Source organism: Stenella coeruleoalba, assembly GCF_951394435.1.
Source record: "Stenella coeruleoalba genome assembly, chromosome: 1".
Classification (NCBI taxonomy): domain Eukaryota; kingdom Metazoa; phylum Chordata; class Mammalia; order Artiodactyla; family Delphinidae; genus Stenella; species Stenella coeruleoalba.
The window spans coordinates 32,945,715-33,006,662 of record NC_137169.1 but is presented as its reverse complement, the minus strand read 5'-3'; the positions used below and the strand labels follow the sequence as shown (position 1 = coordinate 33,006,662).

At 48.4% G+C, this 60,948-nt stretch overlaps 2 protein-coding genes across 6 annotated transcripts; one reads left to right on the top strand and one right to left on the bottom strand.

Annotated features, from left to right (window-relative positions):
* Positions 1-1,295: 1,295 nt before the first annotated feature.
* Positions 1,296-5,072, top strand: SLFNL1 (schlafen like 1; the record flags this gene model as incomplete). The annotated part of the gene is given in 5 exon segments (XM_079926159.1): positions 1,296-1,761; positions 3,547-3,783; positions 3,785-4,054; positions 4,164-4,307; positions 4,950-5,072. Coding segments are annotated over 5 exon segments (1,161 nt in total). The 5' UTR covers positions 1,296-1,374.
* A 3,278-nt stretch (positions 5,073-8,350) lies between these two features.
* On the bottom strand, positions 8,351-39,016 carry CTPS1 (CTP synthase 1). 5 transcript variants are annotated; one of them, XM_079919613.1, is made up of 19 exons: positions 38,008-38,530; positions 35,238-35,416; positions 33,134-33,304; positions 30,280-30,380; positions 29,392-29,508; positions 26,576-26,659; positions 26,014-26,094; positions 22,447-22,598; positions 21,211-21,343; positions 18,370-18,458; positions 17,473-17,567; positions 16,728-16,790; positions 14,807-14,850; positions 13,460-13,556; positions 12,454-12,509; positions 12,254-12,350; positions 11,555-11,699; positions 10,882-10,973; positions 8,351-9,212 (listed from the first exon to the last, which is right to left on the bottom strand). In XM_079919613.1, the coding sequence occupies exons 1-18, from the start codon at positions 38,196-38,198 to the stop codon at positions 10,889-10,891; spliced, it is 1,980 nt and encodes a 659-aa protein (XP_079775739.1). In that variant the 5' UTR covers positions 38,199-38,530; the 3' UTR covers positions 8,351-9,212; positions 10,882-10,888. The 5 variants fall into 5 exon arrangements, with proteins under 5 accessions (XP_079775739.1, XP_079775740.1, XP_079775741.1 ...); XM_079919614.1 differs by having other exon boundaries at positions 10,887-10,973; XM_079919615.1 differs by lacking the exons at positions 8,351-9,212; positions 10,882-10,973; positions 38,008-38,530 and adding an exon at positions 38,733-39,016 and having other exon boundaries at positions 10,988-11,699.
* Between the last annotated feature and the right edge of the window lie 21,932 nt (positions 39,017-60,948).

Sequence of the window (60,948 nt, the reverse complement as noted above, 5' to 3'; positions counted from 1 at the left end):
GTCCCTGGATCCTAGGAGCTGCCCCGAAGAAGCCCCACACGAAGCTGCATGAGATGTCCGTTTACACTGGGGTGGGGAGTAGGGAGGACTTCTCCTGGCTCACTTGCCAAGCCTAGAAGCATTGTTGACTCTCCTGAGATCACAGAGGTGGCTGCACAGGCCCCACCCACTTCCTACAGCCCTGGTTCCCCCTCCCTGAGCCAAGCCCCCAAGCACCCTGGGGAGCTGCTGGGCAGGGGGCAGGGGTCTGTGGGAGCGGAGGGCTGGCACCTCCCACTCTCCCCCAGGAACCGTCAGGACATGAGGGTCACAGGCCTCCCTATTCCTCCTATTCCCGTTTGCCCTGAATGTCCCCACTACAGCAGTGGTGGACCCCAGGCCCTGACTGCCTCAAGTATCCAATCTGAAAAGACGCAGGCCAGCGGTACCTGCCACGCACACCGGAGGCTGAGTGTATGGGGGCGAGTGGAGGGACTGGTGTGTACACATGTGTGCTCAGCTCAGGAGTGAGGACCCCTGGCCTAGCGGGAGGTGGTGGGCGACATACACGAGGGTCCAGCTCTGACCCTCATTCCGCCCCTCCTCACTTCTGCTCTCTGGACCCAAACCAGAGGATCTGGTCTAGATGAGCCTCGTCGAACTGTACGTATATATGCAAAGGCCATTGTTCTGGGGAGGGGCCGTAGCTTTCATCAGTGTACCCAAAGCAGAAGAACCTCGCTCTAAAACCCGCTGACCCAGCCTGACCCCTTCAGAACCTCTGCTGGGCTCACCCCGGCTTCAGAGCAGGCAAGGAGAAGCACAGGGGGGCCGCAACCAGTCCTCAAAGCCCTGGGTTAAGGCTGCTTCTCCAAAGGCCCCTTGAAAAGGTTTCTCTGGTGCCTGGAGGCTGGGCAGGAAACGCTGAAGGCATCTAGGAGGCCCCAGCCTGTGGATTGGTGAGGGAAGACAGGCCCACTGGGGCCAGTGAAAGGATGGGGGGAGGCGTGCCTCAGAGACCTGAGTTCCGGTCCCCTCTGCCCCGCTGGGAGCACAGGCTCGCAGTCCTCCCTCCTGTGGGATGGAGCGGCAGGTCCACATGCTCTGTTCTCTGGCTCAGCCCTGTCTGACTCTCCTCTTTCCTGTCCGAGGCTTTGGGCGGGTGGCGGCCCTCTGCCCACCCTCGCTCTCTGGCTCCACCCAGCCCCCGCCAATCTGTGAACCTCCCGGGAGCCTTGGCCCCTCCGAGTCCCCTGGGAGGCCCTGGGCTGACCCGAGAGCCCAGGGCCCCAGGAGGAGTGGCCAGCGGTGAGGAATCCCAGAAGCCCCTCCGAGGGAGACCCCTCCAGAGACCTCCAGGAAGAGATCACCGCGACACAGGTGCAGGAGCCCCTCATGGAGCCCCCAGGCAAGCGGCCCCTGCAGGAGCTCCCCGCAGAAGAGTCCGTGTCTGAGGACTCAAGTACCAAGGCGGCTCCCAGCAGGCATGTTCTCTACGTGGGCCACCTGAACCCCCAGTTCTCAGTGCCTGTGCTCGCCTGCCTGCTGCGAGACGCCCTGGAGCGGCTGGAGCTGCCGGTGGCGCGGGAGCACATCCAGGTGGTGAGGCAGCCACGCAAGGCCTACGCGCTGGTGCAGGTGGCCGCCCACGAAGACACCCTGGCCTCCCTGCCCTGGCGCCTACGCACGGCCTTGGAGGAGCACCAGGTCATCCAGGAGCTGGTGGCCCCTGGGAAGGAGCTGGTGCTGGGTGAGGGCCGGGAGCCCTCAAACCGCAGAGAGGTGAGCGAGGCTTTCCCCTAGCCTCACTCGCGGCAGGCCTGGGTGTGAATGGCCTGTGCTGGGTGGGGGTGAGGGGTGCCTTGGAGAAACTGGGGACAAATCTGCAAACTTGGGGGCTGCTACTCAAATGACTATGGTCCCAGAGGGACACTGGAGGGACACTGACCCTTAGAGTTTGCCTCCAGCCTGGAAGCACAATGAAGGAAGACCCGAGTATCGAACCCTCCCTGGGCCCGTCTGCATCCGGCCTCTGGGCCGGGTCAGCCCAGGCACGAGGATACACAAGGGTCCTGGCTTTCTCCTTGGCCGACCTCATCGGTTCAGTTGCAAAAACCAACACCTGCTCTGCCGGGCAGTACTGCAGAGAGCAGAGGCTCCACCCTGCCCTCAGGGAGCCAAGCTTCTATGAGCCAAGAAGGGGCAGACCTGGAGCTGGAGGAGGACCCAAGAGGGTCCTCCCTGCTCTCTGGGGACAAATTCCCCGGGGAGTGAAATCCAGGCTGGGGCTTAGGCAATGGGACAGGCACTTGGGGAAGGACATCCCCAGCAGAGGGATGTGGCGCATATGAGGGGACAGGGTGGGGATGGATGCATTTGCAGGGTGGGAAGCCGGGTGCTGTCCCTGGAGCTCGGGCTGCCGGGGGACTGAGGAAGAAAACCAGGCCAGAGGGCAGGGGCCAGGCCACCAAGGGCTGTGAGACCAAGGCAGAGGCAGCAGAAGGTCGGCTTCTGTGGGGGTGGGAGGGAAGAGTCAACTCACGTTTGAGGCGGTGGTAGTCACTCCGCAGGATGGGTGATCTTGGTTTGTCTTTTCCTTCGGGATGAAGACTCCATGCCATTTAAACTGTTGCAGAGCTAAACAGCTAAACGGGCTTACATTTCAAGACCTGTGGCCTGATGGCATGTTTGTATGATAGCTGGTGGTTTTCTCAAGTCTCCGCTAAGTTTGTCTCCGCTGGGAGCTGCAGCGCTGGTAGGGATGTGCCTCTCATCACTACACCCCAGCCCACACTGAGCTCCCAGCCCTGGAAGCCACCTCTGGAGGCTGGAGGGCAGCAGGGAGCTAGGGAAGGGTTTTAAGGGAGGAATGACAGTGTGACTTGCATCTGGGGTCAGCGAAGAGGATGGATAGGACGGGGAGAGCCTGGAGGCAGGGAGTCCTATGGTGAGGCCCAGAGCAGGGAAGTGGCCCTGAGCAGGCTGCTCCCAGAGCCCTTGAACAGAGCAGAAACCGTGAAAGGGACTCAGGAGGGCCGGAGGAAAGTGGAAATTCAGGAGGACTGGTTCAGCAAGGCTTTCAGGGAGATCAGGAAGAGGGCATCTCTGGGAGCACCTCTCAATTCAGACATGCAGCTCTGTCACAGGGGACCTCAGGGTGCCGAGGTGTCTCCTGGGATGATCCAACCCTGCGCCTCAGAGGCCGACCCGTAACCCAAGTGGGAAAAGAATGGCTGCAGGTGTCCCAGGTCCCACCTGGGAAGGACAGTTCTTCCTACCCATGTGCATCCCATAGTTCACCTGGGCAGAGGGCAGCCTCAGGGGAGCACTGGCTGGTTCCAGCCCCTGACCCAACAGGGTTTCCCGCATTGGCCTTGGGATGGTGGGCAGAATTAGCCCCCTCTGCCTGGGAGGAGCGTCAGGACGCCCGTGTGGGCTGGGCCCTGGGTGGATGGGGCAGGTGGACGGGGGGATTCTGGCTGCCTGTCCCTCCTTTGGCCGCCAAGGTCAGGGCTCCCGGCTCTTGCCTGGGCCCATATGCCCCGCTCTTATCCCCCACCCCAGCAGAAGGAAGACAGCAGCCCGAGCCCCAGCCCCAGCCCCATCCTGGGCTCCAGGCCCCGGCTGGCCTGGCTCGCCGGACCCCTTCCTACCCAGGCCCCTACCCCACGGCAGGACTCCCCAGGCCGGCCCAGTGGCACGCGCTCAGACAGCGCCATCGCGCACCAAGAGATCCTGGGCCAGGAGCGCCTCTTCCAGGGCGCCTTCCTGGGCAGCGAGACACGCAACGTGGAGTTCAAGAGGGGGGGGCGGCGAGTACCTGAGCCAGGCCTTCAAGCACCACCTGCGTCGCTACGTGTGCGCCTTCCTCAACAGCGAGGGCGGCAGCCTGCTGGTGGGCGTGGAGGACAGTGGCCTGGTGCAGGGCATCCGCTGCAGCCACCGTGACGAGGACCGCGTGCGCCTGCTGGTGGACTCCATCCTGCAGGGCTTCAACCCCCAGGTCTTCCCTGACGCTTACAAGCTCACCTTCATCCCCGTGGTCAGCACCTCTGCCACCGGCACCCCCCTCAAGGTGAGCCCTGCACCCAGCGCCCCCAGGCTGCCCTGGAGCCAGAGAGGCGGGATTGGGGCTGCACACCGTCCGGTGCAGCGCCCGCAGAGCTGCCGTTGCCCTTCCCCAGGTGATCCGCCTGAGCGTGCACGCCCCCAAGGCCCAGGCCCAGCCGCAGCTCTACGAGACGGACCAGGGGGAGGTGTTCCTGCGGCGGGACGGGAGCATCCAGGGCCCCCTGTCCGTACGCGCCATCCAGGAGTGGGGCAGGCAGGTAAGTGGCCCAGGCCAGGCAGGCAGGGTAGGGGCCACGCTGGCCCTGGGTCCCTCGGCCACCCACTGGGTAGGCTCGCAGCTGTCAGGTTTCCTCTGGTGCTCCCCAGGGGCTGGACTGCAACAGCCCCGCTACCTCCAGTACTCCTCTGCGGTGTAGCTGGGGCCGCCGGGAGAGTGGAATGTTGAAGTTCTAAGACAAACCAGACGGCTGCGTACTGCATTTGGGCGGAGGCCCTTAAGACGGGGAGGCAGTGAGTGCTGGACACAGCACTTGGACACAGTCCCAAGGAAAAGCCTTTTCAAGAGAGAAACATAGGTGACAGAAAAACAGAAGAGGCCAAGGGGCTGACAGAGAGGGAGAAGGACATGGCGGGGGGCTGCCAGCCTGAGCCCGCCCCGGTACTTGTGCAGGCTGCGGAGGACAGGTCACCCCAGCGTCTGGGATGCTGGCAGGACTCTCCCCGAGACCCCAGGGCTGACTTGGTCAGGGGACTTGGCTCCTCCACCTACCAGGGCCAGTACGGTGCCCAGAGACCTTAAGCAGACCCCCCAGGCTCTCTGGGCCTTCCCTTCCTCCACCAGTTCAGCCCCGGTTCTGAGATGATGTCAGCTTAGGCACGCTTCTCCGATGTCCCCTCAGAAGTGGACGGCAGAGCTGAGCAAGCTGGAGGAGAGGCTGCGGGTGCTGACAGCCGAGAAGGAGCAGCTCCAGCAGCAGCTGCAGCGGTACAAGCCCATCTCCTGCACCTGCTGCGTCCTGTGAGGGCCCAGCGCTCTACCTGGAACACACAGGGCTGTCCTACTGACCCTACGTCCCCCCAGTAAAACCAGTCTGGGCTGCTCAGAGGTGGATGGGAGCTCTGCACTTGCTGGCTCCTTCTACAACAGTGTGCTCACACGGGCTGGTCCCCACGTGGTGTCAGTCCTGAGCAGACCCCGATCTGTGTAGCTGAGAAATTGTGCTTAGCACGATCCCCAAGGCAACTTACTTTCAGAAAGAACATGTAAAAACTTGGCCAGCGCTCTCCTTGGGCTGAGCTGTAAGGGACCGTCCCTCTGGGTCTCTGACTCCCGTTGGCTAGGCAGGTCCAGAAAGGGACTTGTCACCTTGGGAAAGCCCCTCTGCAGATGGCAAAGTACATTGATAACTGCGGTTACAGGGTGGACAGGCCACCCTGCAGACCCACCCCTGGCTTGCTGGGATTTGGGACTGTCAAAGCTCTGTAATAAATCACATGCCCCCAGGCAAGAATGGTTCCTTCTAGAACACTTGGCTGGTTGGATGCAGCTGGGTAGAGTCCCATGCCCAGCCCATTTCTGTCCAGGGGGCCCTGAGTTCCTCCCCCTACAAAGCTAAGGAGTAAGGGGATAAGGAGCCTGGATGGTTGGGTCCCAGTCCATCTCCGCCTTGAAGACGGGTACCTTAGGGCAAATCACAATACTTCTGCTTTAGTTTCTTCATCTACAGGACAACAGGGGACAGCTGGCACCCTGCTTCTCTCCAGCACACACCAACACCTGCACAGGGAGGGTCTGACTTCCATTCCATGCACCCTCCAGCCACTGGAGAGGATTCCTGCTCTGGCCATTTCCCCTGTCATCTCCACCAGTGGAGCCAGAGGCTCTATAAAGCCAACATCTGCACCCGGGCAAGAATGGTTCTTTCTAGAACAGGCCTGGGCTCAAAGACCTCCAAGAGCTCCCCATCTCACCAAGAGCAAAGCCCAAATATCAGTCTACACAATCCCCCCTGACTTGGCTCACCTGCCCTCAAGGCCTCCTGCCTCTTGCTACTGCATTCCAGCTACACTGACCAACTTGTTTCATGAGCACACCGGCCTCAGGGCCTTTGCACTGGCTGCTTCCACCGCCTGGAATACTCCACCCTCAAGTGGAAAGGAACCTGCCTACCCATTCTATTGCAAATTACTCTCTTCTTCCCTGCTTCCATCTATTTCTTTCTGCAGAGCACCTGTCAGTCACACTGTAGCTTTTATTTGTTGTTTCCTCCTCACTAGAATGCATGCTCATGGGGACAGGGATTTTGGTCTGTTTTGTCCACTGCTTTAAGTTTAGAAACTAAAACATAGCTGGCATGCGGCAGATGCCCAGTAAATATTTGCTGATGAAAGAATCAAGGATACTCCTAAATTTGGGGCCTGAGGCACTAGAAAACCATGAAACTTTGTCGAAGAGGGTATTTCACAGGACTGGGGGTCCATGGAACACACTTCAGTGATCCCCTCTCCCTCCCCCAGCCTAGAGGTCCTTGGCCACATCCATGGAGTAGACAACAGAGGACCCCTCGTGGGCCAATCACAACTGCTCTGAAACTTGGTTTTCCCATTTACCAAACACACTGGTTATAGGGACCTAAGGTGGTAATGGATGCCCAACTCATGATGGACTACCAACCCACTGAACTGCTCGGGGTCACTGACCTTAGGGCCTGAGCCAGCTTCTCAGAAGCCACTGAAGAACTGCACAGAGGGGCTTCCCTGGTGGTGCAGTGGTTAAGAATCCGCCTGCCAATGAAGGAGACACGGGTTCGAGCCCTGGTCCAGGAAGATCCCACATGCTGCGGAACAACTAAGCCCATGCACCACAACTACTGAGCCTGTGCTCTAGAGCCCGCAAGCCACAACTACTGAGCCCACGTGCCACAACTACTGAAGCCTGCGCGCCTAGAGCCCGTGCTCCGCAACAAGAAGCCACGACAATGAGAAGCCTGCACATCGCAACGAAGAGTAGTCGCCGCTCGCCACACTGCGAGCGGCCCTCGGAGGTGCTCTACAAAGGTAGAACCTGTCCGGATCACCAGTGCTGAAGAGAAGGGTGGAGGGACTTGGCCAGGCTTACTCCCCAAAGAGAAGCCTCCGGGCACTGGGCAGCCAACACTGGGCGTGCAGGCCACCCTCCGTGCAGTCTCGGCTTCAGCCCTCGGCCCTGCTACTGCCCTGTCTCCACAGCCAGGGTGGTAGGCTGGTCGGGCTTTGCAGCCCCTGGAGAGCCATCCTGGGGGCGGGGTGGGGGGGGGGTCCCTTCTCTAGAAAGGTTATGCAAGCAGCCAGCACTTCACAACCAGTCAGCGGAGGACTTCTCCAAGCAGGGGCGGGCACAGCTGACCCTGAGAGGCTTTGAAAACTGCCCACTGTCGTAGGGAGCTGCTGTCACCAACAGGCGTAAGAGCCCTCAGTTTGCGGAATGGCTTTTATAAAAATGACTGAAGACTGTCTGATGGGACCACCAGATGGGAGAAGGGGTTAGAATTCACCCAGTCAGCCACATTCAAAGCACCCAAACAAGTATGAAGGCCTCTGTAAGTGAAGACATTGTAACTCAGCCCGTGAGAAACACGGACAGAGGCAGCTGGGTTGCCCTGGGTCAGGAAGCGGTATTCCCACACGGGCTCTGGGGCCTCAGCCGTGATGGTGGCCTCGGACCAGTGCATGGAGGGACAAGAGGGAGCCCGCCTCCTTTCTGGGTCCCTCTGATGGAAGGGCTGTGCCAAATGGTGAGAAACATTTTTCTCCCAACACCCCCTTTCCAAATGAAAACCAGCAAAGCCTGCCGACCGTTGACAAACAGCCCGGCCCGAGCCCTGAGCCTCTGCCTCAGACACACTTTGCAGAGGAGCTGGCTCATGGGCAGGTGGTCCCAATGTTGCCAACGTGCCACGAGGAGCGTGGATTCAGTAGGTCGAATTTCACTGTGGAGGGAAAACCAGCGAGGCCGATGACCTGAAATCGGAAGGCCTGGGTGCAGGAGGGCTGCCGGGGAGCGGACGGGGGCGGTGAGGCTTCTCTGTACCTCTACGTGCCGAGAACCTAAATTTGAAGCCTCTTTGGAAAATTCTGGTTCCTATTAAAAAGAAAGGCTCCTCTCTTAGCTTTTAAACAATCAGATCACCCACCTCAGCTGCTGCTCCCGGGGAGGACAGCCCGGCGCTGACGGCTCAGGGGACGCACACACGCCGGGCCCGCACTCAGACGGCGCCCACCCGGCTGCGACACAAGCACTCCAAACAAAGTGTGTCTCTTGCTCTGCGTTATTTATTTCTTAAGTTAGAGTATACACCGAGTCCAGCCAGGATATAATGGGCACGAGCTCTGCCTGTCGTTATACCACATTAAGAAAATAGCTTTTCATACATTGCATTTCAACCGTAGTAACACCATTCTGGAAGGCAAAAGTCCCCTTGAGCAAAGCTGTAAAGTTCCCTCGAGCAAAACCCCATATGAGAGGGGTTTAGAGGCAGTTTCCCCAAAAGATTCTTTGTTAAGTGACCCCTTGATGCAAGGAGTGATTCCCGAGAAGAGAAGCGCGGCTTCTAAACTCAGACGTCAGAGAGACAGAGTTCTTGCCGTTCTGTGTGACGCCAAACTGACCGTCCTTTTGGACAACGAGTCCTCCAGCACAGGGCAGGGCCGACTCTGTTTCTGGTTTCACGGCTCTTGCTCAAGCAGTGCCCTCGGGTTCCGGCACTGGGCTGTGAGCACCAGCTGGACTCACCCCTCTCTGCCCACACAGGCCGCACGGCCCACCTTTTATAATGGCCTCGGCATCGGGGGAAGGAACAGCTACACGCTCGAAGCCACAGTGACGCAAGGTGGCTGGAGAAGCGCGGTGACCGATGGGCTCCCCTGGCACCCGGCCATCACCCGCTCCGCCCGGATGTCCTGCTTCTCGCCCGAGGCTGGAGGACCGCAAAGGAGAGTGTGGGACACCAGTCAGCACAGCGTGCGGGAGCCGGGACACATGGCGGGACATGCAAGTCACAAATACCTTCCCTCAAAATAAAATAATCTTAATAAAAACATAATTTAAAGGAAGTGTCAAAAGCTGAATGTAAAATCAAAGCTGTAAACTCCTGAAGTCCAAAGGCTCTCTTCAAGAATCATCCCTGTTTAAAAAAAAAAAATGAGCTATTATATGATGTATGTTAAAGTAAAGAAGTTAGGATTTGTAGTCAGCTGCTACGGTAAACTATGCCTGGTTTTCATCGAGGACCAGTCGTAGTAGGAGCCTAACACGAATGAGAAGCTAAATTTCTGATGCCTATGGAATTATACATTTTCAAGACCTTACATGGACTCCACCTCTGCCCCAATACAAGTGTTCTTTTCCACAGCACCAGGCTCTTAACAGTGCCACTGACAGGGACTACATGCTCCAGGGGAGGCAGTTAGAAATTCCATATCACTGACCAAATATCTACCCCTTTACTGTTACAAAGTTTCCTTTCTCTCCACAGCAGTTACTTAGACTATCAAACTGCCTACAGCAAACTATCTGGTGAAGATTAATGAGTACATCAGTGCTAAATGCTGACCTGGCAGAGTAGGCAACCAATGCCCTCCTCCTGATTTAGACCTACTTCTCATGTCACCCACCGGACTAAGCTTATCACAGGCCAGGCAGCTAGGGGCCACGGGACCGTGAGAGCAGACCTGCGAGTGAAGAGGCCCCCTGGTGGAGAAGGCAAGGTGTGCAGGATTCAGGGAGGTCACCTGCCCGTGCCTGAGGCAGGAGCTCATCTTACCTGTGGGGGGAGCCCCACATCCCTGGTTCTCCCTTGGACCCTACAGAGTTCCGGCTGATGCCCCAGCCTCCTTCTGAGTGTATATTTCTGCCGACAGTTCGCTCAGTTACCTTAATGGGAATTTATACAATTCTCGGCAGTCGCCCACAGCTACTGCACTTTATAAACTTACGTGGTCACAAAAGACAAATATTCCAAGTTTGTTCAATAACTGCTCCGATTTTAACGGATTTGAAGAATAAGCAGCAATCAACACAAAAGTGTTGTATGTATTGGTTTTAAAGCACTTCTGGGGCTTCCCTGGTGGCACAGTGGTTAAGAATCCGCCTGCCAATGCAGGGGGCATGCGTTTGATCCGTGGTCTGGGAAGATCCCGCATGCTGCAGAGCAACTAAGCCCGTGCGCCACAACTACTGAGCCTGCATGCCGCAACTACCGAAGCCCACGCGCCTAGAGCCCGTGCTCTGCAACAAGAGAAGCCACCGCAATGAGAAGCCCGCGCACCACAATAAAGAGTAGCCTCCGCTCACCGCAACTAGAGAAAGCCCGTGCGCAGCAACAAAGACCCAATGCAGCCAAAAAAATAAATAAATAAATAAAACTACTTTTAAAAATAAAGCACTTCCTGGTGCAAGCTTGAGGGTCTGCAGAAATGACACTATGTTTTCCTACCTGTCACCTCCTTCAAGATCTCCAAGTTTACAGCTACATGAAATAACATGGCTCTAAGAATCCAGTTCCCCCAGATTTGGTCAGATTGGCACCTGAATGTAGCAATCGGCAAGGAGACAATTGCCCTGTGCCTGGTGTCCCCCTGCTGGAGTCCCCATAGCAGGGTGGGTAGATGTACTGTAACTGGGACGGGGCGGGGGGGGGGGGGTCTCACCCATTTGATGCCCACGCTGACCTGACCACTTACACCCTCTGGCAGATGAAAATTTTCAACACTAAACTTTCAGGATATCCTTACAATTCTATTGTTATCACCACTGAAAACAAAATAAAACTAAAGCTTAAAAATATCACTTACGTTACCATCAGTCATGATTTATTGATGGAAACTTCAGTTCAGTGATTTCAGAGTCAGGGGAGCTGCTCCCACTTCTGTCACTGTAGGTGTCCCTGTAGAATTCAGATGGTTTATCCATCAGCTCCCACCAAACACTTGCTTCACTTCCCTCATTCTATAGCCACCACTACCACAGGGATGCTTGTCTGCACACAGCAGAAATCAGAGACATTATATATTTAGTAGAAAGCTGCAAAGGCATTTTCTTCTTCTTGTTACAGAAGATACACATTCGCTTTATACTTCAGTCATGATGCCCTAACCACCGAGACAGGGTAACCGACTGGTTCCAGATAAAGGTAGCAGTAGGGCATGAAATCCACCCAGGCTGTGGCCGACACCCCGATGAAGAAACACGGTTCCCCATTGACTACAGGGTCCCAGATGTGATCGTGGCACCAGATGCTGCAGAGGGGGAGACCTGGCCACCATGCCGGGTGGCTGGGGAAGGCCAGGGGTGGCACAGAAGCAGCCTGAGAAAACCCCAGAGAAGGAGAGGAAGCTTGCGTGTCAGCATGAGAAGCGCCCAGCAAGGCTCCCCGTTCCGGTGGTTTTGCTCATCACTGATGGTGTGATGATGGCCCGCTGGAAGGCATCAGTGACCACTCGAGGGACTAAGGGAGCGTAACCCCACCTGGGTGAGAGCCTGCAGCCTTTCTGGAGGTAATGAGGGAGCCTCCCCACGGAGGCCAGGAGGAGGCCAAAGTACGGTGGGGAAGGCTTGATAGGTCTGGACAGGAACTCAGGGTGATACTGAACTCCAACGAAAAAGGGATGATCTGAAACAGAAATGCGAAAGAACCAGCTTCACTGTGTGTCTGCGTAACATGTGAAAGATGGGAAAAATCTGGTTAAATGCTCCACATTTCTGCAGACCCTAAAATGATTTGAAAACAACTTATTGGGAGCCTGGGTAGAGGCAACCCCAAAGCACGGGAGAACCGATGCTCTCCCACCTGCACGCTGTCACCCTGCGGCCAAAGGCGCCTCCTCTCCAGGTTCCTGCCACCCTTCCCCTCGCCACCCCACCCCCACCCCTAGCTCCCTGACTTGCGCAGGATTGAGTCCTGCAGGTCACGTGAGATTAGGCTTGAGAACCAAGTCCACGCTCTCATTCTGAAGAACGAGGACCTGAAGCCAGAGGTCAAATGGCAAGGCCGCAGCGCAAGGGTGAGCCACCCGGGGCCCCAAACCTCGCTCACCAAGACCCCCAGACAGCGCCGCTGCCTGATGCGGTTAGGTCAAGGACAACAGCTCATACTGCTGTGCTCTCCCCACATGCCAAGAAAGCCTGACTAAGTTCCCCACTAAACACAACGGCCCAAGCGATCACCTTCCAACTCCACAATTTCCATTCTCTCTCCTTCAACATCTTGGCCAACAAACTTCAAGCCTTGCTCCTCCAAACTCTTTTTCAAGGCTGGATTCACCTGTCGAGGCATGAAGAACAATTTTGCTGGGCTCTCAGCTGACTGCGTGTCCGGCGTAACAGAAAGGAGAAAATGTGAAAGGTCACAGAGCTCAAATCCTCACCTCAAATCTGTGGCGGTGCCTCTCTTCCAGGTAATCTGCATCTCCGTAGAGTTTCCCTGGCAAAAGAAGCAGGCTGGCGTAAAGGATTCCGATTTCACAAAGGAAGCTATTCACGACCACATCTTGCTTCCCGGGTTGCTTCTCATCCTACCCGGCCAGGCCCCCTGAAGGTTATTTCTATGACTCTCCTACTGACCCCACCGCCTGCTCTAGCAGCACAGTTCAGACTAATTCTTGGGCCTTGACTCTTTGCAACCAAGGAAAACTAACAGAAACAGACTTTCACCACCACCTCTCACACGTGACTACAGAGGCACAAAGCGCTCTGGCGGCACCCAAAGCCGCACGGCACCTGCTGTGCCTGGGGACCCAGCGCGGCCCGTGCCAGCGGGTGTCTTCCCTGAGCCAGGTGAGACCCCCAAACCACAGGACGTTAGAGCCGGAGGACTGGACGACCACCTACTCAAGTGATGCAAACTACGGTGCCTCCAAACCCCAGATAGATGCACGGGTGCCCTGCCAACGATGACAGCTCCCAGTGGGAAGAAAAGAAAATCCAATCGAGTTCTTTTAAGTATTTCCCTCCTCAAATTTCCCCTACGTCTTTAGCATATATTAGTACTTGTAGAATAAAATCTATTTAGGTTGAACCGGATGAGGCTGCCATTTTTGTGGGACAAAAGTCACCAAGATCAGCAGTTTCATCTGGTTCGACCTGATAGGATAGGAGAGTTAAGGCTGCAGTGGACTTCACCCAACCGCCTCATTCTGCTGAGGGGTCCACACCCAAAGTCCCCCAGGTCCCCAGCTGTATTGCCTGTGACCTTTCTAAGAGCCACAGTGCTTTCTTTGGCTATTACAGTGCATCCTAAGGAGCGTCACCAGGAGAGGAATAGAGAACTTCAAAAGTAAGAACAAAACCAAAAACGCCAGCCTGGCCGCAGCACCAAGATGTGTGTCCTGGACATGCCAGCCACAGGCTGGGCCCGTGGGAGGCAGCTCTTACTCATGACAGAGTTCGTGGTCTGGAACAGGGTTCTCCTCTTGCCCAGCCTCATGGTTCCGCCCATCTGGCCAGGGTTGTGTTCTGGCATGTCTATGACCTGGAGACGTTCCAAAAACAAACATGTGCTACCAAACCCTGCTTCGGTTAGGAGACAGACCGCCCGCACTGAGCGCAGTGAGCCCGTGAGGGGGCCCAGCCTTTCCTCAGAAGCGACACTTGCAGAGGAAAAGGCCTCCCAGTGATCATTCTTGAGCCTTTGCTGGGTACGTGTTTGATCCTCAGCCCGCCCTCCTGAGCCGCAGGACCAGACACAGCTGCCCCCTCCCCTGGCCGCTCCTGCCCCGACACTTGGGATCCTAAGTGCTGCTCTAATAAAGACCAACACAGCAGCGTGGGCACCAAACCAGACGTGCGCACGTTTCCTCCACCAGACTGACAGCTGCTCAGAGGAAAGGGATGCTCATCTGGGGTTGGCTGTGAACCAGGAGAGTTTGGTGAACATCTGTGGGACGCGGAGGCCGAGGCCCCTCAGCTGTGACAGCCCAGCCCACTGCCCGCTCCCCCGAGCACCTTCTGACCTGGGAGGCCTTCTCTGTGCTCCCCTACCTCCCCAGGGTCCCACGCTTCAAAACCTCTGCTCTTTTCTTCCTGAGGTCTGAGTATTAGCAAAGTTCAATTTCAGGTCAATAAATACATACTAATGCTGTTCAAGTGCCCTGAGGTCAAGAGTCTTGTCCACCTTGTTTATCACAACATCCTCAGTATCAAGAACAGGCCTGTCACGCTTGGGCTGGGGATTCAAAGATGAATAAAGGCATTGTCTGTCCCCAGCTGAGCCACATTCCTCTGATGGGAGACATAACACGAGGAATGCCAGCCTCCTAGGGCTCCAGCCACCTAGGGCTCAGGCCTACGTCACACAATCAGTACTAAATTCCAGCAGTTCTTTAAAAAAACACCCATCTCCGAGGGTTGCTGGGGATTAAGTGAATTAATATATACAAAGCAGTGAGCACAGTGCCTGGTATATAATAAGTGCCTGCCTAAGTGTTTCATGTCAGTATTGTTCTAAAGCGCTCCTGGGAGGTAGGAGGGCAGGGGTGGAGAATTACTTTAATCAGGCTGCGGTGGCACCTGTCTTAAAAACTTTCTGTGGCAGACTGGGAAGAGTAGTGAGAGACTACACGATGAAAAATAAAAGTTCTCCCTACCTGGGACGTCTGAAAGCGCGGGACCTCAGGGTGCTTTGGAATGAACCCAGTGGTCTCATTTCCCACCTCCAGCCCTTAATCACGTTCATCAACGCCCCTTCCACACCCTTCCAGATGCTCCAGACACTGGACTCACCACAGGATGACTGGTGTTAGGGTCAAACTCCGTAGAATTGGCATCTGAGAAACCAAAATACCTTTGTTATAAAAATAGTTACAACAAAACTGATTTCTTAAAAGTTTCATTCCTAAGCTCTAAATCACAATTTCCCTTCTCAGTTTAAAGTTATTCAGTGATTAGAACCAAAACCAGGGATGACATTTTTAAGATATAAGATACTCAACACACAAACACAGGTGAATTTTTTCCCATTACACCTGTAGCTCTCTGGGAAGTCAAGCTGCACAAAGTGGGGAAATCGGAAAGTCAATACCGACGGCACAACCTCCAAATCCTTATTCAGACACTGCATCCTTTTGACGGCTTATATTGTCTCAATTTTTTCACTTCTCGTCTCAGACTGTATCTCTCCTCAATGGGCAAGTACCGTTTCTTCATTTCTTTCATCCTCAGCATCTTATACACTGCACTACCCAACTGCCCCACTCAAGAGCTAAATCAAAAATTAACCTTTCTATCCTTTACTGAATTTACCGACTAACCATAAGGGAAACCACTGAAGACTAAATGGGGAAGAACCAAGTCCCTGGCACTGCGCGTCTGCTTGCTCTTTCTGTGCGACACGCGAGACATCGTTCCCCTCTGGGGCCTACACGAGGGCCAGGCCTCAGATGCGAGTCAGCTCATCACCAGGTCACTCATCCACCTGGGGACCCCAGTGGGTGCAGCAGCAGGAGATCATGGCTGTGAAGGGGTCCAGGGTGCCCGAGGGGCACCTCTAGGGTGGCGGGTGGTAGGACAGTGCCTGCCAGGAGCTCAGAAGCCAGCACCAGGGAGCATGATGCCTACAGAACTGAGCCACCGTCCCCTTGGGGTTACTGTGAAAAACGTGACGTGAACCCAGCCCTAACGGTCAGCTGGGCACAGGGAATCATACTGGTAAAGTTGGGCGGTCTTTCTATTCCTCGGGTTCTCGGGCTGCTCCGCTGAGTTTTCTTAGAGCTCATAAGGGTCCCGTAGCAGGCCCTTCCCTTGGCGGCCCCGATGGGGCCACTGCACCCCAGGGCTCACGCCGTGTATGGCCCACTGCCCCACTGGCTGGGCTCGGCCGTGGGACACGAGCAGGCTCAGAAAAGCCGGCAGAGCAAGCCTGTCATTTCGGGAGCCAGGCAGTCGCCACGCTGTGAGGAAGCTCAGCTGAATTAGTGAACGATGAGACCGAACCCCTGTCCCCGCTGGACAGGACGAGCTCAGACACACCACATGGAGCAGAAAACCACACAGCCAGTCCATGCAACCCACAGAGTGCTGAGAAACAGGAAACCACTGAGTTCTCAGTCTGGACGCAGTAATATAGTCCGTGAGGCATGGCGCCAATATTAGTGAGTATTCCCCGAGTGCCAGGCACTGTGCTGGGACTATTTATAGGCATTATTTCATTCAACTCCTACAACCATGTGACACAGGTACCACTATGACCCCCATCTTACAGAAGAAACAGAGATCCAGAAAGACTAAGTAAGTAACTTGCCTAAAATCACCCATCCTGAGTGATACAGTCAAAATCTGAGCCCAGGTCTGACCAGCTCCAGCACCCAAGTTCATAATAACCACACAGCCTCACACCAGCCAGAGTTAGTTTCCTTGCCGGACACCAGCTCAGGGACGGTGGCCGTGATGACAGGAGTGCGGGCATCGCCAGAGCAGCAGCTGCAGGGGCGGAGCCAGGCGACTTGCTCAGCTGTGTTCCCTCCTCCGGTGGTTGGCGGTTCCCTTGGAGGACAGCGCTTTCCCTCAGTAAATTCAGCAGCTCCCCTAGCTGCATCTGCGAGGTACTGAGAAACCAGGCCTGGCCTCCATGGCTCCCCCTCACCCAACAGCTGCCAGAAACACTGAAGTGAGAAGTTAACAAATTTTTAAGTAGACACTTACTTACCTTGCCATCCCAGCACATTTCTTGAAAATTCAACCACTGCCAACTGCATTCCTAAGCACACGCCTTGCAGGTGGAGGGGAAAAACACATGAAACTCCATTGAAAAGTCAGTTCCCACATTTCCAACCCGCCTACGTGGACTTGGTGTCCTGATTGTTCCCAGAATTCCAATTACAAACTCTCGTAATTCCCTGCTATAAACATGCAGCCCCTGCTATGTTTTATCTGTACCAGATTTCAAAAATGGGGTCTAAGAGTATATGATGATTCCAGGTTTTAGAAGTCATGCGATTTTAGAAATAAATAATATTCTCTTCAGTACTTTAAAATTCAAGTCTTCTTACCCTCTCTCATTAAGTTCCCAGTTACGATTGGTCGTGTTGGAAATGACTAAAATTTACAGCACCAGGAAGCATCCAAAATCATTCTGCCCAATTAGACAGCTGGTGTTCCAAATAAGCATATAAAACGCAGTCTCACATGTCCTGCCAAACAGCTGGGTCCAGTAAATGGACAAGATTTCCTAATTGCTATTTCATTCTCTCAAAATTCCGTGACAGCCACGTGGAGCTCAAGCTTAAATTTTTCCTTTTAAAGACCAGTTGGAATTTCTCAAAAAACAGAACCAAAAAGGCTTATACTTGAGTTGCTATCTGGAAGGATGGCATCTATGTTTGGTTTCGATGATCTCCGTTTTATTTACGGGCTCCCACGGGGCACCTTTTCTTGTCTTTCCTACTCCTTACCCAAAAAAGGCTTCTTCTGTTTCCGAGCCCAGGAGATCGCTTGGATTTTTCCTTCAGTCCCTCGGACACCAAATCCTCCTGGAACCAGCACGCCACTGTGCAAGAGAGCATACCACAAGCACCCCTTTCCAGTCCAGCTCGCAATAACCCTCCAAGGAGTCACTTCCAAGCCACTGGTGCCATGAAGTCACTCCACACACTTGGCTGCTGGGGCTAGGACTGTGATTTCAACACTGCCAATGAGCTGTGCAGAAACACTGTGGACTTAGAAAATGCACACAAAACCATCCACTTTTCTTACTAACATCAGAAAATGCTTATAACCAGTTAAGAAAAAAAAAAAAAGATGTTGTACATAATTGTAATACCACCTCTGCACAGTATCTGTCCCAGGTAGGGATTCTTTCCTTAAGTTTGCCATTTTTTTTACCTCTTGGCTTGAAGTGCTCCCCTGAGTAGGGAGAGGGCCTTTGCTGGCCACACTGACCATGGCTGTATGGCTCCGTAAGATTCAGCTGTTCTAGTGAACTAGATATTCAGGCTTGACTTTTTACTATTGTAGACAAGAGCTGCCCAAAATGAACTATTTATGAGACTCGACTGACGGGTACTCAGCAAATGTTCTGGGTGAAACACCTTTAAATAATAAGCCTTATCCACAGATGCATTCAGTAAACATTATCAATAACATTAGAACTCGCTTTCTTCACATTTAATGAAACTGATGAGCCATATTTTTGTGAGGCTTCAGTCATCCGGTATGTACGTAGTCCTTTCAGCAATTAAAAGACATTGAAACAAGCCGATTTCCTACCACCAGCACAAGAAAGCACAGCACTTGGTTCATTAAGACAAACCCCAAACCCCTGGAAAGCAAAGGTAGCGAGTTCTGCTTACTGAGCGCTGCACAGCTTCTGCCAGGCCTCGTGGTAGCGCACGGGCTCCTCCTGCAAGGTGCTCGGCTCCAAGTCCGTGGAATCTATGTACTGGGAGCGGCCAGAGAGGAGAGAAAAGCAGCAGCCTCGTGACTCCTGAGCGCTCACCATTTCTAAACAGTATTACCAACGCTCCGTCTTTCTCAATTTTAAACTAAAGTTTAAAAACAACCCTAATGTATTTACACTTACTAATCTTTTTAAAATAAACTTTAAGATCTTTCTTATATTTTAAAATATGAGTTTCCTTCCCGAATCATTTAATTCCCAACTCTGGCTGTCCATCCGCTCTACACTCAGTCCGCTAGCGCAGACCCTGAAGTCCTCTCTGTTCAAGATGTCTCCCCCAGTCCATCTTCCCCCAGGTCACTTCTCACTTTTCTCAACTGTGTTGAAGTATAATTTACACACAATGAAACACAAGCATTTTAAGTGTGCACTTCATGAGTTTTGTCCCACACGCACACAAAGGTATGACCACCATTTCGATCAAGATCCAGAAAGCTCCTGTCACCCCCCCCCCCAGTTCCCTCTGCCCCCTGCAAACACCATCCTCCCTGCTTCCTGCCTCAGACAATCTTGGCTCTGCTTTCATCACCGCAGGCTGTAGCTCCTCTAGAACTTCAGACAAATGGAACCATGCAGCGTGCAGCCTTCTGTGCCTGCCGCCTTCAGCTCCCTGCAATGTCTCTGAGATCCGCCCGTGTTGTTGTGTATCACCACAGAGTTTATTCCTTTTTACTGCTGGGTACTTTTCTACTGTAGGAATACACCACACGACATGTTTATCCACCGACTCGTCCTAGACTTCTGGGCTGTCCCCAGATTTTGGCTGTTATGACTAACTGGTCCATTTGTATAAAAATAGATTCTTTTGGTGGACATGTTTTCATTTCTCTCGAGTAAATATCTGGGAGTGGGATTTCTGGGTCACACACAGTAGGCGTGTGTTTACCTTCATATGAAACCGCCAGACTGTTTCCTCAAGCAGCTGCACCAGTTTACACTCCCACACCCTCACTGACACGCTCAGCCACTCAGGTGGGTGGGTGTTGGTATCTCACTGAGACTCAATTTGCATTTATCTCCCTGACAACTGAAGGCGTTGAGCATCTTTTCGTGTATATCATGTGCATCTCCTATGAAGTGTCTGTTCAAATCTTCTGCCCACTTTTTTATTAGGTTGTTCGTTTTTTTCCTGCTCCTTCCTATTGCCCTGCGGTGATTTCCCTGAACCCCAGGGCAAAATCCAGGAGTGGCCCAGTTGAGGGGATTCATGACCTGGCCCTCGCCAGCCTGTCTCCAGATACCCTCCAATTCACACTTTTCCATCCACTGAGTTCCCAACCATTCCACACCTCCAAGTCCTTGGATATGCGCTCCCTGCTGTCGGGAATGCCCTTCCCTGCTACCTTATCCATCTTCCCAACCTGCCCACGGGCCCCTCCTCACACGTCTTCCAGGGTAGGTTTGCCCCCTCTTCTGCCTGCTCCCTCCACACCTGAGAGACCTCACTGACTCGATTCCCCTCTCGGCCACCACCATCTAACACATGATCGGCACAGGCTACCTCCAAGGAGATAAAATAAACGAATGATTGAAGAACTAGCAAAAAAGTAAGTCAGGGCAGGGTAACGAGATCCCACAATTCTTAAAACACATATAACAGCTCATCCTCTCGGCACCTGTTCACCAGCATAAAGCAAGCCACGTTTTCATGCCGAGAAGCCCCTGGAAAGTAGGAGGCCAACCCCAGTGCCAACAGCGAGGGCAGCTGCTCGGGGCCATCAGCTCTGCCCCCTCCCCCCCGAGTCAACACCCCTCAGCACTGAGCTCCAGCTTCACTTCTAATTTCCATCTCTTCCTGATAGGCTCCATCTGGGAGCTACCTTGCTGGAAAAAAGGTATAAAGGGACAAGTGGAAGAGCTGACACATATGGTACTTACTCCCTGCCAGGTACAGTTCTAAGCACTTTATATGAACTCATTCAATTCTTATCATAAGAGCCCTGTGACAACCCTTTTTTTTTTTTTTTTTTTGCGGTACGCACACCTCTCACTGTTGTGGCCTCTCCTGTTGCGGAGCACAGGCTCCGGACGCGCAGGCTCAGCGGCCTTGGCTCACTGGCCCAGCCACTCCGCAGCATGTGGGATCTTCCCGGACCGGGGCACGAACCCACGTCCCCTGCATCGGCAGGCAGACTCCCAACCACTGTGCCACCAGGGAAGCCCAACAACCCTTTTTAAAGATGGGAAAACTGAGGCCCAAAGAGGGCTAAGCAGCTTGCCCAGCATCACACAGCCTCGGAGGCCTGGCCGCCTGGCTCTGGAGCCCCTGCCCTGAACCTCGACACTCCACTGCCTCCAGCCTGACACGCCAGCAGCTCAGCTTCTGCCTGGCACGTCCAGAGCAGAGCACAGTGACTACCGTTCACCGGGCGCTGCCCGTGTTCCCAGCCTCGGCTGGGTGACTGGACACTTGTTCCTGAGAAACCTCCCAGCTCCATGGGGGGGACACTGGCACAGGTGCCAGCAACTGTGCAGCACGCTTAGCCACCAGGACTCCCCATTCCCAGGGTCACCTGACGTTCAGATCCAAGGATTCACTCTCTGGGATTCTACTCTGACTACATCTTCTCTTATTTCCTGAAAATGCTCGGCTGTCCTCTCCCAGCCAGGAGCCAACCACAAATCCTTTTGACTCCTAAAGAAGAAATTCTAAGCTCCAATAACACAAAGCAGGTGTACACGCAGCACCTGAGAGTAGAGACGGCCTCCCTGTACGTGTGCGACACCTCCTCACCTTGATTTCCAATTTGTGGTTTATGGCCAGTGCAGAATGCTCCAGAGCTTTAATGACGGAGGCGTACGAGTCTGAGAACTTGGTGTATTTGCCCACGAGGGCAATAGAACAGGTCTCCAGCAGGCGATCATATCTGTCACACAAAAGTCAAGAAACACCAAATCACTCAGAATGTACATACCCCCGTGAGGTCAAAATCACCTTTTAAAGAGAAGAAAAACATGTCTGGGAAAAATATGATAGGAGCAACTACTGTCTGTGTTCTAGGTACTGCGCAGTAAAGAGGAAGCAATTTTCAGATCAACGTGGCAGGCTTTGTAAAGAAAGTAGGATTTTGGAACCTGTTACAAAGAGATAGCTTCAAAATCCGTTCCAAATTTGGTTTTCTTTTTTTTTTTTTTTTAAGTTAAAAAATTAACAAACACAGACAATTCACAAGAGTTAATGTGATGAAGGGAACAGTCAAATTATGGGGCATCCACACGAGAGTCCGTACTCATTAAAATTTTTCATTATAAAGTATAATTAGTAACACAAAAATAAAACTGTGCCATTTTTGTGGCTGCATAATGATATACAAGCAAATGGACACAGACTGAAAGGGAAAATGTCAAAATGAAAATAAGTATCGCTGAACAACAGCACGCGTGCTCCCTCTACAAATGCTCATTAGTGCCATCCAGCTGACTCGGCAGCTACGACACCACACGCCCAGTGCTCCGAGGCGCTGTGTGAAGATCTGTGAGGTGCTGTGCAAGAGCGAGGAGGCAAGCAGAGTGGGGACAGCTCTCAATCTGATGAGCTTTGACAGCAGCAGGAAGAAAAGACCGGACCCCCTTGTCGATCCTTTTGTAGTATAGGGTGAGCAGCATGTTCCCAAACACAGCTCAGATATTTGGGAGCAGCCAGGAGTGCTCCAGCCACATCCCGCCATCCACGTGGGCCTCGGATACCAGTGCCAACCCACCGCAAGGAGGCCTGTTTGCGTGGGAGACAAGGGCGATAGCTGTGTGATCTGAACTCCCTGAGACCCGGGACCCGGGCCAGCTCTACTGGGACTTCCTCACCCATGATGCAGCTACGTGAGGGCTAAGATCCTTTCTTTACACCCCTTACCGTGAAGGCCTTTTCTAGTGTGAGTTGATAGCACAAGTAAGAAAGAGCTGGATTCCCTGAGCGCCTATGAAAAAAAAAGAAATAAGGCTCGAACTCCCAGCTCCTTATTATGCAGCAAACCTGTCAGCCATCTCTTTCCACTTCATCAGCATTTTCCGTCGCTGCCTCTCAATAGGAAGGTCAAGTCTCCGGAGAAAATAATCTACAACCCCCTGCTCTTCTAACAACAAGGGGACTCGGTAGATGGACGAGACATCGTGGACACAGATCACCTGTTTAAAAATGAGCAAAGGTTAGTTAATTAAAACAAACAAAAGCTAACTGGGCTGACGGACTCCTACCAGCTCTTAGGACCTTGGGAAAATAACTGTTTTAAATTTGAAAACAAAGAAAACGACAACTTTCTAAAAAATATAAATTACCAAACTGACTCAAGAAGAATAGAATACATAGTGGCTAATCTCCTATGAACATGGATGCAAAAATCCTTAAAAAAAAAAAAAGCTCATAAACCAAACCACAAATTAAAAATCCTTAAATCCTTAAAAAAAAATCCTTAAAAAAAAAAAATCATGTCCAAGTAGGAACTGTCCCAAGAACAATGGTTCCCAAAATTGGCTGTCATTGGCATCACCTGGGAGAGCTTCTAAAAATTCAAAAGCCCATGCTGCACCCCACACCACTGACATTTAACAGTGGAATTCACTACATGAATAGATTAAAGTGGGAGGGAAAATCACCTCAGTGGAAGCAGATTTAATAAAACTTCAAAACCAATTCGTAATAACAACTCCTGGTAAATTAGGAGTGTTAGAGAAAATGTGAAAATATAAAAACCCCACAGCAAACATCATTTGGTTTGATATTTAATATTAATGCTTAATATTTAAAGTCTGAAACAAGGCAAAACTGGTCACTAATCACTACTTCTATTCAACAGTGTACTAGAGATATTAGCTATTACAATTAGATAAGAAAAAAATGTACATGAATTGGAAAATAAGAAAAAATTGCCACTAATTGCATATAATATAACTGCTCACCCGTAAAATTCACGGGAATTTACAGGCAAACAATCAGAACTAACGGGGCTTCCCTGGTGGCACAGTGGTTAAGAATCTGCCTGCCAATGGAGGGGACACGGGTTTGAGCCCTGGTCCAGGAAGATCCCACATGCTGCAGAGCAACTAAGCCCGTGCGCCACAACTACTGAGCCTGCGCTCTAGAGCCCGTGAGCCACAACTATTGAAGCCCGCGAGCCTAGAGCCCATGCTCCGCAACAAGAGAAGCCACCGCAGTGAGAAGCCCGCTCGACGCAACTGGAGAAAGCTTGCGCACAGCAACGAAGACCCAACACAGCCAAAAAAATTTAAAGTAAAAAAAAAATTTTTTAAATCAGAACTAACAATTTTAGTAAGGTTGCTAAGCTTGAGATCAATGGGCAGAAGTCAGCAGGGTTTCCTATACATGGGTCTTATTTAATCAGGAAATGTAATTTTTAAAAATACACCATTCACATAGTAACAAAAATTATGAATACCTATAAATAAATTTAAAACACAATTCACAAAGATAAATAAGCCTAAAAACCACCTTTAAAAAGAAAATTGTAGAATATTATTGAAAGTTCTTTCAACACATGGAGCTGGAAGAGATAGATATCTATACATACAAAACGATGAATTGCAAATTTTACTGGAAAGTTACTATCCATAAAAATTAGCTCATAATGAATCCTAGACCTATGTGTTAAGCCCTAAAATTATCAAACTTCAGAAGAAAATCTTCATGACCTTGGTTAAGTAGAGTTCTTAGATATGATACCATAAGCACAACCTATAAAGAAAAAAATGAATAAACTGGGAGTTCATCAAAATGTAAAAGCTTTTATGCTCCCAAAGACACCATTAAGAAAATGAAAAGACATGCACCTGAAATTAGCACATTATAAATCAACTATACTTCAATTAAAAAAAGACAAGACAAATAAAACCAAAAGAAAATGAAAAGACAAACCACAAGCTGGGAGAAAAAAATGTGCAAATCATATATCTGATAAAAGACTTGCACTGAGAATATATAAAGAACTCCTATCACTCAATGAGATAAGCAACCCAATTAAAAACAGGCAAAAGATGTGAAGTTCCAATTTAAATATAGAAACAACTGTCACATTTTTTAATAGTAACTAATTTTAATGACAACCTATTCTATTATAGAATTGAATTACCTTCACTTGCTGGGACAGAAATATCTAAAATAACTGAAGTGCATGAAAAAAGGCTCTTCATAACAATGAAAGTATTCTGATGTTCCATGTACTTAGTACGAAGCAGAATCCCTTTGATGGGCTCCTGGCTCAGGCATCGTGTCCAGGAACACTGATCTCAGGTGCCAGGCTACCCTCACACCCTGAAGCTTGAGCCATCGTGGAGATGGAGAGGACAGCTGCTTCTAATAGTCAAAGGCTTTCCTCTTGCTCTATTCACTTTAATGCCAGGGCAATGACTTTAATTGTTTTATATTCCCTCCCATACTCCTAGAAGCCTTGTGAATGGATTTCTCTTATTTTAGATCTTTTTTTTTTTTTTTTTTTTTTTTTTTTTTTTTTTGCGGTACGCCGGCCTCTCATTGTTGTGGCCTCTCCCATTGCAGAGCACAGGCTCCGGGCGCGCAGGCTCAGTGGCCATGGCTCACAGGCCTAGCCGCTCCGCGGCATGTGGGATCTTCCCGTACCGGGGCGCGAACCCGTGTCCCCTGCATCGGCAGGCGGACTCTCAACCACTGCGCCACCAGGGAAGCCCGGATTTCTCTTATTTTAACCCTGCTCCCTCATCCACTCCTCTCTAGGCCAGGTGGGCTCCCCGCTTAGTCTCCTGATCCTCAAATAACCTAGCAGTAGAACAAACCATCCATAACCTAATCATACGTTCCTTGACCTCAACTTCCCTTCTACTCTCCTTCAGCCAAACCTGATCTAAGCCACAATCCCAACTTACCACCACTGGAATTTCCATTACACGCACCACACTTAGAAAGATCACAGGTTCCAAAATGTTGAATTTCCTGTACCATAGGTAACCTCCATTAGCACAAGTAACAAAAAAGACTATATGTTTAGGGCCTACAACACCTTAGACAGCAGGCAACAGGAATATAAAGTTGAATAAAGTGATCCTTGCCCTCAAGAAGCTCAGTCTATGAGGAGAGACAAACACGGACGAACACACAGACACACAGGAACACTTACACACTACGGGGCAGTATGACAGGCTTACCACCAGGACCTGTGAGACAAACAGGTCACTCAGAGAAGATTAACCCTGAGGTTTGAGGAGGTTTGGAAGGTAAAGCTACTCAGACAATACTGTGTCCTAGCTGGGCTCCAAAGGATGAAAATGAATAGGAGATTGCCAGGCCTATTACAGGGAGAGGGGAACACCCACTCCGCATGGCTGGAGCAAACAGTACAAGGAGCGGGGACAGACAGGAGAGGTAAAAGATGTTCGGGGAACCACAGAAAATAAGGTGATGGAGAATCACAGGGCCGGTGGGTGTCAGTTCTTCTACAGAACAGTCTACTGTCTCAAATTATGAAATAACAACAAGGCTCATGAAACTGGCTAAGAGACACTAGGATAATTAGCAGCAAAAAATAAGTTATGTGAAGATGGGATTTCTACTTACTTGTTCAGGTTCAACGTGGCAGAACATTGATATTTTCTCTTTCACTGACGTGTCGAGAGGATTTGAGCACCTGCACACAACCTAGACATTTGGATGGACACAAGGGGTTACAAAATTGGGTTTTTTCTCCTGACTGAAATTAAAGTAGACACCACACTGTCAAGCTGGATGAAAATGTTAACTCCTAGCACAATGCACAGAAACTGCAAAAATGTTACTTGTTTTCAGAACTGAAATTCCCAAATCCCAAGTTGGAGAAACATGAGAGAGCGGCAGGACAGAGAGATTAATGAGCCAACTGGAGTTTTCCTCAACCGATGTTCTTGGGTAGGAGGGACAGGAGAATGAATGATTGGCTGGAAGGAGAAGACAGGACCTCACACACACCAGGTAAGAAAATCTTTGCAAACCACAACCCAGTTCACTCAGCACTAACCCTACTTCTCCACCATCGGCTCGGCTAACTAAATGGGGGCCAAGAAAAGGTTTTGGCTGCCATGGAGGCGTGATCTTAATTAGACAGATAAGATCACTCTGAAACGAGGTAACCAGGAAATCTTACCAGATCTGGGGAAAGCCCAAGCCCTCTGAGTTCCCGAACACTGTTCTGGGTGGGTTTAGTCTTCTGTTCCCCTGTTGAACTTGGCTATTTTACAGAAGGAAAAAAAAGTTAATTTCTCTATGAAAAGGAATTTTCAGCTGTGACTTTTCCCCGAACCTCTTTTTATAATAGGTAATTTGACCATTTACCTAGTTTAGTTTTTATTTTTGTCAAAGTTACACATGCACATATTTGAGAGTCAAGTAGTTCTGTACGGTTTGTCCTAAAAGCAGTAGTAGCAGCCCTGTCTCCCCTTTCCCCTTTCCAAACCCTAGAGATAGCCACTCTTTCACTCTTTTTTATTTGAAGTACAGCTGATTTACAATGTTATGTTAGTTTCAGGTGTACAGCAAAGTGAGATATATATATGTATATATATATCTTTTTCAGATTCTTTTCCATTATAGGTTATTACAAGATATTGAACGCAGTTCCCTGTGCTACACCGTAGGGCCTTCACTTTCCCACTCCTGGATGATCCTCCTAGTATGCTTTCCTGCTACTTCTTTGACATTTAGTTTGAGGCATTTTCTATTGACTTCCTGTTGGGTAAGGAATCCACTCTTTTCATTCCCCTGCCCCCATTACACGCCCTGCCCTGTGTATGCAACCCCTATTTCATGATCCCTCTTCAGTGTTTACATACTTTTGAGTATTTACATACTGTGTACCATGAAAACCACGTGCCATAACTTTTCCTTTCTGGCCCAATTATTTGTTTTCCTTGGTTGGTTTTTTGGTTTTGTTGATATGCTGAGTTTTCTATGTACTAAATTTTCTTCATTCTCCTCTCATACTTAAAGATACATTTGTTGGGTACAGAATTCTAAGTTAGAAGTCATTTTCCCTAAGAATTTTTAAGGAAACAGCTTCACTGTCTTTTAGCTTTCGGGATTGCTGTTGAAGTCTAATGCCATAATGACTCTTGGTTTTTTTCTTTAGAGTTCTTTTTAGAATTTCTGCCCTATTATTCCAAAATTTCACAACAATGTGCCTTGGTGGGGGTCACTTTTCATTTAATAGGCTGAGCGTTCAGTGGGCCCTTCCAATCTAGAAACTTCTATCTGGAAATTTCCTTGAATTATTTAGATCAGGAATCCGAAAACTTTTTCTATAAAGGGCCAGACAATAAATATTTTAGGTTTTGTGGGCCACAGTCTCTGTCACAACTACCCAACTCTGATTTTTTTTAAATTAATTTTTATTGGAGTATAGTTGATTTATAATGTTGTTAGTTTCTGCTGTACAGCAAAGTGAAACAGTTATACATACATATATATATATATATATATATATATATATATATATATATATATATATCTATCTCCACACTTCTTTAGATTCTTTTCTCATATAGGTCATTAGAGTATTGAGTAGAGTTCCCTGTGCTATACAGTAGGTTCTTATTAATGTTTTAATACAAATGGGCATAGCTGTTTTATTTTCAAAAACAGAGGGTGGGCTGATTTGGCCTGTCTGTTGACCTCTGGTTCACATCACACTTCCCTCTCCATTTCTATTATTTTTTTGAAAATCCCATTATTTGGATCAGAACTCCTAGACCAGCCTCTAATTCTCTTGCCTTTTCTCTCCTATTTTCTCTCTCTTGACCTTTCTTCTCTACTTTTTGGGTATTTCCTTAAACTTCTTTTTCATTCCTGCTATCCAATTTTTAATTCCCAGGAATTCTTATCCATCCTCTGAATGTTCTCTTCTTAAGGTACCCAGCTCTCGTTTAACAGATGCAGTTTACCTCCTCTTAATTCTGAGGATATTACTGATATGTTGCTTTGTTTTCTTTTTCTAAGGTTTCCTTTTCCTACTCCCTGCAGAGCCTCAATTTCCTCTGTTTTTTCTGTTGTTCTGGTCTCTTGCACGCTAAATGCTTTCTCAAAACGTCTGGTGATCACCGGCTGCCGGCTCACTCTAAAAGCTAACCGGAAGTTCTCTGAGTGGGTGACCTTGTCCACCAGGGTCCTCACTGCGGGAATCTGGCTGGTCTGTTTTCACTGAGGAGCCTCTGAGGGCAGTGTGTTTTCTCCTGGGTTAGTTGCATACCCCAAGAAGAATCTTACAATCTCCTACATAGACGGTCCCTGCCTGGCTGTGATGATTCTGCAAATCAAGTAGCAGAAATCACACTGTCCCTAGTGCCTGCTCATCCAGAGAAAGCCTACATTCTCTGCCAAGATGGGAGAGGGACTGATGCCCAATTGTGCATAACAGGGAAGGGGATGCCAGGGTCTAAGTGCTTCTGAAACGGCAGTTATAACGAGTCCCACCCCCAGCCCCAGAGGTGCCCGGTGCTGTCCACTCCTGAGTCTTTGAGGTTCTGCAGGGCAAGCAGGGTTGCTTCCCTGCTTTCTCTGCTGCAGGCTTAGAATCCAGCTCTCCCAGGTCTGCTCAGTCCATTTCTACATGGCCATCTGCTTTCTGCCTTCCTAATTTTTGTCACTACTGCCTCCATTCAGAGTATTTTATCTTTGTGAATTTTTGCCTTAAAAAGAAATTCCCTCTACTCCAGTTGTAGTGGAGTTTCATCACGTAGTAAAGACAAATGGACACATGCAACCCACTGTCTTTAACTGTAATTCCCCTGATTAATTTTCCAAATGTTTTCCATTTGATCTTTTCAAAAAGTATGATTATAATAATTTAAAATTCACAAAGAAGTGTTTTATTCCCTGCTTCCTCAAATATTTGAAACAGATAAGGAATGAAAACCATCCTCTCCTCCCTCCTCTCCATCCCCCAAAGTAAAGCTCTGAATGCCTTACCTGAGGAACTAGACTGACATGAATGTTACAGAAGTTCTCTCTTTTGACCTTGAACTGGAATTGACGGAAGGCCTCAATAAAGGGCATGCTTTCTATATCTCCTACTGTCCCACCAAGCTAGAAGAACAAAGTTAATTTAGAGGTTAAGCACTAAACCTTCCTTTTGTGGTTCAGGTGTCTAACAACCATACTCTGTCATCTCAATTCAATGATCAGTAACAGTGTAATGCAGACTCCCTGGGCCTATAAAATGTCATTTAACATACTGACACTGGACGTTTTTCTTTGTGCTAAAAGATTACTTCTTATGATAGGCTCAACATTCCCCAAGGTTATCATGGATCTTTCCACATCATTTCAAGAAAACGGTCAGGTGAAAGACGCACTAGGAATTTTATTTGTATGAAGAGTCACAAAGCAAAGAAATCAAAATCTTATCTACTTAGCCATAAATAACTTCTATATTAAAAAGCAGTTATAAACCAACTGCTGGAACTTTTGAGTCTCCTGTTTTCACAGGAACACGGAGATCCAACAGCTAGGATCAGCAAAGCAGGAGTACAGAAACTAAAACCAAAACAGGCTCATTCAGAGGGATGAACATTCCTGCCAGAGGAAAGCTGAAGGTCGGGTCACCTGACTTTCTCAAGAGACAGACGAGAATGCGTCATGCCACTCTTACGAACTGCGTGAACGAAGTATTGCTTTCGATGGTGCAGCCACTCCACGTGATGGTGACTGTGCCCTTACCTGCCACGCTGCCCTTAGGAGGGTCAAGGGGTTCACAGGCAACTGGCTTATCAGTTGCTGGTGGGTGACTAAGGAGGAGAAAATGTACATCTGGTCACATGCGCAGGTACCACGGAGTTCCAAACAGACTCAACAAACCTCAATAACACACACTTGAGGCTCCAGGCCATCTTCATCCACGGGTATTAACGCCTGTCTCATTACCCACTCCTGGATTGCATCTGTGATGTGCGGGACGACTGAGGAAGAGAAAGGACATACGTGACCTACACGTCCCATCCCGTCCCATCCGCATCAATTGAGGCAGACACACCCTTTGTGACAACAAACTGCAGAGTAGCAGTGGGCCGTAACAGTATTTTCGAGACCCCTCTCAAATGCCCTTAACAAATCACACTACCCCCGGCCTGCCTTCCAGATTTCCTGGTTGTGACTAGAAGCCCCACAGGAGAGTAGGGACTCGAGGGGTGACCTGAGCCACCCCAGAGCAGTGGCCTCAAAGCGGAATCTACCCGGGCCACTCCTACTGCTTACAGCTGGGGTGGGGGCGGGGGAGCATATCACACCCTTTTTCAAGGACAAGAGAGCACCAGGACCCTGTTCCATTACATTTCCAGCTTACCCAAGGGTGGATAATCTACTGCAGAGACAGGGAAGTGCAGCAGTGGTCGGGAGCACAGCATCTGGGGCCAGAATGCCTGGATTCAAGTCTCAGTTCCACCACTCGTCAGGTGTGGGTCCTTGGGCAAATTACCTAACTATTCGTAAGTTCGATCTCCCTATCCGTTAACTGGAGGTAAGAGCTTCTACTTCCTGAAGTCATGGAAATGTAGCGACAGAGCACTGGTGAGATGCTGAGCAGAGCCCCTGCGTGACGGTGCTCATGAACCCCAGCCGTGGCTCAGCTCTTTTTAGACCACAGTCGTGGGGCTCAGAAGGCCAGCTCCTAAGGGGCAGAGATTGCTGTTTAACTTGCTATGTACAGAACCGGCAGTGCCTCAAGCACAGGATATTACCTATTCCACACACAGCAGCCAGAGTGGTCTTTTAAAATGCAACTCAGAGTTCACCACTCCCAGGCTTAAACTCCCGAATGGCCTCCCACAGCTCTGAGTAAAATGCAACCTCTATGCCATGGCCCTTCAGGGGGCCCCGTGGAACCTGGCTGCAGCCCACCTCTCCCACCTGCCCCTTGGTCTCAGTGCAGGAAGTCTCCCTCCTGGTCCCTGACCAGCCCCCTTGCAGCCGAGGCCCTGGGTCTGCGCCGAGCACCCCTTCTGCTCCGAGCACCCCTTCTGCTCTTCCCAGGGCTGGCCTCCCAGCTCAAACGCCCTCTCTTGGAGGCTTTCCCTGACCACCTGTCCAGACTGCCTTCCACACCACTCTCTCTCTCTCTGTCTCCTCACTCTATTTAGTTCCTTCTCAGCTCCTATCAGACAACTCACTTCACCAGTTTGGTTTTTTCTCTCCCAGAAGGTAACCTCCATGAGGACAACGGCCTCACTGGGCTTGTTCATCATGCACTCCCAGTATCAGCAAGGGTCTGACCACACTGGGCACTCAAGAAATCGCTGATGAGTGAACAAATGAATTAATACACTAGAGGCCTAGAACAGCAAACTGTATGATCAAGATCACTGCAACTCTTAATTGATCCCGTTCTGTGTTGGGAACTCAAGAGAAATACTCGACTGACTGAGCTCCTTTAATTCTCCCAGCAACCCGGATAGGTAGGTACTGTTATTATCCCCATTTCACAGAAAAGGAAATTAGACCTCAAAGAGGGGAAGTAATCTGCCCATGTTCACAAAGCTGGTTAAGTGGCAGAGCTAAGACCTACACATGACCCCCTAGCCCAGAATCCGGCCAGGGTGGCCCCAGGGGAGAGACAGCTGTCAGCGTGACCCTCAGCCTTCAGTCCAGTAAAGTCCAAAGTCAAAAGCAGATTTATTCTCATAACTCAGATGAGAGCCACTCTTCAGCAAGCCCCCAAATCTGGACTTATGCCATCATACTAGACCTGTGGCCTTCCAACACCCACTTTTGAAAAGCAGTGCTAGCCTCAAGTGATCGCTGTGCAAAACCTCCACCCAGCAGACAGACAGACGCTGCACTGGTGAAAGCTCAGGAGGACCCAGAGACCTGCTGCTCAGACTCCCTCTAACCCATGACCAGCCCAAAGGCCAATGGACACAATGGGAGTCCTTTTCCTTCTCCCTGTCTATACACAGAACGTCCCAGATGCGCGACATACACCGTCTGGCTGACTGCCCTCACCTAGCTGCTGTCATCACTTCACACTCATCACTGTGGAAAAACAACAGAAACTAAAACCAAAAAAGGCTCATTCAGAGGGATGAACATTCCTGCCAGAGGAAAGCTGAAGGTCGGGTCACCTGACTTTCTCAAGAGACAGACGAAAATGCGTCATGCCACTCTTATCGGTACAATTCATACTAAGCAAACGTATAAATGCTGAAAAAGGAGAACTGCACGAACGAAGTATTGCTTTCGATGGTGCAGCCACTCCACGTGACGGTAACTGTGCCCTTACCTGCCACGCTGCCCTTAGGAGGGTCAAGGGGTTCACAGGCAACTGGCTTATCAGTTGCTGATGGGTGACTAAGGAGGAGAAAATGTACACCTGGTCACATGCGCAGGTACCACGGAGTTCCAAACAGACTCAACAAACCTCAATTACACACACTTGAGGCTCCAGGCCATCTTCATCCACGGGTATTAACGCCTGTCTCATTACCCAAATCATGAAGCTGGACTGTCAGCTTCAATGCCATTCACAGAGAGGCGGGAGCCTACTCAAGTTACTTTTTGAGTAAACAGCCATGCAACTCTGAATTTTCAACCGAAGACATGGTTCAGTAACAATACCTTGATACTTTCATGATGAAATTGCATAAAAGGCACATTTTTATACACAAAAGAAATTAAACTGGCTAAGACTTTTAAACCTTGAAGGCAAATCCAGTATTACCTTGGACGGTTTTCCCCAAGTAATCTCCTTTGCGTTCCTTGTTAATGACGTACTGATAGATCTTTCCAGTAGTCAGATTATTGTCCTTGGTGAGGCGGATGTCAAGGAAACGTTCATAGTTACCCAGGTCAAGGTCTACTTCCCCACCATCATCCAGCACAAAAACCTCACCTGCAGTGAACAGTGATAATGGTTAGGGTGCGTGAAAGATACAAATACCATGGCACAACTTGAGTTCCCAAATAAAACACTTGAAAAGAACAAAGTCTGCATTAACTTGACAGGAAGCAGGGAAATTTATTTCCAGAAAAGTAAATATGACAAGAAAGAAAAATCACCAATCATTCTGCAAAAGGTTAACTCCATACTTCCAGTTTATCGCCAAACTCAGTCTGAATTAGAAGATTCTGTCATGAAACAGCACGGAATGAACAGAAGGAAACTACAGCCAAGCAAGACACAGGGAACTTTACATGGTATGGCATCCGCCACCTAAAGAAAAAGAACTTTTGTCTCAAGTCTCCTACCTGAGCAGAGAAAGGTTTGAACGTGATAAAAGTAGGATTTGATCCAAAAACCTAAACAAGGTATATATGTTACAGTCGTGTTGATTATAAAAATCGGCTTTTGGGCCACACTTCAGTCCAAAACAAAGGTGTGAAATTGCTCAAGTTTCCTCCTATTCCTTTGTTTAACAATCATTCCTTGAAGTGTCATTCTAGAAATTCTGCCCCAGACGGGGCCTTCCTACCATCACAATGGGAGACAAGCCCCAAAATAGGAAAGTAAAAATGGTCTTCTTTTTCCCTCATCCTCTGCTCTAAGGAATGCCGAAATATTACTCCAATTTTTTCCATCCTTCCTGACACTATTTATTACATAAAGATTTTTGCTCTGATGACACTCATAGATTTTTACTTCACATTAGAAAGTAGGAGTATGAAAACAATTTAAAAACTTGAGGGACTTCTCTGGTGGTGCAGTGGTTAAGAATCCGCCTGCCAAGGCAGGGGATGCGAGTTTGAGCCCTGGTCCAGGAAGATCCCACATGCCGCGGAGCAACTAAGCCCGTGCGCCACAACTGCTGAGCCTGAGCTCTACAGCCCACGAGCCATAGCTACTGAGCCCACGTGCCACAACTACTGAAGCCCGCGCACCTAGAGCCTGTGCTCCGCAACAAGGGAAGCCACCACGAGAAGCCCGCGCACCGCAACGAAGAGTAGCCCCCGCTCACTGCAACTAGAGGAAGCCCGTGCACAGCAATGAGGACCCAACACAGCCAAAAATAAAGAAAGAAAGAAACAAACAAATAAATAAATACTTGAGAAGTATTTTTTAACATGTCTCAATAGTACATCTACCCCCAATTTTAAGAAATTACTCTTAGGCGATTCAGACACAGTTACTCATCACACAGTTGGTAGTAATCAGCAATAACAAAGAAGTATAGTGCTGTTTCCCTACCCTACCTTAACGGTTTCTCCTTTTCACTCACCTCGAAGGATGCTTGTTTTTACTATCCAAACTCTGTTAGCAAAACAGAATCTCAAGCATACAGATCATCGAAATTCAACATCTATCCGTTGCCTGAATCCCTACAAGTGGTCCTTTGGCCTCTGGCTGAACACCTCTAGCAAAGGGAACTCACAAAATCTTCACCCCACTTTTGGAGAGCACTTACTATTATAAAGATCTTACACTGGGCCAAAATCCATGGCCTTACAACTTCTATCCACCCATCCTACTCCTAAAGATTGGGGCCACAAAGTATAAACATAATCCCTCTTCTCAAATATCTGAAGAAAGTTACTGTGTCACCAGATATCTTTCTTCAAGAGAAGAGACAAACTTTCATTCAGCTACCTAAAATATCATTCCTAATACAGAAACCACTGAACTCTAATCACTCCATTGCCTATTAAGATTTCTGCTTCTTCTCTGTCCAACTGAGAAAAGCATCACCGCTATGCTAAGGACCCCTCTCAGAAGGCAGGAAGTGGAGGTCATGGAATGCAAAATACACACAATTTCCAGGGGCTGACAATTTCTCTCACATATTACATAATTATTTTTAAATAAGAAAAAAGAAATGCATTTTGCTTACCATGCTCATAAGGAGAGAATGTTCCTGCATCAATGTTAATATACGGGTCAATTTTAATGGAGGTTACATGTAAACCACACGACTTGAGTATTGTGCCCACACTGCTGGCGATGATTCCTTTTCCAATTCCTGATATGACACCACCAGTAACTAGAATGTACTTCATTTTACTTGTTGACCTGGGAAAAAGAAAAAACATACCTCAACAAATCAAACTGATCTGGGTTCAAATCCTGGCTCTGCCACTTACCAGCCATGAAGTCTCTAGGAGCCTCGGTTTCCCTATCTGTCACATGACTTTGGAAGGTTGTTATATGGGATCCTAACAAATGTTTCTTGGATCACTCGATGGCTTTAGTCAAGTATGACTTGAAAAACAACTGCTAATTAAATAATACAGCTTTTGTTTAAAACTTTGACAGCTAACAACCTCGAGAGCCAACATAATTAAAAAAAAAAGCCAGCTCTGTTGATAGAACATTATGCCCCCAATGCTGGCTGGCACTGCCGCCAGACACTGGGTTGTCAGGCAGGTGCTTCATTATTTTCCCTACATGGAGAAAAAAATTTCAGTCTTGGATGAGCACTCCAATTCCCCATGAAAGAGATAATGTCTTTGGCTAAACTAAAATTTATCACCAAGAACACACAGCTCCTCTAGGTTATAGAAGACCGCATAAAAGAACTTCAACATTTAAAAGGAGTAGCAGTTAAAACTAAAGGTCTTTTAATTAAAGGTAGCTCTCTTCTGAAATGTAATAACTTGCTCCTTGCCAGCAATCTCTCCCAGGTATGCCATGAAGAGAGACTATATATATTGGAGGAAACGGACATCCGACAATAAACCAGTCTGAGCACATAATGGGCAGAGGACTCAAGGAGAGGGGAGATTAAATTAAACCCTAAGAGCCGGACAGTTGTGGCAGGGAATGGAAGAAACAGACTTCACGAGAGATAAAAGAGATGGATGGACGCAAGAACAGCAGGGGCAAGAGGTGAGCAGACAGACAGCGACAGGCTCGCCAGGGAGAATTGATCACTGGCCCCGGTTTTGGAAGCTCAGAAATAGCATTTGGTCAGTACACCCGAATGTGATCAAAATGAGAAACACAATCACAAGGAGAAGAGAATGCTTGCTTTGGCATATGGTCTGGGACATTTTCCTCCTCTGGGAACACTTCTTGTGAAGCCAAATTATAATAAAAATAAGCTAAGAAGGGAACAAGGAAACTGGGCAGTTCTGCTTGAAGCATTCCACCTCCCTGCTCCGCTCTGCTCCTGCCCAAGGCAGGAATAAACATACTTGGCAAAGAGATGAGAACGCTCAGAATGTCTTCCCCCCTCAGACAGCAAGGAAAAGGCCCAACCATGTCCTGCTCTTTCTATTCTGTTGCAGCACTCCCAAAAGCATGCTCCTCGGTTTCGTCAAAATGCACGTGGGATACCCAAAAAGGGCTCTATGGACAGATAAATCAGAGAAATGCTGGTTAAACAGTCAACTGGTTTCTTTAATGCAAGACCTCTGGGAGCCTTTAATAAGCTAATGTGCACTGTGATCTCCCAAAAGGGATATACAGTCAGCAGTTTCCCTAAACTTGTTTGACCCCAAGTCCCTAATATTTGGGGGAAACACTGCTCTGTCACTTCACAGCTGAACAGTGCCTTATTGACATGTGAACATCAGACCTGGCTACATTTTAGAGACATCCTAACCAGGCATATCCCTGAGACTATACCCTGGACTCACTGACTAAATTTTGGATGTTCCAGAAATTCCTCAGCCATCCTGCGTGGGTTATAGAGTGGGTTACTTCTATAGAAGACTCATCTCACCCATTTGCATTTGATTGGCCCCAATTTTACTCTAAGAAGACAACACCTCTCTTTAGGGGAGATGCCTGCAGTCCCCCACAGTGCCCTGCAATAAATATTCTAATGTACTCAAGAGGCCAGGCAGGAGAGGCTGATGGGACCCAGTCACCCCATGTATGGACTACCCTGTAGGTAAGTGCTACTGTGCTAGACACTTTGGGGACTACAAAAATTACTCAGATTTGGGCCCACAGCTCAAGCTGCAGTCCATTTAGAGAGACAGAACATTTACAAATAAATGAGTAATCCAGTGATGGTAGGAAGCAGAGGGATGATGTGTGACAGGTATAAATGGAAAAGGAGAGCAGAAAGCTTTCAGTAGCAAGACCAGGGTAAGGACCATGGCCCATCAGAGAAAGGTGAGAGGAGTGAAGGGAGGAGAGGAACCAGATGGCTGCTGCTGTGTTGACCTGAGACTTGCAACGGCCTTTAAGGGAAAGGGAACAGCGTGGACAGGAAGGTACAGTTATCTACAGAACACAGAGGGAGGGCCAAGGAAAGACACTGGGGGTGAGGGGGTGAGGCGGAGATGGTGGGAAATAAATAGGAAATTTAGACAAGGGTCCAAATCATGGGGCAACTTGAGTGCTCAATCTGAACTTTAGTCTGAAGGTGATGAGAGACATGGGAAGGTTTTCAAGCACAAAAGTAACAGAAATCAAGATGCATCAAAGGAATTCATCAAAGATGACACAACAACAAAGATGTTGTTATTAAATGCCGAGAACCAGTTCCAGCTCCACCACTTGTGTACTGGGACCTGTCAAGTCACAGAAGCCGCCTGAAGCCCAAGTCCTCACATCCGTTAAACGGGGTTGAGAATCTCCGCATCGCCTGTGTCACAGGACTGCTGAGGATTCAAAATTATAATGAGTGTGGATGTAAGTGCGCCACGCACACGTAGTGAACTTCTTTAAAATGCAGCATCTTCGTTCTGGGCGTCCGGTAAGTAAGGAGGCCAGCTGTGGGGCCGAAGCCGACCTTTCCCCGGCACCTGGAGGCCGTCCGGCTCCGCGAGCTCCCAGGACCCCTCCGCCCGCCGAAGTCCGGGCGCGCCGGAGGGGGCCGCAGCCAGGCCGCCGAGCCCATCCCCCACCGCGGCGGGCGTGGCTCGGACCTTGATCCCCCTCTAACGAAGCTAAGGCCGTGCCTTAAGGCCGGAGGGCGAGGGCCGCGGCAGTCCGAATGGAGCGGCGACCGCCGAGCCGCTTGGGGCTGGCTGGGCAGAGGGGGCTCCCGAGCTTCTACGGCCCTCTCCGTCCCACGAGCCACCCTGGCACCCTGGTCAGGCGAGACAGGCCGCGCTGAAATGGGCGCTGCCGGGACCCGCAGCCCTGCACCCGCGGCCTTCCCCCGCCGCCCCACGCCCCCCGCGGCCGGTCTCCCCGGCGGCGCCCGGCCACGCGGCCCCGTGCGCGGGAGCCGGCTCCTTGCCGGCCTGGCCGCCCGCCCCACTCCCTTTAGGCACGCAGCCCATTGGGCAGGCCGGCGGGCCACCTCACCCCTGATTGGTGGGAGCTGTGTCTGTCACCGGCGGTGGGGCTGTCCCGCGCCGGGCTCTGCTCCTGCCTCCGACTCCTGCACGGGAGAACAGCTCCCGCGGGATCCCTGGAGTCAGCCTACCTGAGGCCGGCTTTAAATCCTGCCGTCGGCTTAAGAGCTGAGAGGGCGACGCTCACGCTGAGCCCCCGGCAGCCAGTGCACCAGCCCGACCGCATGCGCCGGGCAGTCTTTCACGGAGGCGGGCTCTAGGCGGTGCGCACGCAGAGGCGGGGGGCGGGGTGGGGGCGCGGGCCCGCCCCAGGGCGGGACCTGGGTGCGCCGGCCTCAGGGTCCGGAGTGCGCCGGCGCGAGGCCGGCGCGCTTTGCTAGTAGTGCTGCCTGCTTCTCCGGATCAATTTCCCAGCGCTGCTGTCGCCCGGCAGACGCAAGAGGTACGAGACGGGGCAGGTCATGGCGTCTTTGCCTTGTAGCCTTTGTCACAGCCAGTGGTTCAGGCTTCCTCTTTTGAGGGGGAGGAGACCATGTTTTGACTCACACCTGGCAAATCCATCGCCTGGCTCCAGCCCCCCCCCCCCCACCCCGCAAAGGCCTTCTAGGAGAGGCGAGATCCATCACACCGTGTCCCTGAACCGTCTGACCTTGTGGGCAAGGTGGTGCGACCCCAACCCATCTCTCTCTCTCACGCGGCGCCCTCTGAACCAAGGGATGCCGACAGTGTCACTCTCCGCCTCTATTACAGGGAAGGCCAAGACGGCGGCTGGGCGCTGGCTCCTTCCTCAGCTGATGGGAGTAAGAATGAGAGAAGCAGAAAGAAAAGCCGGTGTGAAAGCCTCAGTCGCCCAGCCGAGTTGGAGGCCAGTGTCGCTGCATTGGAGAGAGCCAAAGGAAGAGAAATCAATACGGCGTGGCCACACTGCGCAGAGCATTATAGACCAAGGATTTTCTTTCCCCCTAAGGGCAGTGGAAAGCCATAGAAAGTTTTTTGAGGAGGCGGCTTGGTTTTGCTTTGAATAGTGAATATATGTTTTTTTCTCCAAACACTATACAAGTGTATACTTAAAAAGTAAGTCTCTGCATCCCAGTGTTCTGTTTTCTTCCTTAGAAGCAGTTTGTCACAAGTTCTTGTATACCATCATTGCGGGATGTAAAGAAAAGGTGTGACATGATCAGACTTGTGTTTCAGGAAAATGACTCAACCAAATGGATTCCAAGAAACCAGTCAGGAGATTTCTGCAATGGCCCCAAAGAGAGGCTTCTGGCTTCTTCTATCTGAATCACCACTTCTCCCGCTCTGCAAGCTGCACTCAGCTCCAGACCGAAAACATGCTTCCGGTGTTTTACAGCCACACTTCTTTCAAGAAACATTTGGTGTTTATCAAAGTGCCTGGGACATGATAGACACTGAGAACATACTTGTCGAAGTAACGAAGGAGCTGTAGAAGATATAAAATTAGCCCCTCACTTAGCCACTCTACTGGGTGACCACTTTACCCTTTCCTCTCCTTCTGTAAACCTCTACTCTCTCTCAGCGGATGGTCTTGCTTCCTATTTCATTGAGAAAATAGAAGCCATCAAGAGAACTTCCTTGAGCTCCCACCACCCTATCCATCAACCTACTTTCGTCTGTGCATACAAGCTCTGCCTTGTCTTCTGTGCTGTGGACAAACTGTCCATGAGCCTCTTCTCATTGCTTCAAGTGCCATATCCTCTCATCAATTCAAGAATGTCCCGCTAGTAGTTCTCCCCTCCTGCGTCATCGATTTTCCCTCTCTCCTAGATCACTTCCACTAACATGATGCAGTTTCTCCCGTCTTAAAACAAAACCCCTCCCTTGACTGTACGTAATTCTCTGGCTATCCCTCCATTTCTCTGTGCCCCTTTTCAACACAACTCCTAGAAAATGTTGTTTATGCTTGCTGTCTCCAATTTCTTCCCTCTCTCTTGAACTCATTCTGTCAGGCTGTTGCTCATGTAATTCCACTGAAACTGCTCTTGTCAAAAATTAACTTCTACCTTCCCCCACCTCGTCTCTATACCAGCCTAGACTCACTAGCCCCAGATAAAGACACCAGTGTGGCTGCATATGCATGATGTGAGTGTGTGTGTGTGTGTGTATTTGCATATTTGGGCAGCTCCTCTCACCCACCTTGAGCTCACAGACTCCCTGTGGATTTCTGGGTGCAACCATCCTGTCCCCACATCCTGCCCCTAAACTTACTACTTCGCTAACAGTATTTGTCACAGCTTGGTCACTCCTTCCTTAAAATGTGTTCTTTACTTGGTTTCTAGGAAACCACTTTCTCAGTTTTTCTCCTATTTCATAGGCCTCTCCTTCTGCATCTCCTTTCCTAGATCCTTTCCGCCTCCTGACCTCTAAACATCGGTATGCCTCAAGGCTCAGAAGATCCCTTCTCCACCTATAATCATTCTCTGGATGATCTCATTCAGGCTTTAAATACCAGACTTTAAATACTAGGCTTTAAATACCATCTGTATCCTGACAACTCACAAATTTGTATTTCCAGCCTACACCTCTCTCCTTATCTCCAGTTTTGGGGCCCTTCTAAGCACGAGGTCCCAAAGTCTGCCCTGCGCAAATGTACAAAAGGCCACGCACCTTGTCTTCAGCTGTGACGATTCTTTGATGCTGTTCGTGCTCCAGAGCTCCCCCTGGGATCAGGCTGAGGCTAGACTCAGCTAAACCACGGATTGCAACCTTTCTGTAAAGGGCCAGAGATAGTCAATATTTTAGACTTTGTGAGCTATACCGTCTCGGTCACAACTCCTCAACTCCATCTTCATAGCCCAAAAGCCACCATAAGTGATACGTAAACAAAGTAAGTGTGACTGTGTTCCAGTACAACTCTTTACAGAAATACAGATTTGGTCTGAAGGCCAGTTTGCAAACCCCTAAGCTAAACACACCTCTTGTCCAGCTTCTTCCTGCCCTATCCTGCCTCCCTCATTCCCTTACAGGGTGCACTTAAAGGCATTCCTCAATTATTACCCGGGAACCGCATCTCAGACTTGGTTCCTAGGGAGCCCAACCTAAGGCAGCACGCCCCCTGCAGGTCCCTCCCGTAGTGCACTCGCTTACCTTGAGACGCTTCTCACAGGGTGCTCACATTGCCTACTACTTGCTTGTCTGTCTCCTCCACACCAGATTGTAATCTCCCTGAGGTTACCTGACCTTTCTGTGTCTCAGTTCCCTTATCAGGTACAGTCTTGTTGGCCTTTTAATAACCAGGACCCAGCATATTTAATTCCCACTACTGCCCTGTGATACACATGCCACCATTATTGCTGTATTTCATATGATAAAGCCAAGACTGAAAAGCATGAATGCCCTCCCAAGAGCACATGTAAAGTTTCACTTTGAATCCTCTCTTCATTTTGCACCCCTCATTCTATCCATCACCAGATCTTGCTTATTGTTTTCTAGCCAAGGCTACTTTGAGTTACTTTTTTCACTTTCACATTAATATCCTAGCCTGGCATTCTGGTAGATTATCTGCTGGAGAAACGGGGCAGGAGAGAGCCTACAACTATTGACTAAAATTTGTTGTTTTTTGTTTTTTGGGGTTTTTTTTTTTACCAGATTGGAGTTATTTATTCTAAAATTACATTTTACTTAGTTTTTAATAACTATGTAAACAGTACAAAATTCAAAAGGTAAAAAGGAATACACAGTCAAAGCCTTCCCCCCCATACCTATGCCCAGCCACCTAGTTTTCCTCCTCGAGACAACCACTAATACCAGTTTCTTGTTTATCTTTCAAGAGACACTCTGTGCACATGTTTGTATCCTTTCTTACTGGCTATATATTGTTTTAGCATGAATGTGTTATGTTGGATTTTCCTCCCTTGAGCGCTAAGCTTTCTTTAATGATGTTATTTGGCGAATTAGATGGTTATACCCTCACTTTGTTCATGAACGGATTTAAGGCCATTTGTGTGTGTGTGTGTGTGTGTGTGTGTGTGTGTGTAAAATATGAGAGAAAAATGAAGCAAAGGAAAAATAAGGGTAGGAACTTTTTCTCTTCAGTGATACTCCATTGCCTTCAGGATAAAGTCAAACTTCACTTTGATGTATGAGGCTGTGCGAAAATTGGCCTCAGTTTACCCCTCTAGCCACATGACCCACCCTAGGCTCCAGCCACACTGGACTCTTCTAGTACCCTGAACATGCCATTTGTTCTCTTTCTCACATCTGGATCTTCACACAGACCGCTGATGGAATATCCCCTTTGTCTTACTAAAGTCACATTTCAGCCTGGCCTAACTCATGTGGACAGCCTCCTTCCCTTGAGTTGGGGTTCATCTTTCTCCCCCATGTTTCTGTTGTTGCCTGGATTTCCCGAAGCATAGCACCTACAGATTGTGGGGGGGTTTTCTTTTTGTTTTAATTATTGATTTATTTTTGGCTGCATTGGGTCTTCGTTGCTGCACACCGGCTTCTCTCTAGTTGCGGCAAGCGGGGGCTGCTCTTTGTTGCGGTACGCGGGCTTCTCATTGCAGTGGCTTCTCTTGCTGCAGAGCACGGGCTCTAGGCGCACGGGCTTCAGTAGTTGTGGCTCGCGGGCTCTAGAGCGCAGGCTCAGTAGTTGTGGCGCACGGGCTTAGTTGCTCTGTGGCATGTGGGATCTTACTGGACCAGGGCTCGAACCCGTGTTCTCTGCATTGGCAGGTGGATTCTTAACCACTGTGCCACCAGGGAAGCCCAAGAAATGATTTTTTAAAATACATAAATCCACGTAAAGGCGGGGAGAACAGGAGAGATGACAGGAGTAAACATTTTGTTTGTTTGTTTGTTTGTTTTTGTGGTACGTGGGCCTCTCACTGTTGTGGCCTCTCCCGTTGCAGAGCACAGGCTCCGGATGCGCAGGCTCAGCGGCCATGGCTCACGGGCCCAGCTGTTCCACGGCATGTGGGATCCTCCTGGACCGGGTCACGAACCCATGTCCCCTGCATCGGCAGGCGGACTCCCAACCACTGCGCCACCAGGGAAGCCCCCAGGAGTAAACATTTTGGAAGCAAGAAATTAGATGAATGAATGAAAACTGAGCAAACTTAACAGAGACAAAACCCCAGCCAGCAGTGGGGAAACTGAGAACCAAGTTGGTTTACACTGAGGGCAGGAGGGATTATTACAGGAATGAGACCTTGCACAACTGTACGGGGAGCTGAGGAAGTGAAGGTCCAGAGTGGGGAGAAGGGGGATCAGAGAAGTCAGTAACAAATCCTCCTAGAAAATGATCAAAAGTGGACAACGTGGAGCTTACTGGGAAACAGAGAAGCAGGGCATGTCCAGCCGCTGGGAAAGGGGGCTTGTGCAGAGGCCTGTGGGGAGCTGGGGCCTCGGGTAGCTACACGTCAGTGGGCCCAAGCCTCTGGTGGTGTGCCCAGGGCCACTGTGGGCATTTGGGGAGAGGAACTGAGTGTGGTTAAGAGGACAAGTTGGACCCCACCGAGCATGTCTGCATCTGTCACCATGTCACCTTCAGACAATAATGGTGCCGCTGAGCTTCTACCCCCCAATCCTCACAGCAATCCCTCCGTTGGACCCTCTCTCACACGGAACTCTATAGGGAAAGGGATTCCAGGAAATATGGTTCCACTTTAACCAAGTTGAGAGTAAAACTTGGAACACCTCGAGTGCAGGGGACAAGAATTCGGAAGGAGGCTGGACGCCGGCTCCGGGGGTACCACAGCAGACCCGGCTTGCTCGTGCCTGGAGTACGGGCTGAGAGAAGGAAATTCTGTCTAGCCTGATGCTCCTGTAGCTTTGGGGCTCTCCTTCCACTGAATGCATATCCCAGCTAAAACACCCTCTACTTTTCCACTTGGAATTGTCACTTTCAATTTTGAATGCCTCCAAGTCGTGGCTCTGCTCTTTGCCTTTCATTCCCTGTCAGACCCTGGCTTCCCATTCTGGTTGGCAGCTCCCGTGCCCATAGCCACTCGGAGTCCAAGCTAAGTCTTGTCACTGCTTGGCGGGGCGGGAGGGGGGCACGGGGGGGGGGCGGTGGAGCTGCAGTGAATCCTCCCCACAGCCCTCCCAGGCCTTGCCTCCAGGCAGAAGGGAAACGCTGCTTTCATCCGTGAAGGTCCTCTTTCTTCTCCAGCGAGCCCAGCCTGCCTTTCTTACCTTCTCCAGAAAGCGCTGGCCTCAGGTCTGCATTCTGCCTCACAGCCTCCCTCTCTGGCATAACTCGCTTCTCCAGTGTCAACACCTGCATTCTTTAAGAGGCCTCCTCCACAGCCAGTGTGTGAAGGGTTCTGAATGCTCACTCCACTCCTACAGGCCCAGGGTGTGCTCTCTTGCCTCAATCAAAGGCCACCTTGCCCCGGCCGACAGGAAGCTAAGCCTCCGTGACAGACACCCTAATAGCTTAGCTAAGACAAATATTTCTCTCTCACTTACATAACAGCATTCGGGTGAGTGGTCCTGGCTGATAGACTGGTCATCCAGGGACCCAGGTTCCTTCCATCTTTTTACTCTGCCTTCCCAAGGGTGTCATCCTCGTCTGCGTGGTCAAGGCCGGGTTCCTGCCGTGTCTGTATTCATATTCCTGCAGCAGTGGGGAAAGAAAGGAAGTGAAGGGAAAACGATTTCCTTTTAAGCGAATAATGGAGAAGTTGTCCACACCTTTTCTGTCACATCCCACTGGTCAGAACAGAATCAGAGGGCCACGTCTCGGCCGTAGGGGAGGCTGGGAAATGTTATCCCTAGCAGGGTGACCATCTGCCCAGGTAAGCTCTTACGACTATGGAAAAAGTGGAGAATAGATTTGGGGGGAAAACAGAAGTCCACCACAGCCTGGCTTCCACCTAAGGCCTAGGGATAATCACTCTCTTCTGCATGCACTGCTCACTTCTGGTAATATCCCTTCCCCTTCCCCATCCCAGACAAAATTTACAGTCTACGCAGACCTAAGTTTTCTCGAAAAACATAAAAATGGCATCATCCGGTGTAGCAGATGCTATCATCACCCTGCCCACATCCTTAGCCCTCCAGGGCACATTACCCTGCCTTCCAGCTCTTTGTTCCTGAAAATCTTCACCTAGGACTTTCTGTGGCTGCCAGAGCCAGCTACACACACAGGGCAGGCCTGATGCACTGGAGAATTAACGTCCTTCTCCTGAGTCTAATTCAATTCAGCTCACCTCAACCAATGCTGATGCAAGCCCACCTGTTCCGGGCTCCATGCTGGGTACCAAGGATGCAGAGAAGCCCAGAGCTCCATCAGCACATGCTGGATGCCAGACGCAGCCCTGACTGCTTTACCTGCATCCCTCATTTACTTCTCAAGGCAGCCCTTTAGGGTTGATGCTCTTCTTCACTCTATTTTACAGATGACGAAACTGGGGCTTAGGAAGCATTAACACCTGCCCAAATCCCCAGCTTGTAATCAGCAGAGATGTTTGTCTGACTCCAAGACTACTGAATCTGATGAGAGATGCTCCCTGGCCCGAAAGCAGGGCGGGTAAGGGAAGAACTAACAATCTGTGTTGAACCCAACAAAGAAACATGTGAAACTAGACAGAGGATAGTTTCTTTCACCTTCTTGCTGGAGAGAATGTGTGCCGGTGAAGAGCTGAGGAACCACCACACCATCCCCGGGATGGCTTACAGGTGGATTGTTACCTGGGGGCAAATACAATTCTATATTTTTAAGCCACCATTATTTTGAATTTCTTAATAACAAACTCTTTTAACTCAGGGCTTCCCAATGCTTTTCACATTGTGGAACATGTAGAAAATGACAGTATTTATATGACACATCAGGGTGTACTCAAGATTTGGGAATGTGTATATAGGACGGGGTGAAAATACTAATTACATTTTCTGGATAGTACATAATTATGAAAAGAAATAAAATACAAAGTATTTAGGAAAATAGTAACCACTGAATTAGGAGAAAACTTCCAAATAACATCTTTTCAAATTTCTGATAAGAAATCAGCTTGCTTCCATGAACATTTTATAATAGATTCTGTATTTGAAATGGCCACAAAATTCCTGATTATGTTCTTGCAATTATGGTCTCTTCGAGTTCATGAATATCACCATTGACAAGAAATGTTCACAAGCAGATGCTGTGAATGGCAATGAGATCTACCATTTTTCCCCCACTTGTCAGAAACTCCTTTCTTGTTCTTAATAGAATTAGGATCCTTTGAATTTTACTTTAATGATGCAATCGTTCTCTAAATCTAGTGGTTCGGCTTTTTCTTTCACTGAAAAACGTAATGTTGAAATTTCTCTTAATAATATAAAGGTCTTTAGAATACAATAGTACTTTGTTCAAGTTAAGTACTTTAAAATTATGATGAAAATTTCTTCCAACTTACACAGACAATGCTCTATTAGTCTGAATCATTTTTCTTTAGGATTCAAACAATAACTCCAACTTAGTTCCCCAGTCATTTCACTTCTCCAAAAGTAAAATTTTTCTTTGATTCCATAAATGTTGTTAGCACGTATTAATATTGTGTGGAAGGACCCAAGACCACCCTCAGGCTCAATGATTTGCTAGAAGGACTCACAGAACTCAGAAAAGGTGGTATATTCATGGTTATGGTTTATGACAGTGAAAGGGTCATCTTCCAGGAGCTAGCTGGTCAAGGGCTAGTCCCAGAGACCTTGGCAATGTGCAATATTGGGCCACCCGTGCCTGCTGCGTTAACTCATGACTACACAAAGATACTTTCCTAGGATTCTTATAATTTTTGATCAAGTTCATTTAGACTCAGAAATGTCAATTAAGGGCTTCCCTGGTGGCACAGTGGTTGAGAGTCTGCCTGCTGATGCGGGGGACACAGGTTCGTGCCCCGGTCCGGGAAGATCCCACATGCCGCGGAGCGGCTGGGCCCGTGAGCCATGGCCGCTGAGCCTGCGCGTCCGGAGCCTGTGCTCCGCAGCGGGAGAGGCCACAACAGTGAGAGGCCCGCGTACCGCAAAAAAAAAAAAAAAAAAAAAAAAAAAAAAAATGTCAATTAAGTAAGTCATATTTTGAAGCCAATTACTATCCTTCAAAAAAAAAATTGTAAAGCGAGACTGGTTCACAATTTTTACATTTCCTTTTTATTTTTTCAGCTCATAAAGTCTTGATAAAACTCTCTTTGGAGAGTCAACCCATTTCTGTATGAAACAGCAGAAAGTAGTTTTATTGTCCTATTTCTTCCCATAAGGCTGAAAATATACATGGCTGAGAGCCTTGGGTTTTAATTCACCATTTTGATGATATCATTGATTGTGGAATTCAGGAAATCTTTACAGACGTTAACTTTCTATGAATGAAAGAATGTGCTCCTGAAATCTCAGGATTTGGGGAATGAACTTGTGAAGTAAAGCCTTGACATTGTGTTGTTGCAGCCACCCCAGGAGACCACATACTCACCTGGTGTTGTCCATTCAAGGTGCTCATTTACCTCTGACTACTTCCTCCTCACTGGGTTCTGAGAATTCTGCTGCTGCTTCTAACTGACTGTGGTTACTGATGCCTGTAGATTCGTCACGCTGCAATGCAAAATTTTTGGAGCTTCTAGATTAGCTTTGGTTCTATGTCTGAGATGTTTTCAATGCATCCATAAGATTGTTTGGAAATGGCAACTTCTCTATTTGCTTCTTCAGCCCCAAACTTAGTGCTGCTGATTTTCATGTAGGCTGGTGAATTGAGTGATTCTGCAAATGGGTGAGATATTTGACTTGGGCTATTAAGTGCAGGCTATTAACTTGCAACCGGTTTCTTGTGCTGTGCCTGAAAGTGTTGTAACAGAGCTTATAAAAGGACTTTGTTTCTTGCTTTGCAATGACAGACATTTACCGAAGATCAAGTCTTTTCCTGCAGTTTGCAGTTAGGTATAGGCAGAGGTGTTGTCTTTCTGCTCCTCCATCCTTAGCATGAAGCTTTTATTCTCACATTTGCCTCTATGTGTCCTCATGATCACAAGGTGGCTGCTTTAGCTCCAGCCTCAGGTTCACATTCCAGGCAGGAAGAATGGTGCAGCAAGGAGGAAGTGGCACCTCCATCAGGAAATCAATGCTTTCTCAGAAGCCTTCAGCACACCTCTACTTACTTCTCAGTGTCTAGAACTGGCCACCCTAGATGCAGATGGGAAATGTAGCTTTTTAGCTTGGTACATTGCCTCCTTGGGCAAAATCAGATATTGGTTTCCCTAATCTGGCCTCAACTCACTCTCAGATTTCATCTCATAATTCTTCCCCTTGATTTCTGTTCTTCAACCTTATTGATTATGACAGACAATGTTATTGCTCCGTCAAGAGCCCTTCAGATCCCCTTTTCCCACTGTGTGTGTGGCCCCCAGCTTTGATATGCTTTCGTTTCCAATACCCAGTACCCATAGCTCTTTTGGGTGGCAGGGCAGCCTTTAGTCTGCTGAAGCCCACTTTGCCCACATAAAGTGTCTGAGCATTTACATCTCCTTGGAGTGACCCTAAATCAGGGATTGATAGGAATATGAAAGTCTCAGTTGCCTTCGATTGGGACAAACTCTAAGACGTAACTCATGAGCCAGAGCTCCCTTTGGGATCAGGCTGAGCCCACCCTCTGCAGGATTCTGCCTGAATTCAATCTTTTCTTGGCTTCCTTTTCTAGCCCTGCTTCCCCCGTGCCCTTCCTGGTTACTCCCCACCCCCATCCCTAAGGGAGCACTTAATAAATCACTTGCACACAAATTCTCATCTTAGCATCTGCTTCTGGATTCCTTGACTTAAAACACTGGCCTTCTCACTGTTCCTAGCATATGCTAAACCTGCTCCGACCACAGGGCCTTTGTACACCATCAGGGAAGCATGTATCTCTCAGAAACATGTGCAGTCCAGAGCTTCACTTTGCTCAGGTCTTTGCTCAAGTATCACCTCATCAGTGAGAATTTCCTTAACCACACTGACTAAAAGAGTCCCCCTCCATTAATTTCTTTTTTTTCTTTTTCTTTTTTTTAAAAATAAATTTATTTATTTATTTTTGGCTGTGTTGGGCCTTTGTTGCTGCACTCGGGCTTTCTCTAGTTGTGGTGAGCGGGGGCTACTCTTCGTTGCGGTGCGCAGGCTTCTCACTGTGGTGGCTTCTCTTGTTGCAGAGCACGGGCTCTAGGCACATGGGCTTCAGTAGTTGCGGCACACAGGTTCAGTAGTTGTGGCTCACGGGCTCTAGAGCGCAGGCTCAGTAGTTGTGGCCCACGGGCTTAGTTGCTCCGCGGCATGTGGGATCTTCCCAGACCAGGGCTCGAACCCGTGTCCCCTGCATTGTCAGGTGGATTCTTAACCACTGCGCCACCAGGGAAGCCCCCCTCCGTTAATTTCTATCCCTGCTTAATTTTCTTTAAATTTCATTTATCGCTGCTTTAACGGGATATAATATATTTTATTTTTGAGGTAAGAAAACAGCTCTTTAGATTCCATTAGCATTTAATGAGGCACTGAAACCGAGCAGGACCCTGTGGGGTTCCTGGCCATGGAAGACTTTCGAACAGTTGCTAGTCAGGGAAAGGAGGGGATGCAGAGACAAAGGAGGAACAGTCAAGAAACAATAGTGCAGCTTTGGGTCAGGGTCCTGGTTCCACCTCAAGGGATACACATAACAATATCTTCGAGCTCTTTTACAGAACTAAAACCCCTAACAAATGGAAGATGTTAGCATTCTTCATTCCAGGGAAGGTCACAGTTTGATAACCTCAAGAAGCTCATCAGGAGACCACCTGAGGCCACATTAAAGGAGTGCAGGCCCTGCACTCACCCTGATCCTTATCAGCAACCCTGCCCTTGAACCACTGCTATAAAATTCCTCACCAAATCCTCCCATGTTGGGCCACACAGTTTTTCACATCACGAGCCTGCTGTGTTCCCCTTTGCCTGGCAAAGCAATAAAGCTTTTCTTTTCTACTTCGCCAAAAAAACTCTGTTTCCGAGATTCAATTCGGCACCAGTGCACAGAGGCTGAGTTTTCCACATCAACACCAAAGCTGAGTCAGGAGCCCCGAAATCGCTCATGGTCTCAAGGAGGATCCAGACTCCACAAACTTGTACTTACATATGCACTGCGAGGTTTCTGTAGTGGTCTATGCACAGGGTGATACAGGCAATCACTTTTGCCTGGGAAAATCCAGGAAGGAATCCAGGAAGAGGCCATATTTGACATTAAAGAAAGAGTACGTTTCTCAGGGAGAGAAGGTAGTTTGCAGCCCTATTGGGTGGAATAGCATATGAGAAGGCATAAAATCATGGCCTGTATGTGTGTATAAAACAGAGGGCTCCCCAGAGAGGGGCAGTTTACTAAGGAGAAAGCGGGCAATGACTTTGAGTGTTTAGCTTTGTCCAGAGGGCAGTGGAGAGCCATGGGTGGGGTTTAACCTGGTGGCGGGTCAGAGCTGGGTTTTAGCACATTTCCTCTGGTGGTGACATGAACGAAGTCCAGAGGGGAAAACAGGTCCCTTCTGCCAACCGTCCACTCACAGCTCCAGGTGCAGAGCTGAGCTGTTGGCACCAGAGGGCGCTATGACCTAGGACAAGGGCCTCTAGTCTTCCCTGCCACGTTTGTGGTCACCGCGCTTCCAGCCCTCAGAGACCAGTCACACTTCCAGCTGGGTCACCGTTGCTGTCTGGTTGTCAGCACACCAAGCCTTGGGAAGTCTTTTGTATTGCATCTTGTTATTTGATTTCTCTTTCCATGCGATAATGACTTGAGACTGAGGTGCTGCTGGCGGTGCAATGGGGAATAAACTTCATGTCTTAGAGCGCATGCTCTAAACCAGAGGTGCTCCAAGTGGGACTCTTGGGGCCAGCAACAACAGCAACTGCTGTGAACATGTAAGAAATGCAGGTTCTCAGGGCCCACTCCAGACGTACTGAATCAGACACTCTGGCCCAGCAATCTCTGTTTTCACCAGCCCTTAGTTTGATTCTGATGCAGAATCAACGTTGAGAATCATTGGTCTAAGAAAGTACTGCAAATACTTTCCATACAAATGTATGGACGCCAAGGGGGAAAGTGGCGGGGCAGGGCTGGGGGTGGGGGTGGGGGTGGGATGAATTGGGAGATTGAGACTGACATGTATACACTGATGTGTGTGGAGTGGGTAGCTAATGAGAGCTTGCTGTATGGAAGAATGCATGAAATTCTAAAATTCAAAAAAAAAAAAAAGGAAGTACTGCACAGTGTAGTGGTGCCCTCAAAGGAGTGAGTCCAGTGTGATGCCGAAAGGCCCCAACTCAGATGAGCAAGAGCCATGGGAGGCTTCCTGGAGGAGGTGTCATAGGAGTCGGCAGCAAGGCAGGGGAGGGAAGAGAAAGGCATTCCAAGCAGAGAGAACAATTGTGCCAAGCCCCATAAAAGGGAGAGCTTAGTCTTTTAGCAGACCCCAGCTGGAAGGGGACTCCCCCAGAGGAGCTCAATCTTTGTCCCCCCCGTGGACACTCCTGACTTTTCTTCAAGGGGTCTCATGTTTTGAAAGGTATTGTTTTACCAAAAGCTGCTCTAAATAGTGAATAATTCATCCATTTCCTGCTATTTATTAATCAATATCTGTAGCTCCAGTCAGAGTTTCTGATTAGCATGAGATGTTCACATTCACTACCCTGAATTAATAATAATAGTAACAACCGTTTGCCGAGGGCTGGCAAGCACTTTGTGTGTGCTATCTCGTTTAATCGCGACCCTACCCCTCTGAGTGGTGGTACCGTTATCACTGAAGAGGAAACTAGCACAAGAGAGGCTGGTCATTTGGCCAAAGGCCCAACTGGATACGCTCTACCTTGGGTCAGCCCTCCTGCAGAGTGGGCTCTATCAAATAGCCTCCCTGTTTCTTGGGAGTGATGGAGTTCCAGCCCCAAAGAAAGATACCTGGCCTGTCAGCACATATACCCTTATCCTGAGCAAATGCACAGTCCCTGTTACGCATTTAGAAGTACTAAAATAGCTCATGGTACCTATTTCCATCTTGAGCGTTCCCTAGGGTTCTGGGACTCCAGGTCAGAATCACTGAACTAGTCCAACATTCTCTCTCTTCCAACTCCCACTACGTAGATAAGAATATGAAAGCCCAAGGACGGGCAGTGAGGTGGAGGCAGCTTTCCAGGACCCCCTCAAAGCATTCCCTGATAGCCTGAAACTAAAAAGGAGCTTGCTGGTCCTTGGGTCATTATTATCTCTCCCCATCTGCTCCCTTCCCCTTTCTCGGCTACCCTCCCTAGCTTCCTTCCTTCTCAAGCGTCTACTGAGTCCCTGCTCTGTGCCAGGCCCTGGCACCAGGGATACAAACACAAATAAGTCCTACAAGCCAGTCTTTCAATTTCCTGTGGGCTGTAGTGAGTGGCTGCCACATGCTTTTATTAATTTATCTCCATCACAAAAGCCATTTCCCTGCAGTTGTCAGCAGCAGCAACACCAACTCTATCCTCACCCACTGGCTTTGTAGGATAGAATATAGTATAGCCTGTCCCACCTCCCACTCCGTCCCCCCACCTCTCCGCCTTCTGTTCCTGAGAAGGGCAAGCTCCATGCCCCATTAGCCCTAACTGAGGTGTATAGGAGGTGCTGCCTTCTCCCTTTCTCGAAAGGGACCATTTGGTAAACTGACTTGCTGTATCTGCCTTCCTCCCTCCTGCCCTCCTGCCCTCCTGCCATAGATGGCCCACTGCTCATCCCTTTTCTCCCTTCCTTAGGTCAGTTTTACAGCCAGGCTTCACCATCTGCCTAGTGGGTGAGTTCTCTTGGTCTATGTTTGTGTTAATAAATAAGGTCAGGAAACATTTTCTGTGCTGGCTCCTGGGAATACAGACAGAAGTTGGACCTAGTGTCTGCCCTGGGGGAGCTCAAAATCTGGGGCAGGAAGGGAAAGCTTCTATGACCACGTTGTGAAAGGGCAACTGAACAAGGGAGCTTAATTGCTAAGGGTTCACCTGGACTGCACTTGGCTGTATATGTTTCGCCCCAGTGAGTACTGTGCAAACACAAGTGGCCTCTCTGGCTCCCTCAGGAAAGAGGGCAATCCTTGCAAACTCCACCTGCAAAGGGAAGCCAGGATACTTTGGGAGAAATCTCGAATAGCCAGGAGAGGGAAACGTGATCCAGCAAAAAAAAAACCCTGTTTGTTAGCAGGCTGGGGGTCTGTCCTCAGAGACGGACTTTCAGTAACCAATTCAGTAACCAAAAATCATAAAAATGATTTTTAACATCGCTACAAAAGTGGCATGTGCTCAGAGAAAAAATCTTAAGTGATAGAGAAATAAATGTGAATTTCAACCTTTGCCTTTGGTGTGTAAATTTCCAGATACATCTAATCACATCTAATCATATATATATATATACAGGTATGTGTGTTTATATACAAATATATATGGAGAGAGTGAGAGATCATTTTAAAAACATAAATAAAAATATAATGACATTTAAATATATATAAATTGTCTGTATAGTAGTATTATATAGAGAGACAATATATATATTATTCAACTCTCTCTTTTTTTCAAAATAGAGCACTAAGTTGTGGGCATCTTCCCACGTTGGCATATATAGATAGCTCTCTCTCATTCTTTATCAGCTGTGTAGTATGAACATACCGTGAATTCCTCAATCCTCTGCTGATACCCATGTATTTCCAGTCTTTTGTTATTACAAACAATACTGCAGAGAACTTCCTGTATATTTATCTTTGCTCAATCTTGCCAGCGTTTCTATGAAATAAATTCTTAAAGGCGGAATTGACTGGATCAAAGGATGCATAAATATACAGTCTTGATAGGAATTGATGAATTCCTCTCCAAAAATAACGGACCAAATTTGAGAGAGCCTGGGGAGACTCCTCCCCAACACTGGGTTCCTTTAAGTTTTTGCCTACCTGATAGATGAAAAATATTATCACGTTGTTTTCACTTGGACTGGTTTTTCTGTGTCGTCAAGCATCTCTTCGTGTGTTCATTGGCTGTTTGAATGTCAGCTTCTGTAAAATGTATTTTCCCATGATATTTGCCTATTTTTCTTACTCATCTTTTTTCTTTTTTACTTTTCTTTCTTTATACGTTTTTTAAAAGTTGATTTGTAAGAGCTCTTTGCATATCAGGTTCTTAGCCTTCATCTATCATATGGAAAGGAAATCGATATATTCTTCAGAGTAGTGTTTGTCACTTGCTTTGTGTATTTTTTTCCCTATAGAAGTTTAAAAATATTTATGTAGTCAGATCTATCCATTTTTCCTTGATAATTTCTGGGATTTGTGTCATGTTTTAGAAAGATTTTTTTCCTACTCCATGATTAGGAAAACATTCTCTAATATTTTCTTCTAGAATTTTTATGGTTTTGTTTGTTATCTATACATAGTTACTCTGTGGGGAGTTTATTTTAGTGTATGCAATGAGCTACGGACACAGCTAGAATTTTTCCATGTGGCCCATCAATTGTCCTAACATGTATTTTCCATTCACATATGTGAAATGCCACCCTTATCATATACCAAATTTGGTATCATATACCAAATTTCCTTTTCTCTTTTCCTAACCTTTCTGTAAGACTTTACCAGATCTTCTGGTGAGTTGTCCACCTTCCCCCTGGCAGTGTAGGTCAAATTGTCTCCTCAAGGTGACTCTTCACCTCTCTCACAGCGTTCATTTATTCATTCAACAAATATTTCTGAGCACCTGCTCCATGCCAGGGACCATGGCAGGATTAGGAGGGACAGAGGGGATAACACACACATGGGCTCTGCTTCAGGGATGATTTTAGCAATTAACCCTCCAGGCCACTGGGATTTCCATGATTCTCAAGTTCCAGGGGCTCTTCACTGTCAGCCCAGGGACTCTCCTGGAAGCCACATGCAAACCTGGTTGCTTTCAGATGCCCCAAGCCATAGCTCAGCCAAGGCCAGTGGTAATGGGGCCAAAAAAAGATCGATTTTAAATAAACCTGGCTTCCTCTCCACCATTGTTAGACAGACCCTTATCCAGTTCACTCTGTTCCCATCAGATAAGAAAAAGCCAAAACAGACAGGGTCATTGGGAACTATGGTGTGCTGTGAGTTTTCGGAAATTTTTCTTTTTTTTTTTTGAAGGGAGAGGAAGAAAACAGGAGAAAGGAACTGAGAAGACTAACTTATCTAGAAATTATCTTTGAATTCTGGCAGTGGAGAAGGCAGCACAGGGTCCATCTAGTCCTGTGACCTTGAGTGTGTCATTTAACTTCTCTGGGCTCCATCTCACACTCAGGGTCAACAGACAGGCGCTGTGGCAGGATCTCTTCTCACAAGATTTCGTCTGATCCTCAGGACACCTTTGCTGGTCATCACCCCAGGTTTATACACCGACACCCAAGATTCAAAAGGGAAATTGACATACCTGAAGCCGCTCATTTAGGAAAAGCAGAGCTAGGATTCAATCTGAATTTGGTTCTGAATCCCTCACCCTTTCTACTTTACCACAGATGTCCCATTTTTATGTAAGAGATTGTCCCACTCCCTCCAGCCCCAGGTCAGGGTGCCCTGTTGCGCTACGGGACACTTCTGAGAAGGGCAGGAAGAAGGGACTTGCCCACCAGAAATCAGGACTCACTATAAAATGGGCATCCAGGGGACTTCCCTGGCGGTCCGGTGGTTAAGACTCTGCACTCCCAATGCAGGGGGCATGGGTTTGATCCCTGGTCAGGGAACTAAGATCTGGCATGCCCCACAATGCAGCCCAAAAAAAGAAAAAAAAAGTGTATCTGGGATCCCCCTGAAAAAAAATTAGCAAAGATACCAAATGTTGAATTTGTAAACACTTCTAAATAAAATGTTTTCAAAGTTTTTACTTAGAGATTTGAGCTGAATCCTATGAACATAGATTTTTAGATAAGATTTTATGACTACACAAAATTCCTGACCAAAAATTTCAAAAAATTACCTCTACAAATGACCATCACCACTCTTTTGCAACCATTTTGCACTTACAGTAATTGAAATTTTATTTAAAGAATCTAACAGCACTTCCTGTTCTGTCGTTGATGAAAGAAATTGCTTGAAAGAGTGTTAGTGGACTTTGAACTTTGCACAAGTATTTGTGCAACTTTGAACAAGTATTTCAAAGGACTAATAAAGCTCTTATTTGCAGAATGTTCATTGTTAGAACAGCCACCCTGCAGCTGCCCTGGGCACCAACAAAAGAACACAGCTACCAGGGATTGATCTAGGTTCTGTGGAAGCCTGAGGTTCATACAATTTGGGGGGAGGAGCTCTTTAAGAAAAAGATTACAAAATTACAAATGTACAAGTAGGTCTGACAGGAGATTGCATTATTGGGCCCAATTCTTCACCCTTCCTTGTGTCTGTTTCTTTGCTGGATGACTTTGCAATTCGGGCTCCTAAAGCAGCAGAGTATATTTCCACGGTTCTTGACTCTTTGGCCACCTGACTTGCATGGCCAGTGAAGTGGGATGGCTGTGACAGCATGCCATTGCTGAAGCTGGAACTTGCCTCCTTGGACCTTTCCATCACCATGAGAAGAATGTTCCCTGGTTAACAGCCAGGTCCCAGGAGAAAGATGTGATCCATGGAGCAGAGCCAACCCCCTGAGCCCAGCCCAGATCACCCAGCTCCCAGCTGCAGGGCCCCAGCTGATCTGCATCTATGCAGAATTGTGGTTGTAAGCCACTGAATTTTGGGCTGGGATGTTACACAGCAGAATTGTAGCAATAGCTAACAAATGCAGTTATAAAAGTGAAGGTTTGTTCATAATAAGAGAATAAATTGCAACAGATTCTTAAATTTTAGCAGCTGACAGCACAAAAGTCACAAAATCTGGAAAAATACATAATATTTTTATGAATTTTCTGTCTGACATAGCTTTATAAATTCCTTCATTTGGGGGCTGCATTTTCTTTGGTTGCCTCTTCACGCATAACAATAATTTTGTGATTTTGTGTTTCCATAGACAGAAGAGAGAGATGATTCAGCCTTCCCTGTAACATGGTTTATTTTCCAGCATGGAAAACAACTTTTTATTGATAATTTAGAAAAGTTTCTTCCAGTTTTACCACTTGCTAGTGGTCATGTTGTATAAATTTTTAGAATTATCATCAAACTGGGGAAAACCTCTGGCAAATTTCTCTCAGGGCATTTTAAGTTTTCTTGTGGAATGACTAATCCTAATCCTAAACCCTCTCAATTGATGAAACTCATCATCCAGTTTGTCGTCACTGTCCGTTTGTAGCAGCTCATTACGCGTTTTATGTTCTCTTAGTTCAGTGATTTGTGTCGAGTGCAAAAAATAGTACGTATTTTTTTCCAGTGTGTCCATGTGATCCAATCTTATCAAAGGATTATCAAAGATTCCAGGAGCCTCTTCATAACCTGCTTTTCAAATTTATCTCTTCGTCTTAATGAGTTACTACTTTTGGAATGACCTGAAATGTTTTTTGTTACCATTCTCTTCCATTGATTTTGTATTGGTTTCATTGTTCACTTTTATGGCTTTTATTTCAAACTCTATTAAGTTTTAAATAGTCGTGCCAATTATTTAATAATATACATTTAAAGATGACAAAATTTGAAGGTACCCTTATCTGTATTTCCAAATCAGAAATCTGTAATTTTGCAATTGTTTTATTGAAACTCAAAGACCTCTCCTTCAGAGATGCCTTGACCACTGGACTCATGGAGCTTTCCCATCTCTTTCCAATCTTCTGTCTTCTTTCTCCTTTCTAGCAGCTGATCTGATGTTAAACTAGTACTGACGTGCTTGTTGTCTGTCTCCTCCAGGAGAAGCTAAGGAATGTTTAGATCAGTTATGTCCCCGAGCCCTAGAACATGGATAGATAGATAGATGGATAAGTAGATAAATAAATGTTTGTTGAGTGACTGACTGAGTGAGTCTCCTAATCGGCACCAGAGTGAGGCTGCGCTGTGATTCCTGCCAAGCTACTCCGCCCACTTCCAGGGCTGGTGAAAGCCAGGGTCTGCTGTGAGCCTGCTATGGCCTCAACCCCACCAAACTGCCCACCCACATCGCCTCTCTACTAATACCATCTCTATTTGTAAACTCTTTTTCATAAAAAAAGGAACAGACTCACCCTTTTTTGATATAATACACATGTTCTCTCTCAACCCAAAGTCTCTGTTCAACCTATTAATTCCTTCGCCTACTTTTGTATTCTTAATATAGTACGATCTGGCTTAAAGTGTTATTTTCATGCCCCTTAAACCGCTAATCACATTGCAGTCTCAGGCACAGCGTGCCCAAACTGAACTCACCTGGTCCCTGCATGGGAACAGATTGCCCTACAGTTTCTCAGTTGCTCAGACCGTGAATCTAGAAACATCCTCACCACCTCTTTCCTTCCATCACCTCCTGTCATTTCTTTGATCTCCTCACCATTCTCTAACCTCTCTCTTTCCCCACAGCCAGCGCCCTAAACTAAGCACCTGGACCAGTCTCCTGCTGGGTCCTCTGCCAGTCTCTGCAATGGTCTGTTAACACTTGCATATGATCACTGCCCTGATCTAGACCTTTGAAGGCTCCCCAGATCTCCTGATCTCCTGGGATGACACCCCAAGGCCCTGCGTGGCCTGCCACCTGCCTCTGCGAACTCACCTTCTACGGCTGCCCCCTGTTCTCTGCGCTTCCATCCCTCTGGCCTTCTCTGCATCCCTCCAAAATGCCAACTCCGGTCCTGACTCTGTCTCTGCATGTGCTATCCCCTCTTCATGGAACAGCCTTCAACTCATCTGGTAACTCCTGCTCATCCTCGGTCTTAGCTTAAATGTCACCTCCTCTGAGAAGGCTTCCTTGACCCTCTAGACAAACCCAAGCCAACCATTTTATGCTTCTCTTGTGCACTGTTCTTTTCCTTCTTGACACTTCTCAAAACAGGTAAGTAGTTATCTGTATAATTAGTTACTCAATGTCTGTCTTCCCTATTAAGCATCTAGCCCTATGAGGCACAAAAAAACATTTATTATAATAATGATAGCCTACATATATACAACCCTTACCATGTGCTGGGTACTGTTCTAAGCACTTTACATTTATCATCTCATTTAATCCTCATAATTACCCCTTTAAGATAGATACTGTATCTTTCCCTGTCTTAGGAATGAGGCAACTGAGACACAGAGAGGTCAAGTCACTTGCCCAGGGATGCACAGCTAGTAAATTGTGGAATCAGGATTTGAACCTGAGCTGAACTGACTGTTCCAGGGTCCTTGCTTTTTCCTACTGCCCTTTCTGCCTTCCACGTCTGTCTGGTTTCCCATCGTATCCCCAGCACTCAGCATAGAACACATAATAGGTGTTCCATAAATATTGGTCGATGTATGAATAAACGTGCATTCACTGAGTACCTATACTAAGTGTAAAACATTGGAGAAGTAAAAAATATGGATCCTACCTTCACCAAGCTTTTGTCCTAACTCTAAAAGCCTGAGAAAAAGAGATCTTTCTTGATAGGGGTACATAGAAAGGTTCTTAGAGGAGGTGCTTTTGGATTGTCCTGCAAGAACAGAGCACAGATAGGACTTATACAGGCTCGTGGGCAGGGGCAGCAGGGAGGCAGATGCCGGGGAGGGGAGGGTGGGAGCTGGCAGCCTGCAGAGGTACCACGGGGCTGGGTGGAAGAGTGAGCCTAGGGGCCGTACACAGAGCTGAGGGAGCCCAGAGGACAGGCTCACTTGACCAGACCGAGGGGAGCTCTCTGATCTGGGCCCCCAGGGATGAGTGAACATGTGCTGAGAGGAAGGGCTTTGTGGGAAGCCAGACCAACCTACGCAGAGCTTGCAGGCAGGAAACTTGCAAAGGGTGTTCAGGAAACAGAAGCATGTTCTGTGGGATATTTATAGGGTTCCACCGTCAAACTTATTTGGAAAATTCTGGTTTGAACAAAGTTAAATAGACTTCTTTCCTGCAGGTTTTCTCAGAACCCTTAATACGTTAAAGTTCACTGAATCGGCAAGACTGGGATATGTGTGCAACATTTCCGAAAATGGTTATAGACCCGTTTATTAACTTGACAACACATTACTTATAAAGAAGTGGCAGGAAAGCTGGCAGGTAGAACAGCGTGGGGTGTCCCAGATGCCAAGCTAAGGAATTTTGTCCTTGTCTTAGAGGCCATTGGAAGAGTCAATGATTCCTAAACAGGGTGAGGGTTAGGAGGCTGCCTCCGATGCCAGTGTAGGGAATGGATGTGAGGAAGGAAGGGAACTAACATTTATGGTCCACTTGCCACGTTCCAGCCACTGTGCTGGTGCTTCACGTACACACGTGCACTTAATCTTTACAACTCTGAAGCTCCGAGCTATTTTCCCTACTTGAAAGTTGAGGAATCTGAGGCTCAGAGATGTGGTTGAACCA

Excerpts from the sequence above, each read along its gene's own strand:
- CTPS1 (XM_079919612.1), bottom strand. The coding sequence starts at position 38,198 with ATGGGCTCGGCGGCCTGGCTGCGGCCCCCTCCGGCGCGCCCGGACTTC. Across the intron at positions 26,095-26,575 it reads TTGGGCTTTCCCCAGATCTG|GTTGTGTGCAGGTGCTCAAA; the intron begins GTAAGATTTCCT and ends CCAAATGTCTAG. Across the intron at positions 17,568-18,369 it reads CAGAAGCTGTGCAGCGCTCA|TGGCGTGCTGGTTCCAGGAG; the intron begins GTAAGCAGAACT and ends TCTCTTGCACAG.